At 46.5% G+C, this 72,089-nt stretch overlaps 1 long non-coding RNA gene across 1 annotated transcript; it reads left to right on the top strand.

Annotated features, from left to right (window-relative positions):
- Positions 1-43,720: 43,720 nt before the first annotated feature.
- On the top strand, positions 43,721-47,808 carry LOC119086434. Its single transcript, XR_005089725.1, has 2 exons — positions 43,721-45,152; positions 47,621-47,808. It is a non-coding gene; the product is annotated as an uncharacterized LOC119086434 (long non-coding RNA).
- The last annotated feature ends 24,281 nt before the right edge of the window (positions 47,809-72,089 follow it).

Genomic DNA, 72,089 nt, shown 5'->3' with positions numbered 1-72,089 from the left:
TGAGTTCTAGGCTACAGGTTTACACAACAAAACATAGGAGTAATCATAAAATGAAAGAAAACTGGAGTTTTTAGTGAGACCGGTGAGTTCTACATGGTAACCAATGGCAATTACATTAGCCATGCTAGGAATTACTGTCATGGGCGCAGGCACACAGCTCAACAGTTCCTTTGCCTGCAGAGGCTGGGCACCCTGGCATCCCTGAGCGTGGTATGATCAATGACAATAGGGGGGAAAAAAAGCTTTTGATCATCAAATGTTAGTAAACTCTCCCCGGGTGTTCACAACACACATTTGCATTAGAAAAGGCTCAGGGGGGAAAGCCTGCTTCCTCAACTTCTTTTTGACCACAGAAAGTTCTTTATAGCGATGGTAATTAAGAGGCCATTTAGACTCATTACCTACCAAGGCCAAATGCATCTAGTGCTTTGGCCACCCCCGGGACTAGTCCCAGAACTCATGCGGATTAACTCACATTCCAATAATCTTATGAGGCAGGTGTCTTTAGAATTATCTTTTGAGGTAGATGCTTTCACAGATCACAAGTTACGGTAGTAAGTTGTAGAGCTAGGATCTGAATGAAGGCTGTCTCCCCAGAGCCTAGATTCCATGGAAGAGCTAGTTCAACAGGTCACGCTCAATGATACCCCATATTTTCCCCCTAATTTAAACCTGGGACAAATACACTACATCAAACTGCCATTTGCTTACATTGCCCCAACTAAGAGGAAATAACCAGACACATCCAAACAACCAGACTAGTTTATCTGATCTCAAAAAAAAGTGCATTTTAGTCCTTAGACACTTTCATTTCTCCAGCTATGGACATCTACTTGTATTTTGTATCCCAGAATGCCATGGTTTCAGCCTGTGCCCCTTCCCTAATTCCTCGATAGAACAGCTTGGGAAGGTGAGAGGTTTTAGCGGGGAGGGAGCGGAGCTCGAAGACTCACTAACGCTTTTCTTAGGGGAACGGGTTATCTCTTGTGATAGTTCAACCTCTCTTTCTTTCTTTGGAATGACCCTGCTTGCCCTTCAGCTTTCTGAGGCCACAAGTTGAAGTGGTTTGAGGCCCTCACCAATCTGGGAAGATTCTGGTGTCATCCTCTTGGACTTCCCAGCCTCTACGTCTATTGAGTTCAATATTCTCTGTGTTACCCAGTGTTGGGGTTGCAACAGCTGCAGAAGACAGAAAGGGACATCCTCTTACCGTCTCTTTCCTCAGGAAATAACCACTTCAGTTTTTCCTCTAAGCCATGTGGACCAGAATCAGACAGATAAGAACGTTCACTCAGAAAGAAACGCCGGAGAGATGGCTCAGAGGGTAAGAACACATACTGCTCTTCCGGAGGACCTGAGTTCAGTTCCCAGTATCCACGTCAGGTGGCTCCCAACTGCCTCTAACTCCAGCTCTAAGGGGTCCAATACCTTCCTCTGACTTCTGTAATCACCCACACAGGTGGCTGGTGCCCGTGTGCTCCGAGCGCACGCGTAAACTAAACCTTAGAAAGGAAGAAAGACAGGAAGGAAGGAAGCGGGGAGGAAGGAAGGAAGGAAGGAAGGAAGGAAGGAAGGAAGGAAGGAAGGAAGGGGGGAAGGAAGGAAGGGGGAAAGGAAGGACGGGGGAAGGAAGGAAGGGAGGAATGAAGGAAGGAAGGAAGGAAGGGGGGAAGAGAGGAAGGAAGGAAAGAAGGAAGAAGGAAGGGAGGAAGGGAGGACAGGAGAGAGGCTTTCTTCTCCAGCAAGGCAAAAGGGCAGACATTTTCCTTCCCGTTACTTTTCCTTTCCTTACTTTTCGCATTTTGAGTGGGGGAAGTGGTTGACGGGGTGACAAAGTTTGGAACTCACTCATTTAACTAAAGATGCCGCAGCCTAGAAAAGGGGCTGAATGAGCAAAGCAGTGGCCTGAAAGCTTCCGGGACCGCTGATGGTGGCTTTTCTTTGATCCCTTCCCTACAGAATGGCACTTTTTTTTTTAAAGCATACTTTTCCAAGTTGTTACATTAACAAATTTGCACCGGGTTCTTGATCCTTGTCATCTAAAGACTGGCTTGTTGGCGGATGGTGAACTTTTCCTTCATGCCAGGCCTGCTGCTCTGTCTAATGTCACAAATGTCTGCTCGCATTAGCTCCTGGAGACTGGAGAAGGTTCCGCATGGGGCCTTTCCGGCAAGTTGGTTTGACAGAATGAGTCCCCATGCTAGCTCATGGCACTTATCCGTTAGTCAGCCTTCCTTGGGGACCGGAATTTAGAGTGCACCATATTCGGTTTCCAAATCAACTGCTGTCCCCTCAGGAAGTCCTGTGTTGCATTATTAAAAGAGATGCCTTCAACCACAGCATACTTAAACATTCATCTACATTTAAGAGGAAAAAAAAAAAAGATGAACAGGCTGGGGAGAGACAACAGAGCTGGGTCCCAACTTGTCACACTGTTAACCCTTTCTCCACAGGTTTCTTGCCTTTTCCCATGCTCGACAAAGAGCTCTGGAACTTTCTCAGGGAAGCATTTAAAAATGTTTCCTGTTCATTTAAAAATGATCTTTAGCCGGGTGGTGGTGGCACACGCCTTTAATCCCAGCAGACTGGGAGGGAGAGGCAGGGGGATCTCTGTGGGTTCGAAGCCAGCCTGGTCTACAAAGCAAGTTCCAGGACAGCCAGGACTATTACACAGAGAAACTCTGTCTTGGAAAAATAAGATCTTTATTCACAAAGGGCTGCTTCTCCATGGCTGTGTTTGTCTGTGCAACATCCCCTTGCCTTGTAAGGTCTAGGGCCTGAGGTCCCAATGCCTTTTCTTTATAAATTGCCATTGCACAGTTAATTCTGGGTGTTCAGCTGGAAGAAATAACAATGGCTTTGATTGCACGCACACACACACACACACACACACACACACACACACACACACGTGAAATGAATGAAAGAATTAGTTCTTTCATACAGACCTGGAACTCAAGGGTTAGTAAGTATACCTCTACAACTCCAGAACTTTCTAACTTTTAAAAGTAAAATGTGTCCTTTATACCTTTATCTTTGCAGACAAGAAATTGGCAAGATTGCTGGAGAAAAGAGGAGGTCCTTTTAAAAGCTGCATGTTGATGTAAATATGAAAATGGATTAAACTCTGCTTCCAATTTCCAAACACGTGTACTTCAATGAATATTAAATGGCAGGCCCCTATCACCATTATGACTTATTTACTCACCAGAGTTTTTATCAGCAGGGGCCTGGAGTTTCTTCTGGAGCGTGAAAGCCTCCTGTAATTGAGTTTAGAGTGGGAAATCCACTAAACAGGCCATGGCCCCAGAGACACCCCCGAAACCCACCTGTCAGTTGGTGTTAGATCACAACTCAAACCAGGCATGACTGGCCGCTCCTGCTTAAATATTGCTGTGACCAGAAAAAAGAAAAAAAAAGAAAGAAAGAAAAAGAAAAGGAAAGAAGGAAAAGGAAAAAAGAAATTATTCCCCAGGGGCTGAGACAGGCTAGGGGCAAATCATGGGGGTGGGCAGGGTTGGGGAGACCTCTTCTAACAGCTGCCCAGTGTCAGCTGGAATCAGAGTCTACAGCTCAGCCTTGGGGGGGGGGGCGCGAGGAGCCGGCTGGGCCTCCATCAGTGAGGTGTCGTTTCTTCATGTCAGCATCCATGGACCGCAGGGCAAGCAGCTCTCCATCAGGCCGAGACTCGGAAAGCAAGGGCCAGACTTTGATTGAGGACTGAGATGCAGCAGGCCGAAGACTGATTATTGTAGAAAAGTCTGCACCCCGGAACGCAGAGACGTTTCTGACTAAGAAACAGATCTCGCTCCAGTAGGTAGTTGGATATGCCTCAGTTGACCAGGCCAGCCAGGGCAGGAAAAGAACCCGCCCTCTGTCCCATAACACTGCCCCCCTGGTGCCATTATTGTAGCCATTGTTGAATTTATTAAGGTAAGACGTCGTCCTTGCCCGAAGCAATTCGAAACACAATTGGGAAAAACATGGAGATGAATCCATTTGACGATACCTTGTCAAGGGCTGCCTTAAAATGAGTTAGAAAGACTGTTGGGAGGATATCGGTGTAAGCAGGGATTTTTCAGGAAGGGTGGGATTTTGCCTGGCACGGGGGAAGGCAGGCATGGAGATGGTGAGAACAAGGAGACGCGTGCTCTGTGGAGGAGACACACCATTCAAAGGCTGGAATGGGGGCCGGATAGGCCTTAGAGCCAGAGGCTGGGGCGGGTGGTGAGGGTCGGAAGGGATTAGCGCTAAATGATAAAGGACTTTAACAACTGACAATCAGATGTTTAAATTCTCAAAGAAATAATAGACACTTTCAAAGTCTACTGTTCATTCTGAAAGCTGTGGGGAGCGATGAGAAAATCTGAGCAGGGGTCACAAGAAGAAAGGAAGTTGTTGACTGCCTTGCTCCCCACGGATTGTGCAGCCGGATTTCTTATAGAACCCGGGACCACCCGCCCAGGGGTGGCCCCACCCACTACGGGCTGGGCCCTCCCATATGAGTCATTAATAAAGAAAACCCCCCCACCACGTGCCCACAGGCCAATCTGACGAAGGTAATGCCCCCACGGACGTTCCCTCTAACCAGGTGTCTAGTTTTGCGTCAAGTTGACAAAAACCAGACATCGCAAGTATCCAGGACGATCTCCTTCGGCCCATTGGCTGAAAGGTGAACCAGAACAGCAACCACCAGCCTGCCCTCAGAGAGAAGAAAAGCACAAACCGGGCATGACGGCATTGTGTCCGTGGCCCCGGGCTGTCGACCAAGCTAAACTACCATAAACGCCACTCAGGGGATCCGCAGTCCACGGTAGGCTGCGGCAGTCTGGAGCTCAGGAGAGAGGAGAGCCTGGTGGAGGGAACGAACCGGCTTTGGTGAAGATGGGCTTCACGAGGACAGACAGACGCAGGATGGCTCAGAGGGGAAAGGCGCAAGGTGCCAAGTTTGGCCATTTGAGTTCCATCCCTGAGACCCACGGCAGGAGGGAACTGAGAATTATGGGTAAGAAAGTTAAATGCAATCTTTCTTCTTTTCACACTTGGTTTTTCGACTCAACCTTAAACTCCACCGACAAGTTAAGAGAAATGATCCCGACACAGCAGAACAGTGTTTAAAAGTTTTCTTTTCTTTCCAGGGCGTTTTCTGTCTGTCCTGTCTTACACTGATATTCAGCACTGCCAATGCATTTTTTTTTTTTCTTGTTGGATTTTTGTAGTGCTGAGGATGGAACCCAAAGCCTGGAACATGCTAAGCAAGTGCTCCACTACTGAGCCACACCCTCGTCTCTAAACTCATATACCTTTATTTGGCTGTATATTTCTTTTTTTTTTTTTTTTTTTAAATATGTGTTTTAAGCCGGGCGATGGTGGCACATGCCTTTAATCCCAGCACTCAGCAGAGCCAAGTGGATCTCTCTGAGTTCGAGGCCAGCCTGGTCTACAGAGCGAGATCCAGGACAGGCACCAAAAACTACACAGAGAAACCCTGTCTCAAAAAAAACCAAAAAATAAATAAATAAAATATATTTTTATTATTTATTTACTTATTTATTTCCTTAATAAATAAAATATTATTTATTTATTTCACAATCTGACTGCTGTTTCCTCTCCTCCCTGTACACCCCCCAGCCACTCCTCCTCCATTTCTATTCAGAGGAGGGCAGGCCTCCCACGGATATTGGATGTGTATTTCATCATCAGCTAGGAGGTGAGTATGTCCTTGTGTGTTATGGGATAATCTTTTTGTATACTATGAAGATTTGTCACTTGGATTGGTCTAATAAAAAGCTAAATGGCCAATAACTAGGCAAGATTTTGGGGCAGAGAGGATGATGGGAAGAAGGGCGGAGATGAGGGGAGTCACCAGCCAGATGTGTAGGAAGCAGCATGGACATTACAAAGTAAAGGTAACTGAACTATGTAAAAGAATGTGGATTAAAAGAAATGGGCTAATTTGAGTTATAAGAACTTGTTAGAAACAAGCCTAAACTACCAGCCAAGCTTTTATAATTATTAAGAAGTCTCTATGTGGTTATTTGGGAGCTGGCAGGCAGGACAGAAAAATCTGACTACATTTGTGTCCTATGGGTATTTGGACATTTGTACATTTTCTAGTGACTGTTCTAGAGTTTGTGCAATTTATACATATGTGATTTTTTTTTTGAGACAGAGTTTTTCCATGTAGTCCTGACTGCCCTAAAACTCTCTTTGTAGACCAGGCAGGCCTCGAACTCACAGAGATCTGCCTGTCTCTGCCTCCCGAGTGCTGGAATTAGAAGTGTGCATCACCACCACCCAGCTGTGATATATGTACAGGATCTCATGTAGCCAGGCTGGCTTCCAACATTCTATGTAGAGAGGATGACCTTGAACTTCTGATCCTGCTGCCTCTACCATGCTGAGAATATAGTCATGCTCTACCAAGTTTGGTTCATGCAACTCTGCAGATCGGACCCAGTCCTTCATGCATGTAATCTCCGATCCCTGTGTGTGTGACTGTTTTTTAATGTATTTCCACTTATAAGCACATAGGTGTATCTGTTCCTCAGAGTTCTGATGGTGTGTGTCTTTGCATGTATATTATGGACAATGCTAATCATTTTGCTTAGTTAATAGGCAGTTCCTGACTTGATCCTGTGGGACGATACCGAAGGATCTCCATGATGTGGGGTGGCTGCGGGATATCCCAGAGGAGTTTTAGTGAGGACCCAGTGTACCAGAAACCAGAGGCCTTGAACCGGTAGCTCATTACAATGAACATTTGCTAGTAAAGCTGGCAGGACAAAAGGGTGTACCGTGTGACACATCGCTCCCAATGCCACCAGGACGAGTGAAGAGGGGTTGGAGAGGCGGGAAAGGTGGGGAAGAGAAGAGGTTTCCTTTTGGTTTGGTTTGTTCTTGTTTTTGTTTGTTTGTTTATTTGTTCTGCTTTGTTTGGGTTTAGTTTTGAGGGGAGGGCACTGCAGGCATGAGAGGAAGACATGTGGGAACTGGGAGGTGAGTGGAATTGGGGTGCATGATGTGAAATTCCCAAAGAATCAATAAAGAAACTATGTTTAAAAAATAAATAAAATATGAAATAGTATGAAAATAATAAAAAACAAATAGGCAGTCCCTGGAATTTCTACCAAGTAGCCTTGTCTATGTCTCTCACACAAAAGTCTTTGGGTTCATTTTGGAAACTACCGAGTATTTTTTAGAGGTTAAAAAAGTTGTATGTATGTGTGTGGGGGTGTTTGTGTGCATGTCTATGTGCTGGTGCCCAAGGAAACCGGAAGAGGGCATTTGCTCTCCTGGCATTTGCCTGGCACAGGCGATTGGAAGCTGATAGAGATGAAGGTAGTGGGTATGTTAGGATTGTGACCTGCTTTGGGCTCCCAGAAAAAGGAGCCTCAGGTGAGGCCTCGTGCTCAGGAACTGAGGTCCGGCCTCCAGTTTGGAGTGGGCCCTCTCCTTGTTCTAGTCACCACCCCCTCAAAGCAGCAGAGGCCATTGATAGCCTTGCTCAAAGGACCAAGTTTCTGCATCTCTGCCCCTCTGTTTTGTCCTGTCTCCCTGTGTGTCCGCATGCTAGCTGCACGTCTATGCCGCTCAGGGATAATTAGTATTGGCCTTCTTCCCGCCTGCAGGTGCCCTTTGTAGACTACAGGGAAAGATGCTCAGGGCCCCTCTTACTATGAGGCCCTTGCCAACTCTGGAGTTGTTTGTAAAGCTCCACCAGAGTCCCAGGAGCCAGCATCCACTTTCTGGGTTTACCACTTGGTTCTGAAAGGCACAGCTTGAGAGGGTACTGGGCTGTGTGGATAACTGTCTGTGAATTGGTTGGTTAACCAAACAAGCCATTCTTCCTCATAAAAGACAAGCATGAAGCTGGGTGGGGTGGGGGTGGCGCACGCTTTTAATCCCAGCACTTGGGAGGCAGAGGCAGGCAGATCTCTGTGAGTTCGAGGACAGCCTGGGCTACAGAGCGAGTTCCAGGACAGCTGGGTCTACACCGAGAAACATGTGTCAAAAATGAGAGAGATCATTCCTAAGGGGAAACAGGTTTAAAGTCTGTGTAAAAATGCACTTCAGTCAGGTTCCATGGAATCCATTATTAAAAAATAAAGTAAGAATTTATATGCCTGTTGAAGAGGCTAGAACACACACACATGCACACACAAATGGGATGGGTATGTTTATGATTTTATTTCTCTCAAAGTAATCATTTGCCCTTAAATTGTTAGAAGCCTTTTATGGGGGAGATCTGTGGCTACTTCTTGATTTTATTTCTTTGTATTTCCATCAATAACCGTTCAGTCTGGAGCGACTTTTAGTCATTTCCTAAAAGCAAGCCCATCCTGAAGTCAGGGAGGGTCCTGCGCCATGACAGCTTGCTGGCGCCTGTGTGGGCCAGATTTGAACACTAGATGGCAGCCTTGCCTTCGGGATGAGAGTGCTCCATCCGTTTTAGCTTGGAATCCCTTGGCTTCAGTATTACCCAAGTCCCAACAATTCCCAAAGGTGCAATTGACCCCTAAAGGAGTCTGGATTGGGAACCTCTGCCAGCCCTTTGCAGCTACAGTAGACTCAAGATTTGGGCCCATTGCAGCCCAGACCTCATGGCATCTGGCTAAGGTGACCAAGCATTGGACCGACAGCCTCTTCTCACCTGCCTTTCCCAAGTGCTGGCCCTTGAAATACCTGCAGCTTCTTGGGGGAGGGGGTCTAGTTGCAGGACCTCCCTCAACCTAAGACATTTGCACTTTATACAGATGCCTAGCAAACTGATAGAGGATCTTGTCCCAGGGCGAGGCGGGATGGTGGCGGTGGCGGGGTGGCTAGGTGTCAGAAAAGCTTGTGGTGACTCTACCAAGGTGTGAGTGAGATTCTGTGAACATTCAAGGCTCCTGGAAGCATTCTAAGCGGCTGCTTCCATCCCACACAAGCTCCCAGATGTAGATACTCAGTTTCGACCGCATTCCTGGTGCGGGTGCCCAGTCAGAGTTCCCTGAATGCTTGCTAGATGAGGGAGAGAGGGAGCACATCAATGCCAGGACTGCAAAGTTACTTGTCTTGTTCTAATTCTGGAAGGTCGGAGGTTACATTCTGTGAGATATCTGCTTTCATCTTCACCCTTCTTCCCGACTCCTGCTTGCTATACCCAATCAGGATCTCAGTCTGCAAGTTCATGAACCTCAGCCGAGTGTGTGCATACCGCAGACAGACAGATCCCCTTTGCTCTGATTTCAGTGTGAGCGGAGGGTGAGACTGCTTCCCCTGGAGTTCTTCCTCGGGAATGTGAGGTGCCCAGATGTTCCTTGGAATGGGATTATATTTGAAGATAGAGCTTTTAGTTGGAGAAGACATCAGCGTGCTCCAATCCACTCACTTACACAAGAACGAGATTCCTAAACACACACACACACACACACACACACACACACACACACACACACACAACACACACACACACACACACACACACCACCAGGGATCTAGGGAGGTGGCTCAGGGGATAAAGCTCTGCTGTGCAAGTGTGAGGCCTGGATCTCCAGAACCCATGTGAAATCCACGGGGCATAGCCGCCCACCATCTTCCCAGCATGGGACACAGAGACAGGGAGTCCCCCTCCCCTGGGCTAACCTTGGACAAGCTGGCTAGGCAGACAAGCTTAAACAATCAGCTCTGGGCACAGCAGCAGATCCCTCCTCCATATATAAGGTAGAGAGAGATTAGAGAGGATACCTAACCTCAACCTCAGGTCTCCATACGAGTGTGCATGTGTGCGCGCGCACACACACACACACACACACACACACACACACACACGGGGGGGGGGGTGCTCACACATATGCAAGCATACATGAACACACACACATACCCCCAAAATAAAAATCCATCAGGGGTGTGCACATTGGCAATGTGAGAAAAACAGAGCGGAGAAGATGGCCGTCAGCAAAGCAGGATGTAAAAGAGTTCTTCAGAAGGACAGGGTTGGTGTATGATGATATACTACCAAAGATTTCTTAGACTGGCTTACATGATGTGATCTGGGTATTCTAACCATGGTATTCTGCACACTGCAGAGGCTGAGAACGCAGTAGCTCTTCCGTGGACAGACTGGACGCCTCAGCAGTTCCCGTCTAGTCTGAAGGCCTGAGGGATTCCTTCATTCCGCACAGGAAGGCTGAAGAAGCTGAGTTCTGATGGCAGTGGGTGATGGGAACAGCTGCAGTGAGGAGATGCAAGGACAGACCAGCAAACCCCATGGCTTTTCCCTCTGACCCCCTCCTGTATCTGGGTGCTGCCGGAAGACCTGCTGCCCGTCTGGGGTTGGGGCTTACCACCTCAATGCCCCGCCCCCAGGTCTGTCCAGGGGTGTGTCTTTTAGTTGATTCCAGATCCAGTCAAGTTGACAGTCAAGATTAACCTTCAAACAGAGAAAGGGGGCCGGAAGAAACCAAACCTACTGATACCGTGATCTTGGACTTCCGGCCTCCAGAACTGAGGCAGACTATTGTTTAAATCACCCCGTCTGTGGCTTCTCTTGCTAATGCTTATGAATACGAATGTGATATGATAATGATATGCAGATGTCAGGCATATTCTTACAATATAATAAACATGACATACCATGGGATGTTTTGCCCTTCTGTTAGCAATCCAGCCCCTCCAGGAAGACTCTTTAACGGATGAGGTAGTAATATGGTTTGCACACACACCTCTGCTCCCTGCTCTTCCGAGGTGGATATGAGGGGCAGGGTAAGAAAAGCCTCCAGAACAGAGATGTGCTCACAGCTGGTTGTGGTGTGGGCTGCCCTTCCATGTCCCTTCTTTAAAAAAAAAAAAAAAACAGGCTCAAACATGATGGACAATAGGCTGATACAGGTCCCAGGAGACAGGGCTCCGGATCGTTACAAAAGCTAACCTCCTCAAGAGGTTAGCAGGTCCTTGGCGGCCTAAAGGTCATCCCATCAACACAAATCCAGCTTGTCTGGGAGAGAAGGCAACAATGGAGTCTGCTCTTCAGAGATTAGATGAGGGCCAGGGCAGTGCAAAAGCTGCGGGAACCTGCAGATTACCGTCAGAGGATGGGAGGAGGGAGGGGATGAAAGGAAGAAGGGACAGAGTTGCCTGTGGAGGTGACAGAGATGATGAAACTCTGAAGAAAAAAAAAAAAAACCCTCCTCAGGGAATGCGTACATCCTCTGGGAATAGACCCTTGAGGGGACGCCGGGAAGTCCCCACATCTCTGCTCCTGTGTCATAGTAAGTAGCAGGAAGTGGTCTTTTGAAAGCAGACTGAAAAACAATGTATTTTCTTTAGGGTGGATTTTCTAGATCGTGGTGCGGGTAGAGGGAACCATGATGGACGGAGGAATCTAAACCAGACTTGGCTCTCCTGGGTGTGAGGCCAAAGGTGGATTTTCTAGATCGTGGTGCGGGTAGAGGGAACCATGATGGACGGAGGAATCTAAACCAGACTGGCTCTCCTGGGTGTGAGGCCACAGGACATTGCCATGGCACAGCCTGACCCTCCCCTTCCTCACACGACCTACCAGAGACTTCTCTCATCTCCCATCATGCCATTAGGTAGAAGAGATTTTTCTCCAACATGAGCACAAGCAGAAGAAGCTACTGTAAAGAATGTCTCCCATCTTGGCACCGATATCCAAAAAGAAAGTGCGAGGAAGACAATACTGTTTAGACTCCTTCCTTTGTCTGCTGTCCCTAATTTCCAGGTTAGCTTGGCTCGGAGGAGGGAACTAAGAATAGTCCTACCATTCTCGATGTCTTGTAGTCAGAACTCAGAGGATTTTCCCTTCTCTCCACCCCAAAACCTTACCCGACTGCCTAACTCAGTTCCTCACCTGCGTACAGGTGGAGAAGGGCCTGACCTTGCACCACCAAACATGTATCTATGGACAATGGAGCTAGGAGGTTGTCCTTTAGTATTGGACAATGCCTGTGTGCCCAAGGAAGAACAAATCATGAACAGTTCAAAGAACATCAAATCCATACCCCTATTTTCATGATGAGGCTATTGGGAGCCAAATGGGGAAACTGCCTCCTGCAAGTTAATAAAGATCTGATTAAATTCTCTAGTAGGCTTTATGAACTATATCAAAGCCAGGAATGTCATTTTGAAACACCTCCCAAGGTTGGGGACGTAGTTCAGTTGAGCATGCATGAAGCCCTGAGTTTGATCCCCCGACACTGCAAAAAGCTGGTGTAATGGCACACTCACCAAGACTCAAGAGGTAGATACAGGAGGACCGATTCAAAGTCATCTTTGTCTGTGTACTGGGTTCAAATCCAGCCTGGGACTCCTAAGACCATGTCTCGAAACAAAACACTTCCCAGCCAGGTATGGTGACACTCATCTGTAATCCTAGCATTCAGAAGGCAGAGGCAGGGGGATTTGGGCAAGCTTCAAGGTCTGCCTGGTAGGTTTGCATAGTAAGTCCCAGACCAGTTAGGGCTCCAGAGCAAGACACTATCTCAAAAAGGGGGTGGGGATGGGCTGAAGAGATGGCTCAGCAGTTAAGAGCACCTGTTGCTTTGTAGAGGACCTGGGTTCAGTTCCCAGCATCTACATCTTCACTAACAACCAACTGTAACTTTAGTCTCAGGGGACATGACCCCCTCGTCTGGCCTCCATGGGCACTGCATGCAGAAAGTGCACAGACACACATGCAAACATACATCCATACACATAAAATAAAATTCCCAAAATAAATAAATAAAAATATGTCCGATACAGCAACAGCTCAAATCCAGTCTATTTTTTAGAAAGCCCGTCTTTGGATCACTTTACAATCCCTGTAACTATTTATGTCAAATGAAATTCTAATATGTGCCTGCATGCAAGGAGAAAGAAGGCTCCCATAAAACCATGTAGATTTGTAGTCAAATCAGAACTGCATCAGCAAGACAGATGAAGGACGACAGCTGATTGGTGGAAGGAGTCTAGAACCCTGGTCATGATAGCACAGAGGAGAAACCAAGGACATTTTGCATGTAAAGAGATGTGAACGATAATGGTGAAGGTTAATAATAGGAGAGCATGGGTCACTGACATATTACTCATTAGGAAGAAACAAGAACCAAAACCTTGTCAGAGTCTGGTCAAAAGCAGAAAGCACCCTCCAGTTATGGTAATAGGGGATTTTCTTTCCTCTGTGGGAAAAGGAGAGGAAAATGGGTACAGTATGAGTCACAAGAGAAAGACTTTGGGAAGGTTCCCTCTGAGGCGCCTTGAGGGCTGAGGGCTGGCCCTGGTGTAGCCGGCGCTCTGTGCAGAGGGCAGAGAGATGGAGGAGGAGGGGAGGGGCCCTTGAGTGCATATATGCTAAGGGGCTGCTTAAGTGGTGAGCTGGTGGTTCAGCCTCAGGGGTACGTGTGCAGGATGTGGGTGCTCTAGGTAGATGCAGTGCTGACGCGTCCTGTGCGGGATGTGGGAACGTTCTGAACGCCCCGTAGAAGGAAGGCTGGTAGCTGCAGCATGGTTTCCTTTGTGTTTGAGTTTCAGAGGCCATCACACGTGAGATGTTCTTGAACAGGATGCTTGGCATACGTGTGTGGCTAGGGATTAAATGTAGGGCCTTAGGCGTGCTAGGCAAACACTCTACCCCGAGAGACACCCTAGTCCCATTTAAAAGCCAGCGGTGCTGGTGCTGGCACACTTTGTGATCTCAGCTGTTTTCAGTGGCGTAGTGAGAGATAGGTGTCAGTGGTAACAGAAAGGCCACAGCTGGTGAGAAAACACCAACTATTTGCCCGCACATGTTTTCTTTACTCATACATGTTACATTTTCTGGAGCCAGGCTGCTGTACGTACTATGGTCGTATGTTGCATCACTTCTAGGAACATCATTTTCAGCACATGCAACTCCAACTAGCAATTCAACATGAAAGCAGGGGTTCTGAGAGGGGCCAGGGTTTCTCGCTGAGAGGGGCCAGGGTTTCTCACCGCACTGCACTGAAAAGGTCAGGACTCAAACGGCCCAGCTGGTGAGAGAGAAGTGCCCCACCCCCTATCCCCGGCAGTTCTGGGATGGACAAGTTTTCAGGACAGTCCTCTCAACTCTCAAATTCTCACACTTGATTTTTTTTTTCTTCTATAGCATTTCATTCTATTTTACATTATTCAGAGACAACTTCATCAGGATAATGCACGGATGGAAAATACTGAGCGCTTGCATCCCAAAGTCTAAGCTATCGGACTAATTTTAGTCTAACAAGATTTGCGATGGGAAAAGGAGTGTGATTAAACCCCGGTGGGGCTTTGGGACGAGTGGAGACACCACAGACCCTCACAATAGCTCACTCCATGCAATAGGCTAATGAAATCATGTACCTGCTACACAGTGTATTTTCTGGAAACTGAAAACGTACTTCACATCTCCACAGTCGATTTGCCAGGCATTTTTCCCCCTATGGTGAAGAACATTCAATTTTAAAAAACGTATTTGTTATATCTTTTTAACTTGCTAGGAAAAGAATGTACCAGTCAATGCTCCTTAGTAAAGAATATACAGTTCTCCTGAGAGAAGTTGTCTTCCTCTCCAGGTTAGGAAGATCTTTGGAAAGAACAATGGCTTTGATATTGGGAGCGAGGGGGTGGTTAATGTGGTTGGGGCCACTGGCTGGGCTTAGCATAAAGGATAGCTGGCCTGGTTTTCTGAGAGACTTGCCTGGGAGATGCCTCTAAGCCTTTCGTTCTTAACCTGTGGGTTGCAACTCCCTTAGAGTCAAGTGATCCTTTCACAGAGGTCGCCTAAGACTATTTTGCATATCAGATATGTACATTATAACTCATAACAGTAGCAAAATCACAGTTATGAAGTAATGAGAATCATTTTATGGGGGGGGGTGTCACCACAACATGAGGAACTGTATTAAAGGATCGAAGCCTTAGGAAGGCTGAGAACCACTGCTCTAAACCATGAGAGCTCATCGGGGGACTTGATTTTCTTACAGTTCTGGCATTCTTCCTGCTGATGAGCGAGAGTAATGGGTTGAGCTAGTCACTACGGATAAAAAAATGCGTTTTGAAGACAACATTCCCTGCCTGTAGTGGGTAGCCATTCCAGCTTGGATCTGGAAGTTCCAACCCCCATTGAGACTCTGGCAACTGTCACACGCTTGGAGACCCGAGAGCTGAATGGGCGAACGCTCTCTCTGTGCCAGGACCCTGAACGGTGGAGGTGGATAGAGCAGAGCTCCAGAGAACACCACTGGACTGCGATACACCTTCCCCAGACCCTGCGACCTACCTTTCCCTTTTTGTAAGTTGCCCACTAAATAAATCTTCCTTTTAACTAAGTGGAGTGGCCTTAATAATTTCACCAATACCTGCCCCTCAAAAAGAAGATCCTTTTAGGGACTAAGAGTGCAGTCCAGCGAGTAATAGTGCATTCAGCATGTGCAGAGCCTTGTGTTTTGGACTCAGCACTAAAAATTCTTTGAGTCTACAATTGCCCTCCTTAATCGACTTCCCCTGGTTACAAAAACCTCACAAGTTCACTCTTCCATGGCTGAGGGCGTAGCTCAGTTGGTAGAGCGCTAGCCTAGCATGCAGAAAGCCCTGAGTTTGGTCCGCATACCCCAACTGGGCATCATAGTGCAGGCCTGTGATCCCAGGACTGGAGAGGTGGGAAGAGGAGGTTCAAGGTCACCCTCAGCAACTTGGAGGCCGGCCTGGGCTACAAACCACATCTCAAAACAGAAGAGCAGCCAAAAACCCTTCAGAATTTCCTCCTGGTGCCATTTCAATTCAGGCCTTTGCTTCCGCAGCCTCACAGGCATCGTGCTTGCCCGGGTCAACACAGTTCCTGGTCCTCCCCAGTTGTGCTCCCCTCAGAGCACGTTCCTCTGTAATTCCCCAGTCTTTCCCAGACTTCCTGGGTCCTGCTCCTTGTCCTTCTGCATGGCCTCTTCATTTAGATGCCTAACAAGCATTTTAATACACTCCCAACTAGACTCAGCCTTCACTGTGGGATTTTGATTTCTCTGCAGACAAGCGAATGTTCAGTCCAAAAGTCTTTCCATCTTTAATTCCTTTTTTCTCACAGTTTACAATAAATTCTTTTAAAAGACGGTTGTTATTGTGGTGGTTTGAACAGGGATGGCCCCCATAGATTCATGTGCATGAATGCTTGGTGTTGTGTGATATTTTGATTGTGCTCTGACAAATAGAGCTTGCTTGGAGTCAGAGGGCAGAGCTAGCCACTAGCTGACCACAGAGATGTGGAGGATTGTAGAAAGAGGAGACAGGAAGTGGTAAGGTGGGGCTAAGAGAGGATCTCGGCCCTTTTGGTTGGAGGAACCAGAGAGGTAAGAAGTGACTGTGGCTGCTCCCCTGCTTCTCTGATCTTTCAGCTTTTTACCCTGATGTCTGACTCCTGATTTTTTTTTTTTTTTTTTTTTGAGACAGGGTTTCTCTGTGTAGTTTTGGTGCCTGTCCTGGATCTCACTCTGTACACCAGGCTGGCCTCAAACTCGCAGAGATCTGCCTGGCTCTGCCCCCAGAGTGCTGGGATTAAAGGCATGTGCCACTGCCTGGCCTGACTCCTGATTTTTTTTATTGATAAAGCTTAATTAGATCAACACTTCAGCTTGGTCCATAGGGAGTGGCACTATTAGGAGGTGTGGCCTTGTTGGAGGAAGTGTGTCATTGTGGGGGTGGGCTTGGAGGTCTCATATATGCTCAAGCTACACTCAGTACCCACTCTCTGCTTCTGCTGCCTGAGGATCCAGATGTAAAACTCTCATCTCCTTCTCCAGCACCGTGTCCTGCCATGACAATAGTGGACTAAACCTCTGAAACTGTAAGCCAGCCCCAATTAAATGTTTTCCTTTATAAGAGTTGCTTTGGACATGGTGTCTCTTCACAGCAATAGAAACCTTATGACAATTATCATCATCATTATTTATGTGTGTATATGTGCACCTTCATTTCTATATTATGTTCCACATGTGTGTAGTACCTGTGGAAGCCAGAAGAGGGCGCTGAGTCCCCTGGAACTGAAAGTACAGGCAATTGTGAGCTGGTGTGAGGGTTAGGATACAAACCTGGGCCATGAGCACAAGCTCTGACTGTCCTAACCACCACCCATCTCTCCAGCCTCTACAGTCAATTCGCCATTGCATCCTTTCAACTCTACTTTCAAAACTGAGGATCAGGGGCCAGAAAGACGCAGGTAAACATGCCTGCTGCACAAGTCTAGGGACCAGAATTTGGTCTCGGGGACTCACAGGCAGAAGGAAAGAACTGACTCCCTGAAGTTGTCCTCTGACTTCCACATATGCTCTGTGCCATACATTCTATCCCAACAGCCACAGCAACAATGACAAATAACATCATCCAGTATCAGAACCTAATCTTTGCTCAGCACATCTACTGATACCACCCTGGCTGAGATCTCCCCCTGTGATTACAGCAGCCCCAAACCACCTTCTGCTTCTACCTCTGTTCCCTACCTTGAAGGCTGTTTGCAACACGCTGAGCAGAGTGTACCTGTCACAGCTTGAGTCAGGTCATAGGATTCAAACTAGAGATCCTGATTTAAAAAAAAAATTTTTTTTAAATATAAGAGGTGGTGTTTTATTTTTCACATTTTACAATACAACAAACAAAACAAAAACCCCAATTTTTTTTGTACCACTTCAACACTCCAAACCTATTCTCATTGATGAGTAAGGGGAAGAAATCTTCCTTGTTACCCTGTAAGAAAACAGAGTCACAATCTCCCATGCTCTCCTGGTGAGCAAGACAAATAACATAATTTGATAGAAAGAGACCTCTCCTCTCTGCTTATCTGACTGGCACTATCAAAGGGAAACCAGGTCTCACCACTGTAAACCTGGGCATCATCGGCATGTGGTCTCCCATGGGTGGCTTCATGCCAGGAGCAGGTCCACAGATTAAGGAGGAAGGTCTACCTTTGGCATCACCGAGGGTCCCCACATGGGATGTTGACATCATTCCAAGGTGAGGGAGACCTGGGTGGGGGGCAGAGGTGGGGGTCACTGTACCTTCAGGAGAAAGGGTGGAGACTGGAGCTAGAGGAACCCTTCTTCCTCGAAATGTAGGAATTGCATTGTCAATCAGGCTCTGAGCCTGTCCTTCCGCCCACTTCTGATAGTCTTTAAATTCCCTTCACGCTTCCTGTCACTGAAATGCGTCTTCCTCACAGATGGGAGAGTCGTAGGTGAGCTATGTCATCGTCGTTACAATCACACCCGAGCTCGTCACTCTGACTATTGGCCACTCTGATCCACGGGATCTGGAAACTGCTAGTCTCTTCCTCCACGGTCCTGTGGCCTCCGTTCAGATAAGAAGGGCACGCTGCCCTCTAAGTGCAGTGGAATCAGGACTGGAGGATCTGATGGGCAAAAGAGAGCACTAGCCAGGCGGGCGTTGGTGGCGCTCGCCTTTAATCCCACTCGGGAGTCAGAGGCGGGTGGATCTCTGTGAGTGCAAGGCCAGCCTGGTCTACAGATTAAGTTCCAGGACAGCCAGGGTGGTTACACAGAGAAACTCTGTCTCGAAAAACCAACTGAGAGAGAGAGAGAGAGAGAGAGAGAGAGAGAGAGAGAGAGAGAGAGAGAGCACTGCATCATGGGAAATGTCACAGGTAACATCTCCAAGGCAGTAAGTCTCATGATGGTGTGGATCTATTGGGGAAGGGGACCTTCATAAGTAGAGACTACTTAAAAGACGGGTGAGAGTCAGATGGCGGTGGAGACTCTAGCCTGCCATGCTCAGGACTTTGGCCTTTATCCGGCATTTTCCAGGAAACTTGGACGTCCAGGGAGTGAGAATAGTCTGCAATTCACTTAGCATAGTTATCTCAGCTGCCTGCCAAGTAGTCTATTTAGTCCAATTCACAGGCAGAGCTTTGTTGAGCATTGAGAAGTCACTTGCTCCGTGTGAATCCAATCACCACGGCAGGCACACCTCAAAGAGGGAACACACAGCCGCCTCTGAAAAGCCTGCCCCACACTCAGGCGGCTCAATTCATGAATATGCTTTTCCAACGTCTGACGCCGCTGCTTAGCAAAGATATTATGGGACAAATCCTTGATTTGACCTTTTGTATCTCTATCCATCCCACTGTGCTAAAAGCAATTATGTGCATCTTGTGTGTGGCTGTTGGAATAGGGAGTCACTTAGCGACTGGTCCTTTTCACACCCCAACTGTCCCCTCGCTCATTCCTTTTCCTCTCTCACAAGGCCGGCACAGCAGGCCTCCACTGCTGCTTGGCAGAGTCTGAAATGGCATTAGGGGAGGCAAGCCTGGACGTAAACAGGTTTCTGTCATGGCGATTAGCATTCTCCTTGGGCAGGCACAGCACTGGATGAAAGAATGGGGTTCTGAGGGGACAGGAAGAAGAGAGCTGGCTGGGGAGCAGGAAGCAGAAGAGGATGAACTCATTGTCAGAGGCACAGACAACTTTCTACAAAAACTTCCTCAAGAACAAAAGCCATCCTGGTGGCGTCAGCGTGGGTGGCATTAGTCTGTCTCTGCTGGGGAATAGATGTCCTATCCGCTGTCAGATTTATGCATGTTCATCGGGTGTGTGGCTTAGTATGTGTGGAAGTATGGACACATGATAGGTGTGAATGTCTCTGTGGGACTGCATGTTAACAACAGCTTCAAGTGTATAACCTATGAGTTATCTATGTGCAAATACTTGCTATACTTAGATGTATGACTGCCTCACAGAACATGTTAGTGTGTGTGTCTGCATGTATGTCAGGGTATATCTATGCAACATGTGTGCATGCACACATGGCTGAGGGAGAGCCATGTCTAGGTGTGGTATTTTTCTCCGTCTGTACATGTGCGTGGGTATGAAGGAACGGTGTGTGGAAAAGAGTTCCCCTGTCCTCTTCAAGGGAGCTCTCAGCTTGGCTACTGAGATCCTGGCCAGAGGGAGGAGCCCTGATCTTGCTGAACAGTCTGAAACTCTGATCCTTCCAGGACAGACACCCTCAGGCACCACTTCTCCCAAATCCAGTCCTAAGTGTAGCAGGAAGAGCCCAGAGCCAGGAAGACATCCGGGAAAAGCAGAGGGCGAGAGAATGCTGCAGGTGAGATCCTGGAGAAATTGGGAGAAGATAGAGGATTTGTTTCCTAAACTTTTTTTTTTAAGTTTTGTTTTGATTTGTTTGGGTTTTTGCTTTTGTTTATTTTGAGACAGAGTCTCACTATGAAGACCAGGCTGGCCTGGAATTTGCTATGTAGACTAGGCTGGCCTTGAACTCACAAAGATCTTGCTGATTTTACTTCCTAAGTGCTGTATTAAAGGCATGGACCACCCTGCCCAACTGTTAAGATTTATTTTATTTTTAATTTTCTCTCTCCCTCTCCTCTCTCTCTCTCTCTCTCTCTCTCTCTCTCTGTGTTTGCATTTGTATTTGTATTTGTATTTGTATTTGTATTTGATGCAAGTGTCCATGGAGTCCAGCAGAGGGTGCTGGAGCCCCTGGAGCTGGAGTTACAGCTTGTGAGCTCCCTGACTCTGCTGCTGGGAACTGAACTCCAGTCCTCTGGAAGAGCAACAAGTGCTCTTAACCACCCATCCACCTTTCCAGCCCCTTCCTGAGCCTTTGGATATAAGTCATTTACATCAGGAAAGTGAGCTGGACTCTTGGGCAGGAGGTGAAATCAGGCCATGAAATCATAGTGAGAGTAAGTTAAGTGGTCAGCTTCCAGCCCAGACTCGCCCCTGATTGGGTAGAGATCCAGCTAGGAAGGGTAGGCACAGGATCAGGCTGTCAGTGTTGACATTTCCGTGTTCATTGTCTTCCATTTTCCTCTGACAGAATACCTGGGGAGATCTATCGAAGGAGGAAAGTGTTACAAAGGCTCACGACCTCAGAGGTTTCCGGTCTGCAGTCTACAGTTATATGAGCCCATTGTTCAGGGACCCGTGGTGTGGCAGAACATCAAAAGGGATGCAGTAAAGATGCTCACTTCTCGAAAGCAAGGGGGCAAGCTTGCATTTTAACACCCACCCCCAAGTCCCAGTAAACATTGTCCGCAGATGGATTAACCCATTTATGAGGGTACCTCCCAAAGTCTTTTGGACAATGCTGTATTAGAGATTAAACCTATAACACTCAAATTTCCCGGGGGGTGGGGGGGGGGGGGGGGGCAGGAATTTAAATCCAAGCCACAAAGTGACCGCATTGTCTTGTCCGAAGACAGAGTCGCTACTCCCACTTTTATGGGCAGCACTGATTGTGGATGCTAGAGCAGGATGAAGGAAATCGGCCATGTCAGCCATCACAGCTAAGCGTGTTACCCAAGCACAGTCCCAAATGGTAGCATTTGCCGGAATTGGCAGCTTCTTGTCACTCCAGCTGAGAATCAGCCACCTGTGACCTGGCACGGTCTCAGCACCTGCTGCAGGTCACCTCTGGGCCTTTCAGATGGTTCTGGAAGCCTGGGGGTGTGATGAAACCTCAGGTTCAGGCCCTTTGCTTTTGAATTCATCCGAAGGGCTCACTCAGACAGGCCCTTCATGATTGTACCTTGATTGTTCATTGTGTGCAAATTAGAAGAGAAAATAAAATTATCCATGAGGGTACAGCCTAGAAATAGCCAGCACTGAACAAGCTGCTGGGTAACTGCCCATGCTTGTTTCTGTCTGTCCACACCTACATGTGTGTCTGTAAGTTAGTTTTCACTCACTAATCTCAGATATCTGTTTATGTAGCCCTGTATGAATACAAAATATCCCATTGAGTGGGCACATTATAATTTAACTGATTTATTTTATTTTTTTGGTTTTTCGAGATAGGTTTTCTCTGTGTAGCTTTGTGCCTTTCCTGGATCTCACTCTGTAGACCAGGCTGGCCTCGAACTCACAAAGATCTGCCTGCCTCTGCCTCCCAAGTGCTGGGATTAAAGGCGTGTGCCACCCCGCCCCCCGCCCCCCCCCCCCCCCCCCCCACCGCCCGGCTTAACTAATTTTTTTTTTTACTTTTCAATTTTATTTCTTATGTGCATGTGTGTGTGCCTGAGTGCATGACTATCCGGTACCATGTGTGTGCCTGATGTCTGAGGAGACCAGAAGAGGGCATTAACTGGAGTTAGAGACATTTGTGAGTTGCCATGTGGGTGCTGGGAATTGAACCCAGGTCCTCTGGAAGAGCAGCCAATGCTCTAAGTACTGAGTCATCTCTCCAGCCCCTTAGTTAATATTTTTTAAAAATATATTTATCCTTTAATCCCAGCACTTGGGAGGCAGAGGCAAGTGGATCTCTGTAAGTTCGAGGCCAGCCTGGTCTACAGAGTGAGTTCCAGCACAGCCAGAGTTGTTACACAAAGAAACCCTCTCTTGAAAAACCAAATATATATACAGTGTGTGTGTGTGTGTGTGTGTGTGTGTGTGTGTGTGTGTGTGTGCACCACGTGCATGCAGGAGCCCTTGGAGGTCAGAAGAGGGCATCAGATCCCCTGGAGCTGGTGTTAAGCTCAGTTGTGAGCTGCCATACGGGTGCTAGGGACCAAACTCAGGTCTCCGAAAGAGCAGTAAGCACTCTTGACTGCTGAGCCTTCTCTCCAGCCCTGATATTTAACTAATACTTATTTATCAGATGCCTAAGGCTTTTGTTTTGTTTTTTTGTGGGGTAGCGTGAACATGTGCACGTGTGTGTGTGCATGTATGTATGTCTGCATCTGTGTGCAGGTGGGGGTACATGGCTCACGTATACATGATATGGAGGTTAGAGGCCAACTTGGGGTGTCATTTTTCAGGCAGCTTCCACCTTTTGTTTGAGACAGGATCTCTCATGATCTTGAAATGTTGTTAAGTGAGCAACAAGCTCCAGGGATCTGCACTTCCTCTCCTTCCCATCTCACCTGCTGGGGTTACAGGCATGGGCAACCATGCCAGCTTTTTACGTGGGTGCTGGGGACCCAAACCCAGGTTTCTCATGCTCGTAAACCAAGCACTTGATGGCCTGAGCTAGCTCTCCAGCCTCTTGCATGGATTGCTTTATTTTGTTTTGCTTGTGGGGTGGTCTGGATTTAATTTTCTTTTAATTCAGTGGTAGAGTGCTGTAAAGTACAGTTCAGGGGGAGCAATACCTCTATTGAAGATTCTATGAGGCTGATCAACTGATTAGAAGTTCATGAACAAAAAAAAAAGGAAAGAAAGAAGCAAGAGAAGGAAAAAAAAGAAAAGAAAAAATCCAATATGGAGCTAGTGCCCACCATCAACTAGAGAATGCTAGGAGTAAACAGATCACAGACTGTTAGGAGCTACAGTCAGGGATAGGTAGGAGCTATGGGGATATGCCTGGCACAGGCTGTAAAGCTGACCTGAAATCTGAAGGATTAGGAGTTAGGCAGACAAGAGAGGACACGGTATGTCCCAAGTCCAGTCAGTAGATGAATGCAGGGAAAGAGCAGGATTACAGTGTTACCAGGATGAAAATCCTGGGGAATGGACAGGGGTCATACTAAAGAGATGAGCTATATTCCTGAACCCCAAAGACTTGTTCCATTGTTCCTGGTTCCCAGTTCTGATGTCTCTGAATAGATAGGGCTTAACACTCACAGGGGCACTGGGAGGGACCAGTCTTTTATTTGGAAAAGAATAAAGCATTTGCTCTCTAATTGTGAAGCTATACGAGGTAAGGACAAAATCATTAAGAGGTGAGACGGACATTTTATTATTTATTTTTGTTGTTGTTGAACGAAGACATCACAGTAAGACACAGCCCCCAGGTTGTCACGTGACGCCACCTCGAGCCTCTCAGAGGCACAGAGGAGATTGCTGTCATGATTTGGGTTGGGAGGGGTTGCCTACGTGCGGAGATGCGGCTGGGTGGAGTCTCATAGAACGAACCAAGAAAAAGAAGGGCTCTCATCCAGATTCACAGAGGCGCGTTGACCTGGAGGGATGAGAAATCAATATTGTTCTCTAGTGGAAAGTTTGATTGTGGATCAAAGCGCAGCAGAATCGGCCCATGTTTCTCATCACAACACAGCTCCTTGATGGGTAGGCTTAGCTTGAATTTTGTGTTGCCTCCTAGGGCAAAGATTATAAAAGAAAATTTGAAAGCAGAAACATGCTCTGTTGCCCAGGGGGTTGCATCAGATCTGACTCTTAAGTTAGAGAGGGGGCTGTCACAGAGGAAATGGAAAATATGGGCCACCAGGGCCCCCCAGGCGCTGCTTGGCTTTCTCCTGGCCCTGCACTGCTCAGGGGGACTACCCATTCCAGCTCCTGTTATTTCTCCTGCTATCAGTTTCCCCCTCCTGAGAAAAACCTCTTCATAAACGTATTTGTTTACATTTGTTTGCATTGACCTTCCTTTTTAAATTGTTGAGTGCCTTCTAATGAGCTAGCAGCTTATCAGTTTTCACACTCTTCTTGGGGAACGCAGACACATACAAGACACATACAACGTTTACAACTCGCTATTTTTATTTTTTTTTAAATGGAGAAGTGAGCTTGGAGCAACAGGGAGAAGAGAGACCGCAATGAGTATTCAGAAGTTCAGTGCCCACACCCATTGCCTCTCTGTTCTGCTGCCAAGAAGCAGACAAAGCAAGGACCCAACGCAGAGAAGGGGGCGGGGCTGGGGAGTCAAAACAGAGAGAACATCCCCTCCGAAGGGCTACTGGTGTCACCAGGTTCAGTGACAAATTCTAGATGGAATGTTTCAGTTGAGTTATCCACGCATCTTGGCTGCACACACGTCTGTTCTCTCACACAGAGAAGAAGGGCTAAGAAAACATGCTCTCAAGCAGTGGAGAGTCTCACTGAACCAACAGAAGCCAGTGTGAGGGCAGATCTTGGTGATCAGCTTGATTGGTCAAGCGTACTTCTGAGTTTTTGCAGCTCTGGCATGTGGGTAAGCAAATAGGTACATCCTAAATGTGGATGGTGCCATCTACTAGGCCTGGGTAGGATAAAAAAAAAAAATCAGAAAAAAGAGCGAGACCTTCTGGGCCTGTAGCTCTTGAACAGATGTGGGTTTGGCTTTGGTTGTCCCTGTGGCCATCAAACTCCAGTCTCTTCAGTCTTGGGCTATGAACTCATGCCAGTGACTCTCCAGCCTCTGTCCTGGCCTGCATCATTGATCTCTCTTGATCTAAAGCTTCCAGCCTCTTGGACAACTAATTCTAATGGCTACTGGTGTCTCTGGTGGCCTTGGGACAGCCATGTGAGACTATCCAGTTCTTGATTGCGAAAGCCAACCTAACAAGTCCCTCTTAGAGTTACACATACATTCTGTTGGCTCTGTTTCTTTCAAGCAGGATTTCTCATGTTTTTTTCCCCACTCACAGCCTCTTTGTATCTAAGACTCTTTTATGTGATCTCAGCTACATAAGTATATAAAATAGGATATGCATCAAACATTCCTGATAATTCACGAAGAAATGTATTTTAAGAGTTCTTTGCTATACACACAATTTCACCATTTATCAAAGATAAAAGCAAATTGCTTTGGTGAAATGAATGTGCTTATTTGTCTTTACAAAAATAAATCTTGGCTGAATATTTGATACTGCAGGACATAGAGTATGTTCAATGTTTTTTCAGAGTTAATCAATATCTTTTATTTTATAATTGTCAATGCTGAGACTGCAGCTTCACATAAATATGTGTAGTATAAAATACTACAGCAGAAGTGTGTTTAAAGCCATTTTGGATGTTTTTGGAAATCTCAATGCTAACCCCAAGCCAAAATTCATGTAACAGTTTCTTATGAAGCTCAAGCCAACAACTCATACAGTCATTTTTGTTTATTTAACTTTTATACATAATATTTAGGTCTATTTTTTGTGTATGAGTGTTTTCCTGCATGAATGTATGCACAACAACTCCATGCCTCGTGCTTGAGTAGTTCAGAAGAGGGATCCCCTGGAACTTGAGTTAGGGATGCCTGTGAGCCACCAAGTCGGTGCAGGGAACTGACCCCAGGCCCCTGTAAGAACAAACGCTCTCAAATTCTGAGTCATCTTCTCACCCGCCTCAAACAGCAACTCTTAAAAAACATTCTGCTGGGCATGGTGGCGCACGCCCTTAGTCCCAGCACTAGGGATGGAGAAGCAGACAGATCTCTGTGAGTTCAAGGCCAGCCTCACCAACTAGTGAGTTCTAGGACAGACAGATCTACATAGTGAGATCCGGTCTATACAACACAAAGCAAAACAAAAAGAACAACTATAAAAAATAAAACATTCTAACACATTGCACTTCAAAGATATGCCAACTTCATATTTACATGCTGAGGAATGACAGGAAGAAAATATTAAGTCTCCGGTTTCTATAATTAAGCCATGATGCTTGTATAATAGCAGAAAGCTGTATATGCAGTAGATGCACTGCAGCTCATAATGCAGGACAGTCATGAGTCTGAGCAGACTTGTTTCAGAAGGTGTTTACAGTATTGCATGGCAGTGTGGGCAGTGCAGCATGGGCAGGCTGTGTGTTCAGAGCCAAACATGTAGTGTGGTCACATGCATGGCAGGAGCTGCCAGAGCACACTTCAGGTTCCATTATGCATTTTATTTATGAATTAATTTTTGGTTCTTCTGCATTCAGAAAACTCACTGTTGTCATGGTGGAGGGGGGTTCCCACCTGTCTGGTTATGGGAACCTGATGGTGTTGCTGGAGGGCTTCTCTCCAGGTTCCCCAAGCCCCGCAGTCCCACAATCCACTTATAAAATAATCACTCAGACGCTTATATCACTTATAAACTGTATGGCCGTGGCAGGCTTTTGCTAACTGCTCTTTTATCTTAATTAACCATTTCTATAAATCTATACTTGCACGTGCTGGTGGTTACCAGACAGAGTCTCTACATGTTGCTTGTCCTGGCGGTGGCTGCAGTCTCTCTCCCAGCCTTCCGCTTCCCAGAATTCTCCTCTCTCCTTGTCCCACCTACCTCCTGCCTGGTCATTGGCCATCAGTGTTTTATTTATATAGAACAATATCCACAGCATGATGGGGTTCAGAAGCCACAGTTAACATAGTTGTCTCTAGAGCCTGAGTTCTCAACATGTGGATTGAGACCTCCTTGGGGGTTCAATGACCTTATCGCAGGAGGCACATATTAAATATTCAAATTATGATTCATAACTGGAGCAAAATTGCAGTTATCAAGTATCGACAAAAATAATTTTATGGTTGGGGAGGGAGTCACCACAACATAAGGAACTGTAGTAAAGGGTCTCAGCATTTGGAAGCTTGAGAACCACTGGCTAGAGAATCCTGCTAATCCAGAGAGCAAGCAGATATGGGTGAAAGGGTTTTTTCCTTCCCTTGATTTTTTTTCTAGAAGCTGAGTGCTTTCTGGATGGATAACAGAGACAGATACTGGGCTAGCGTGATTAAATAGAGTGCTAACCATCTGTTCAGGCTTCCGGGATAGTTTAAGAGAGGGGTGGGCGTGATTCACAATAGACAGCGGGTGATGCTGCAGGAGTCTCAGTCAAACAATTTTACAAATGTCACATTCTGACTGCAACGACTGAGAAGCGGTCTTTCCCCAATCCCTTCTTCCATTTCTTTTCTTTTGTTTCTTTGAGACAGGGTTTCTCTGTGTAGCCCTGGCTGCCCTGGAACTCACTCTCTGTACACCATGCTGGTCTCAAAGTCACAGAGATCTGCCTGCCTCTGCCTCCTGAGTGCTGGGATTAAAGATGTGCACCACCATTGCCCTGACCTCTAATCATTTGTTGGGACCAACTGTGGGTGATTTTTATTTCTCAAGGATCATTGTTCTGTAGACTAGGCTGGCCTGGAACTCACAGAGATCCAGGGCAGGCTCCAAAGCTGCACAGAGAAACTGTCTCAAAAAAACAAAAAACAAACAAACAAAAAGAATCCTTGTTCTAGTTTATGTGATAGCTAGTGTCATTCTCTCTCTCTCTCTCTCTCTCTCTCTCTCTCTCTCTCTCTCTCTCTCACACACACACACACACACACACACACACACACACGAAAGAGAGAGACAGAAACAGAGAGACAAAGAATGAGTTTCCTATTACTCCATACTGATCAGCAATAGATCTAAACAGTTCTAGGAAAGGTGTACCAGTATTTATACAGCTACGCACAATGGTGGTGTATGATATTTTGTTTGTGTTCTGATGGAAAAAACTTGCCTGGAGATCAGAGGACGGAGCTAGCCACTAGTTAACCATAGAGCCCAGGCCGTGTTTGCACACACTTCTAATCCCAGCACTTGTGAGGAGGAAGCAGGAAGATCAGGAGTTCAAGGTCACCCTGGGCTACAAGAGATTGATCCAGTGTAAAAGAGAAACAGAGCTGGGTGATAATGGTACGTGACTTTGATCCCAGCACACGGGAGGTTCAAGCCTTTGATCCCAGCACACGGGAGGTTCAAGCCTTTAATCCCAGCACATGGGAGGTTCAAGCCTTTAATCCCAGCACATGGGAGGTTCAAGCCTTTGATCCCAGCACATGGGAGGTTCAAGCCTTTGATCCCAGCACATGGGAGGTTCAAGCCTTTGATCCCAGCACATGGGAGGTTCAAGCCTTTGATCCCAGCACATGAGAGGTTCAAGCCTTTGATCCCAGCACATGGGAGGTATCGACAGAAATATAAGGTGGGTGGAGACAGGATCTTGGCCCCATTCAGTCTGAGGATTCATAGAGGTAAGAAGTCTCTGGTGACTGGCTGCTCATCTCTGATCTTTCAGCATTCACCCTAATATCTGACTTCAGGTTTTTATTGTTAAGGCTAATCAGGATCACACTTCACAGTGGTGCACGCTGTAATCCCAGCACTCCAGAGGCTGGAGCTAAGATATGAAGATCACAAGTTCAAGGACAGCCTGGGCTATAGAGAAAGAGACTCTATTTCAAAAACTCAAAGTAAAATAAAACACAAATTTTATAAATACTTATGAATGCCTTGTAGGAACGCAGAGAAAAGCCACTCTTTGAGTCTGGCGCCATGCTCCTTCAATTCCTTACTTTTAAAATGAAAACTGTAAAGCTGAAAGTAGAACTCACTGATGGGGTGTATGCTTAGCACCGAGGAAGAACCGGGAGTCTCCCCAAAGAACAAAAGGACAAAAATAATGAGTACGTAAGTGACTTCTCACAGCTAAGTGGCCCAGCCTCCCAACATCCGAACTCTACAGTCTTAACAGAGGCATCCTGGACTTCCTGGGTGTAGATCATCGTTCCTCATCTGACCATGACTGTCCTCTCTGATGAGCTAAGCCAATTCTCCTGAGCTCTGGCTAGAGGCTCCGGGGGAAGAGAATGATCCTCACTCATGTCTGTCTAGTCACTCATCTCGGTGGCTTTGGCTTTCACCTCCTAAGTGTGCCTTCCTCTCTATCCTAATCATGTCACAGCTGCCAGGAACATAGCCCAGCTTGAGATAGTGTGGTAGTTCCCTAACAAGAGTAATGAAATACTGTGTGGGGGAAAATGCATTTCTCTTCTGAATTTCCTCCATGTATTCCCTCCATCAGTCAGGAGCAGCCATAGCGTTGATAAAACATCAAAACACCATTCAGGGGCTTTGTCTTTTGTTTGCTTTATTTTTAGAACACAGTTGGGAACAGCCTTGAGGTCATGTTGGAGAAAGATTCTTCAAAATTCCCAAAGTTTCTCGCTACTATTCCATATAGGAGTCCAGTTGCGCTGAGTACAGATTCCACGCCATATCCTCTCACGAATGGAGCTCCCTTGAGGAATTGTTCCCTGGGCCCAGGCGGACAGAGGGGAAGAACAAACCCTGAAGTAACCCAGGTAAGGACAGTGGGTGGCAACCGCCCCCACCTCCGCATAGAAACAAAGGAACAAGGTCTTGCTCCTTGAACTTGGGGCCCAACGAAGGGCACCCGCAAAGCTGGGGGGGGGCGGGGCTTGCTGCTGCAAAGCAATTGGCAGATCTGTGAGCACCAGGAGGTTGGGACTGGAGAGCTGAAGGCCACTGGAAGGCTGGACCCAGCGCTGCAGAGAGCACCGTCTCCCATAGGGAGGACTCCTTATAGAACAACAAGCAAAAGGAAACCCTGTCTCCCTCCCCCGGTCTTCCAACCGCCCCCTGTGCTCCCCGCTGTAAAGTCTAATAAGAAGCCTGCTGACAAAAAAAAAAAAAAAAAGAAAGAAACTAGTTTGCAGAGCCCCAGACCGAGCCTGGCAGGACCGAAGAGGAGAGGAGTTGGAATCTCTTTTGAGATGGTCACGTGCTCATCAACACCCCAGGGGCGGGCTGACTTGGATGGCACGATTTTGCTGCCATCTGTGGAGTCCCCACCGGAAAGAAAGAAGGGCAGGTATAATGCCCGCTGCTGAGGGAAGCGGAACTCCCTGCCCTAGAATGATGTGCTGCATTGGCCTCTGAGGGACCAGACCTCTGCCACCTGGCTAAGGTTGGGATAAGTTAACGGAGAATGCGGATGAAGGAGAGGGGGCACGTGGGCCAGCTGCCCGTTTTGAGTGGGGGGAGATTGGAGGCAGATGTCACTGACCCCGTGTGCTGCGGCAGGTGGGGAATGACTCAGTAGTGAAGCTCAAGGACTTAGGCTTGGATCCTCAGCACCCCCCTAAAAGCTGGGTGCAGCGGTGGGTATCTGTAATCCCAGTACTATGTAGGCAGAGGCAGGAGGTTCCCTGGGACCAGCTGGCCAACTCTCTAGCCTGATCTGTAGTCTCCAGGTTCAGTGAGGGAACCCGTCTCAAAAACTGAGATGGAAAGTCCTTGTGTGATATTTTGATCGCATTCTGACAATGAAGTTTGTCTTGAATCAGAGGCTGAAGCTAGCCACTAGCTGATCAAAATTAACCGTAGAGGTTTTGGAGGACTGAGGACAGATGAGAGACACGAAGGAGTAAGGCAGGGCTGAGAGAGGATCTCAGTCTTTTTTGAAAGAAGGAAGAGAAAGGAGGTCCCTGGTCGCTACTCTGACCATTCAGGTTCTTATCCCGATATCTGATTCTCGAGTTTTTATTGATAAAGAATAATTAGATAAACGCAACAGAGAATGACTGAGGAGGACACCTGATGTAAATTTCTGGCCCCTGAAAATGTGTGTGTGCATGCACACCTCCCCCCACCACACACACACACGCTGCTCAATCAGAGAAATGTACCCGTGGATCAACCCTTCAGCCTCACCAGCTGCCCTATAGCATGGAAGAATCCAGAAGCTATCCTGGATTATTGAGGACCACTGTCATCAACATTTCCTTAAAGAAGGACAGGAAGCAGGAGTCAGGAGGGGAAGGTTGGGTTGTGTCCCTAACATGATAAAGGAGGCTATGAAGCTGGGCTGTTTTTCTGAACAGAGGTTAGGCCACTGGGCCCTTGACCCCCTCCTTTGACTGCTCTTTGGATACACCCCCACAATTTCAGACCCAGTAACTCCCTTTGACCACGGGCTGTACCTCACACAGAACTAAGCTGTGAGGCATCAACACCCAGCATTCCCGGGGGATCTAGAAGGTGCATTGCAGGGTCTGTATGAGGGCCGCATGCAAGTTGGGAATCCGTCAGGAGTTGCAACCTGGCTTCAGAAGGTCTGCAGAACCAGTGCAATCAGAGGTATAATCAGTTGTTAGGAGGAGGTGGTGGAGATCTAGGGTAATGGGCTACAGATGACCCCAACCCAGGGAACATAACTTGCTTTACACCAGCCGCAGTACAGAGGTAATGGGGACAGTGAGGGTCATCTCTAGAAAAGTAGGAAGAGACATCGCTGTGGGAAGATGGGGTGGACCGCTCTGACCCACCCTTACCATATCCCTTTTGGGACGAAAGAGGGGAGGCCGACCCTCTCAAGATGGAAGAGACAGATCTGCCAGGGAGCGTTTGGAAGACTAAGAAATTTGCATTTGAAGGCGGATTTCTCAACTGAATCTGGGTTATCGACTTCCCACCCCCTTGCCCTGCCAATTTCTCAAAGCCAGATGGGACCTAATTACTTTTAATTAGGAAGTTTAAATTGTCACTTTACCCTGGCCGTGATGGAAATGGGGCCTTGAGAGAATGATAAAGCTAGATGTGTCCTTTTTCTTAGACATGAAGGCGGAGGATGGTGGCCCATGCAGAACACAGCTCAGAGAAGGAGGAACCACGCTTGGCAGAGGACACAGTATGACAAGACCGGTCATTTCTGTAACCGGGGGCCGCTGTTTCAGAATTTGCTCCTTATCTAAAAACCAGTATTTGACTTGGCTGTTTTGCTGGGGATCGACCTCCTTTGTTGGCAGTAGTTTTTCCACTTGTAAACTCAGACCCAGACACAGTGACGGATGCTTGGGTAACTAGCAGAGGTCTAGCCTGGGCTACATAGTGAGTTCAAGACCAACAGCAACACCCCTTCTCAAACAATCCAGACAAAGAGTGAAAACCAGCACTGCCTTACTGTTCTAACCGCACATTTCACTGGGCTTAAAGAAAATACAGATTTTCAGATTCCTTTTCTTCCTGAGACAGGATCTCAGGAGACCCAAAACTGAGCCTCATCAATTAGATTGTACTGGCTGCAGTGAGCTCCAGGATCCTCCTCCTCCTTCTCCTTCTCCTCCTCCCCAGTGTTGAGATTATAAGTGTTTGTCACCCCAGCTTTAAAAAAAAAATATTGGCCTGGCCAGGCGTCTCCATGACGGGTAAGGTGACCTGCTGACGTCCCACACAACCTAAGTCAGAAGCTCATTTTTTAGTAAAAGGGGGACCTGTAGGGCCCTGGCCCCCATTTTGGGTAACTGTTGCCTTGCTTGCAGACCTTGACCTTGATATCCTCCCTATGCTAATTCCCTCCCGGGTTCCCCCCTCCTGAATGCTTAAGGGAAGTCCTTGTTTGTGTATCCTGCATAATGGGTGTTAACAGCTTAGATGCAAGATTGTAAACATCAGTATCGAACTTCTGCCCTCCGGGGTTCTCCCATTGTGCTGTAAGCCTGTATTTAAGACCTCTTCCCTCCTTCAATAAACAGCATTCGGCATTAAAAAAATAAAAATAAAAATAAATTAAAAAATGTATATACATATGTTGCGGGCCGCAGGAATATATCATAAGAACTCAGCTGGTTATGGCAAAGTCACTACCTGGAGGGATCATGGAATTCCTCCAGAGGAAGCCAAATCCCAAGGAGTTTTTGGTGTTACTTGGCTTGTTATATATCAGCTGTATTCTGTTATGAAAATCATGTGTGCCTTCATAGCTTTCCCAATTGACTTTTCCCTAAGAAGGACTAACAGTGTAGACTGAGCACTCTCTGGACATACACATTCCAGGTAATTTGGAGAACAGCCTCAGGGAAAGGCTTTCTCTGGAATCAGATATCTCCCTTGGCCACTTTCAAGGACTACAGGAAACACCACCCAGGTGGACGCCCAACTGCCAAGGACTAACAATGATAACAGCCCACCTGAAAGTTTCCTGACTTAAATTCCACAAGGAGACATCACCCAGGTGGTCACCCAATTTCCGAGGATTAACAGTGATAGCAACCCACAGGCGAGTCTCCTGACTTAAGATAAATTCCACAAGGGGACACCGCCCAAGTCAGGTAGACATTAAGTAATAGCTTTACACAATTTAGCTCAGACTCCTCCTTTCTTACAGCCTTACTAACTTTATAGACCTCTAACTACTTACCTAACCACTTCTAGGAATATTTAGATAACCCTCTGTGCTAACAGCTATGCTCAGCCAGAACTCCCAGTTCAAGCCTCCCTGTAATTATCATTATTGGTAGCATCCGGCCAGGTCCATCACCGGATGGAGGAAAGTACCTTATCAGAGATACCTTTGTACTCTCTAGAACAGACTTAAGTATCCAGGCTACCTGTTTGAGAAGGCCTGGCGGATGTGTCAATTAAGCCTATTTTTATCACCCCTCCATTTGACCCTGGAAGCCTGGCTTTGCACTGCTAAGGAAATACTGCTTGTAAGTGTATATATACCAGAACTCCCAGGGCAGGAGAGGACAGAGAAGAGAGAAGAGAATGGAAGAACGAGATGGGTAAGAACTTGAGAGGAACGAGCTGAGATGGGGAAGAACTAGATTGAAGAGCTAAAAGAGAGGACTAGAGGAACGAGATGGAAGATGAGGAAGAGCCAGATGGGGAAGAACAAGATGAGGAAGAGCCAGATGAGAGAGAAGGAGACAGGAGAGGAGCTGATAGGAGAAAGAACTAGATAGATGAGAACCTAGAAGGGACAGAACTAGCTGAAGGAATTAAGATAGAACATAGAGGGGACAGTAGATAAATATAGAGAGAAATCAGGCAAGAAAGGAGCTAGACATGAGAACAGAACTGAAGCTGTGTATAAAGGATGTTATGCCAGAGGAATTAAAGTGAATGGACCAAAGAACTCTGCGTGCGTAGACTGATTTACCGACCCTAAAGATTCTCTGCTGGTTGATAGAGCCTTCCGCGGACCCTGGGAGGGGACTATTGAGGGGCTGGACCCCCATAGTCCTCGTTATACATATACTTTTATTTCATGTGTACTGGTGTTTTGCCCTCATGAGTATCTGTGTTGGACCCCCTGGAACTGGAGTTAGACAGCTGTGAGCTGCCGTGTGGGTGCTGGGAATTGAACCCAGGTCCTCTGGAAGAGCAGACCATCGTCTTACCTGCTGAGCCATCTCTCCAGCCTGTCACCCCAGCTTTTTGTATGGTCCTCACGCTTGTGCGGCAAGCATTGTACTGACTGAGCCATCTCCTCAGACCCCACAGTGGGCTTTTTAGCCTTGGTGTGAGAAGAAGACTGTGAAGTATCCTGTTGGTGGGTCAGTCGGATGGCTCAGCAGCTAAGAACACGTGCTACACCCACTTGGTGACCAGAGTTCAATCCCCAGAATCCCTATTTTGGTTTATTTAAAGGACACAATAAGTGGTATTTGTCTATAATCCCAGCACTCCTGTGGTGAGGTAGGAGGTAGAGACAGGAGAATTAACCGGAAGCTCAGAGGCCATGTAGCCTGAGGCATGTAGTTCAGAAGCAAACAAGGGAGATCCTGCCCCAAGAAGGTGGAAAGTGAGGATGGACACCCAAGGCTGTTCTGTGAGCCCATGCACTCTTTGGCATACACACACACACACACACACACACACACACACACACACACAGAGAGAGAGAGATATACAGACATATATACACACAGACACACACATAGACACACAAACAGACATATACACATACATGTATACCAACACACAGACACATACAGACATATATATACACACAAACATGCACACAGACACACATACAGATAAATATGCCATATGCACACAGACATACACAAAGAGAGACACACAGACACACACATGCACACACACACACAGACACACACACCTTACACAAAGAGACTATAATTCCCTGTTGTATTACTTTAACTAGGCAAGATGTGTTACATTTGTTTATGCTGCATTTGTGCAACAATGTAAAGATGTGTTGCTTTGCCTGCCTAAGGCACCTGATTGGTCTAATAAAAAGCTGAACAGCCAATAGCTAGGCAGGAGAGCGATAGGCAGAGCTGGTGGGCAGAGAGAGTAAGTCAGAGGAGGAGTCTAGGCTAGAGAGGAGAGAGGGAGAGAGAGAAGAGAGAACGAGGGAGAAAGAGAGGGAGACGCTGGAGGTCATCGAGTCCCCAGTCAACCAGTCAGACAGTCAGGGCGTAGGGCATACAGAATGAACGGAAGGTAAAAAGAGGCAAAGCGTAGATGAAGAGAAACAAGTTAAATTAAGTTATGAGAGCTTAAGATAAGGCTAAGTCAAGGCCAAGCACTCAAAACTAATCATAAGTCTCCGTGTCATTGTTTGGGGGTCGGTGGTTCAAAGGAAAGCCTGTCGTAACTCCAGCGCTCATGTTCCCAACAAGCTGATTTTGAACAAGTGACTGATTTGAATCCATCGCTTACAGTTCTCAGTTGTAAACCAGGGGTAAGGGTACAAGCTCAGCTCGAGGCTCTGAGTTAAGTGGATGTAAAAGCTTTCCTGCACGGAGGACCTGACCACGCGGCTCAATAGGAATAAGTAGTCGCCAGCAGGGCATGGAGAGGCATGCCTGTAACTCTGGCGCTTGGGAGGTGGATGCAGGAGGATTAGGAACTCAAGATCATCCTAAATTACACAGTGAGCTCTGAGCCAGCCTGAGCTACACAAGCCCCATCTAAAAAAATAAATAAATAAAAGCAAATCAAAACAACATACTTGGTCATTTCTGTCTGGTAAATTTTATAAGATGAATATGAATATCTTATACAGGGAAGATTAAGAGAAATTTGGACCAATTTAACTAAAAATTGAAAACAATCTATTTTTGATGAAGCTCAGAAGCTCAATACTGATGTTGTTTGAAGACTGTATGCACTGTTTGCTTTGTTATGCCGTGTCTCCCTTGGATCTAACAATACACACAGGCCACTTACTCTGTGACATCTAACCACGGATTTTCTTTTCTTTTTCTGGTTTAAAATTTTTTTTAAAAGATTTATTTATTTATTATGTATACAGTATTCTGTCTGCATATATACCTGCAGGCAAGAAGAGGGTGCCAGATCTCATTACGGATGGTTGTGAGCCACCATGTGGTTGCTGGGAATTGAACTCAGGACCTCTGGAAGAACAGTCAGTGCTCTTAACCGATGAGCCATCTCTCCAGCCCTAAAATTTTTTAAATTAATTTTTTGAGAATTTTGTACAATATATTTTGATCATATTCACCCCCACTCCTCTCTAATCTCCTCCTAGATCCACCCCCACCTCCTTACCCCCTCAACTTCCTGTCCTCTTTAAGGAACATGTCTAGGGGGTGGTAGGGCGCACGCCTTTAATCCCAGCACTCGGGAGGCAGAGGCAGGTGGATCTCTGTGAGTTAGAGGTCAGTCTGGGCTACAGAGTGAGCTCCAGAACAGCCAGGGCTACACAGAGAATCCCTGTCTCAGGGGGAAGAGAGAGAGAGAGAGAGAGAGAGAGAGAGAGAGAGAGAGAGAGAGAGAGAGAGAGAGAGAGGAGGTCAGGACAGGACAAGGCAAGACATCTAGTTTAACTGTTTCCACTCACGCACTCTTGGATGTAGAACTATCACTTTTAAAGAAAATTGACCTTCTCTCCTCCAGAAGCCATCAGCTATCCATAGTTCCTCAGTTAGGGGTGGGGCTCATGAATTCCTCCCATCTTCTTGTTAGAGTGTTAGTTAATTGGCTTGAATGTTTACAGGTCTTGCTGGTGCAAGTGTGGCAGTCCAGAAGACATTGTTTTGCCCAGGTCCTCCTCAGCCTCTGTCTCATACGCTCTCATTCCACACCCTCTTCTGCCATGCCTGGTCCCCGAGGCTGGGATGCAGGGGGGGGGGGATGCTGATACATATGTCCCATTTAGGGCTGGGCGCTTTGACCAGTTTGCGCGTAAACCACCGGTTGCCTGCCCAAAGCAAGTCTCTGATGAGGTGTGGGAGTTACACTAGATAGAGAGTTATAGACTTACTTATAGGGCAGTTTGATAACATGTCCATTTAAAATAACAGAAGTAGGTTCACCTCTGGGGCCCGTGAGCTTCCCAACCGTGGGTTCTCAGCTGGATTCACAGCACCAAGCGTGTGTTTCCTCATGTGGAATGGGCCTTAAATCCAATAAGAAGGTGGTCAGTACCACCCGGCCTATAATATTTGTGCCATTATTGTACCAATAGGCATATGTGGGGTTTACAGCTGGATAAGACTGTTGATGAGGTTCCCCACTCCTCACCCATGCCCACAGCCTACATAGTACCACCCAGGACTATGACAGCTACTGCCAGGGAAAAAAGCCGCTTAGTAGTAACTTCATTTCTCCATGTCCTATGACAAACCTGTGTGGTGGTGTCAGCACTAGGGTCTGGCCCTGAAGTTCTGGTGGGCAACCAAGAACAATGGTACTAGCCTGCCTTGTTTTGGGGGGTCTTCAAGATAACTCTAACAAAGAGCACAAGGGGTGGGATCCCACTCTTGGTAATGGGCTTTTTATTTGGCAACCTATGGCTTCTGAGAGAGCCATGATCCTCAGTGTAGGGTAATTCCAATTAAGTTCTATTGTATTAATATATATATGATCATATAACTCCATTCATATAAACATACATTCATATTTATGCATTCATATGAATATTATTCATATTTAAACATCCTTACTGTTAGCTATCCCTCCTCCCACAGCTACGTGCTCACAAACTCTAGGTTGGCGTGGACTTGGGGAGCATTACAAGCGACCATTTGTTAAGTAATCTGATTCTCACCGTCTGCCCTGTCCTTCCCCTGCCATGAACGGGAGGGCAGAATTGCATCATGGCTCTCCCTGGCACAAACAGCGCACCAAGTGTTCCCTATATTTAGCCAACATGAAGTCACTGCAACCCTATGCCCGCTCCATGCAATCACGGCTTTGTTTTGTGGTTCACAGGGCTGATGCCCCTGCCTGCTTTACATGGTGTGTGGCCTTACATGAATTTAAGGGGACTGAAAATCTTTTGTTACTAGGAAAGTTGTCCTTGGTGAGTAACAATTGAAATCCTAAATCAAGAGGACCCTAAAAGGAATCTTTGACATCTCCTGCCACTCAGGGAGACCTTGATTCTTTTCTTCTTGGGTAAAGGGGGAGATGCCCTGAGCGGGCAGGCAGGGCAAGGAGACACTGCCCATATTCCCCATTCAGCCAGTAAAAGCAAGATATCTGTGGTTCCCAGCTGTGGTTTCAACTCTGTTCTTCCTGCAACCTGCAGGGACATGCAGGTCCAGAAACAGCGCAGCCAGGCAGGTAGGCCTTCCACTTGGACAAGGGCCAGGGAGGGCACTGCTCACATGGCTTCGGAAGTTCCGTAGTTGTCGATCAGTTGGAGTCTACTTTATTTAACTTGAAGAGTGGTGTGTGTGTGTGTGTGTGTGTGTGTGTGTGTGTGTGTGTGTGTGTGTGTGTGTCGTATTGACAATAACAATAACAATTTGAAGTCTTTGGGGGGGGGGCGTGTTTGAGACAGTATCACAGCTATGTAGCCCTGGTCTGGAACTGGCTATGTAAACCAGGCTAACTTCAAATAAACTCACAAAGTGCTGGGATTAAAAGTGTACCCCAACCACACCCAGCTGCAAGTTGCAGTCTTAAATCCCAATGTTTTGCTTCTCACTTTGGATCACAGGAAAGACTGGCTCCTCCTACCAGAGGATTCCATTTTGTCTTGCTTCACTAACAAAATAACGTCAGGGGTGGGGCCCATGAAAGAAGGCAGCACTCTTAAAGGTAATTTTACCTGACAGAATTTTACTTGAAGCCCACAATTCAATACAAAGTTGGAGAAGACAGGGGACATGACTGTTTGTCCTTCTGGGGTTTCCCTATACCCCATTCCGTCACTTGGAGATTTTCTTCTTTCTGCTCTTAACAATAATTTATAATACTGAAAAAATTTTCAAGGGATATTGAATTTTATTTAGGAAAAAAATTGGAGGCTAGGGATGCAGCTCAGTCAAGTGTTTCCCTGGCAGGCCTAGAACCCTGGGCTTAACCTTTTGTACTTTGTAAAACTGACTGGTGGTAAGTGCTGTAATAATCTCATTACTTTGGAGGAGGAGGCAAGACGTTCAGAAGTTCAAGGTCATGCTCGGCTACCTGGTAAGTCTGAGTCCAGTGTTGTAAAAAAAGCACAGATCTTATCTTAAATGGAGTAAGAGTTTATACCGGAGCCACACATGAGTGACTATGGCCAGGGAACACAGTTAGCGTTTACCCAAATTCCATGTTCCAACCTGGGAGTGGTGCCATGAAGTTATAGTTTAGAACAAAGGAAGTTATGAATCAAAGGAAGTTTAAAATACTTTGGTGAGGACAGGTGAGAGGCCATCACAGAAAGATGGGGGCCTAAGATGCTATCTGATGACATTCTTAGCTTTGGGGTTGGTGGAAGCTAGTGGTCTGCTGAGGTCGAATCCAAAGACTTTTATCTACTAGTCAGAGAATGTTAGTTGAACACACAGGTAGATAAGGGACTGCTATTCAGTGGGCTAAAGCTAGCCTGAGATGAGGTAATTAGCCTCTGGACCTGCAACATTCCAACCTCTCCACATCCCTGTAAATTCTATCAGCCAATCATTCTCTATAGACAAAGCCTTTTCCAGGAATTCCCATTGACAAACACTATTTGTTTCAAAAGTATTTTTCAAACTGCTGCTTTTACAACAAAGAGTACATAAAAATAAATAAGCAATTTGGAAAAGCATAACCTGATCTCATTAATTTTATAAACACAGAATTTATGTTTTAAATGTCCATGTACTCATCCACTTAATATTTATTGAGTGCTCAGTGTAAATAATACTAGTGTACATTTCATTTGTTTCCACTGTCTTCCGTTAAATAATTATTACTGGTCTATTTTCATATTTTACTTTAATTTGCCAAGTTTTCATTATATATACTTAGAGGGTACAAGGTAAATTTAAATTTACAAATGCAGTGTGGGATAATTAACCAAACTATTTAACATATTCATTACTTCAAATATTTTTGTGTGGAGAACTCTTGAGTATGCTCTAGAAATTATGAGTTAATCAGAGTTTTTATAATTTTATCAAAATATGTTTTCAGTATCACTCTACTCTAGTTGCAATGTATATTTTCACTAATTTTTTTTCTTTAGGCAACATTAAAAAGAAAATGAGGCTGAGCATGGCGGCGCACGCCTTTAATCCCAGCACTTAGGAGGCAGGGGCAGGCAGAGCTCTGTGAACTGGAGGCCGGACTGGGCTACCGGTCTGAAAAAGAAGGAGGAGGAGGAGGGGGAGGAGGGGGAAGAGGAAGAGGGGGAGGAGAAGGAGAAGGAGAAAATGAAAACAGTCAGAAGAGCTCAATGTACAAGGCAATCCAAGATTGTCTTGGCTTTAATGGTGCTTCATTATATCCCTGTGGGCTATCACTTAGAACGACATGACCTATGGACAATTACCAGCACACATTTGTGTAAAATGTAAAATCCTGTAAAATAGGCAGGCGAGATGGTCTGATGCCCGAATTCCATCCCTGGGCCCCACATGGTAAAAGGTGAGAACCAACTCCTGAGAGTTGTCCCTCTGTCCTCCCTGTGTGTGCCCTGGCTTGCACACCTCACCCCCTCAACCTACTTCCCATGCACAGAAGAAATAAATAAATAAATAAAATGCATTTTTTAAATGGAAAGAGTTTGGAAAGGAAGGCTGGGTGAACTAATTTCAAGAGAAGCTTTGAGTTAGCTCAGACTGACTCAATTATTTCAGACTTCAGTACTTATTATTAGTAACAAGTTAATTTCCACATACCCCGCCGTTTATCGAGAATGGCTGTGCTGGCTGGTTACCAGTCATCAACACCTCAGTGTGAATGGAGGGCTGGGAGGAGAGTCTCAGAGCGGGGAGAAGGCCAGAACAGTAGGCATTCGGCGCAAGGCATGGGCATCCTGGGGAGACATGTCGCTAGAGGTCGAGTTCTGTACAAGGACACCTCTCTCAGGGAAGAGAGAAAGTCCCACAGAGTCTAATTCCACTTGCTTCGAAGATCACAGAAGCCAAGTTCTTTAAAATTGTGACTCGGATTTTACTTTATCTAGACGCTAGGATCAGCACCACTAATTATCAGGGTGGGAAAGAAAAGTTGCTTCTTTCCAAATTCATACATGGCAGTCTTTGCAGTCGCTGTGAAAATGGTTGGAGTGAAATTGGGAGCAAATGTGTGCTACAGTCTTAAAAAATGATTATACAGAAATAACTATTCTCTAACAGTTGAAATATACCATATGAAGCCAGGGGGTGGTGGCGCACACCTTTCATCCCAGCACCTGGGAGGCAGAGGCAGGCAGATCTCTGTGAGTTCAAGGAGAGTCTGGTCTACAAAGAGAGTTCTGGGACAGCCAGGGCTACACAGGGAAACTCTGTCTCAAACACACACACACACACACACACACACACACACACACACACACACAATGATGATTGTCGATAGTTTTTACTGCTATATATTAGATATCACGGGGAGTCCATACATCTAGAAGTGGACTCACTCTGCATTATGGGAGGATTTCTGGATAAAAGCCAGTACTCCTCACAAACCTGTGAAACCAGTTCACATCTGCCAGAAGGAAGCATGCCCCTTACCTCTGGCTGAAGGGACATATGGCTACCTACAGGTGATTACCAAAGCCCATTCAGGCCTCCATGCTCCCTGAGTCCCTACCTACCATTACTTTCCATACTGGTGAAAAGCATCTTGGCCCTTCTCACATAGCCAGGTTTCCCTCCTTCCTAATACCTATTTGTTCTCCTTCTAAAGGCAAGGTGCCCTGCCCCCATTCTTCCTTTACTTATAGATAGCCCTGGCCATGTCTAGTCTTTTCTATCAGCTCTGGACCCTTCCCTTCTGAATTCTCTCTCTCTCCCCTCCCTCTCTCTCTCTCTTTCCCTCTCTCCCTCTCTTATTCACAATAAAAAAAACCTTCCCCCTAATAATGGAATGGTCATGTTGGCATTTTCTTTACTGTGGCCCTCAAATTCACTACAAATATTCAAAATGATAATTTATTTTGTTCATAAAGAGGATGTATTTCAAATCCGTATGGAAATGATAGTCTACTCATTAAATGACGTACCATTTGACAAAATAAATATAAATCTCTGCCTCTCTCTTTATATAACATTTCTTTTCTTCTGGCAGTACTGAGGATGGAAGCTAGGTGAGCATTCTACCACAAAGTGACATGCCCGGCTCGAGACACTGTGAGATCACAGGAGGAATCAGGTGCAGAGATGTTTGGTAATGTGCCTCACGTCACCTATGCACATCAGATGTGAACAAGAGAAGATGAGGTTGCCGCCCTCCCTGTTCGTACCCGAGTATGTCTTGGGATAACTGGGGAGGAGAACAGGAGAAAGGGGGGATTCCCAGGCCCATCTGCTCAGGAGCTCCCAGGGCCTGTGATTGGATGAAAACAACCCCCAGCCCAGCTCTGCTAAAGTCATTACCTGCAGGGCAAAAAATGTTTCCAATGACTGCAAAGACCTGGCCTGCCTTCAGATCTGGATACTGACGCAATCTGAATGGGAACCAAGAGGAAAGCCAGATATACAGAATGCTAATGGCCTTAGCCATCACTCAGGTCAGGAACTCCCCAGATGTTCCCTGCCCACTACTGAAAACATAGGAACAGTCATTTTAGGAATTCTTACACCTCTTTCAAGCAACCCCTGGCACATGAGGCCGTCATTTCAAGTATATAGGTGTTTGGTTTGGGGAGGAATCTGCAGTAAATATTTAGGTTTAAAAAAGTGACATCATTTAAAAATAGAATTAAGGGGCCAACGAGGCGGCTCAGCAGAGAAGCCTGAGGACCTGAATCCACACGGTAGGAGAGAAAAGACTCCTATGTCATCCATCCTCTGACCTCCACAGGCATGCTATGGTATGCCTGCCATCCACAAAGAAAATAAATAGAAATGGAAAACACAAAGCGAAACAGTACTAAGGCCAGCAGGACATGCCAGTGCATGCCTGTAACCTCAGTACTCGGGAGGTGGAGGCAGGAGGATCAGAAGTTCAAGGTCATCCTCAGCTACATCTTGAGTTTGAACCCTGTCTCAAGACAAACTAACTTACTTCAGACAAACAGAAAAGTAATATTAAATCATGAACGTTGTAAGTATTAATTGAAGTAACTGATAAAAAAATATGAAGGAATCTTTTTCAGGATAAAGTGATCTAAGTTTAGGAAATACTGAGAGTCCATTCTGTATGTGTCTCCTCATCTGGCCTGGAAAGAGATGTTTCATTATGCCTGCCTTCCATACATACACTCATTTAGCAACTGTGACAAAGAGCTTTACTCTTACATGTCTGGGGCACCCTGGGCCTCCTCCCACCAGTCTCTCTTCCCTTTCTCTCTTCCCCTTTCCCTATCTAGTTACCTCTGAACCCTTTCTGACAGCAGTGCTTCTAAAGGTCCTTTATTTGTCCTCTTGCTGTCTCCAGCGCCTCTGCCCCCATCACCTTTCACCTGGACCAAATCCTAATACGTCTTCTTCCAATCCAAGTCTCCGCCATCCATCCACCCTCACACCACAGCCAAAAGCGCCCGTCTGACCCTGCCATGCCCCAGCGCACAGGATAAAGTCCAAGACTCTCGCGAGACTCTAAAGGCATCTGGCAGCTGTTCCGTGCTAAAGTTTCCGAACGCAATCACTGGCAGAGTCGGGATGCCGGGGTCTTATTTCTCAAGCCTGGTGTCTTCTTCGTGCATCCGACTGCCCGCCTCTGCATAGGAGTTTTCAGCCCACATAGGGCGCCTGCAGAACCGGCTCCCACCTCTCCAGCACGTGCATTTTGAATAAATGACCCGGCATGGATGAAGCTATTTGAGAGACGCTTAATGTCCCTCAGTTTGGCTATCAGACAGTTGAAACCAAGGACCCCAGGAAACAGGAATTCCCTCCAGAAGTCCCGTGATGGGAGAAGAAAAGCTTGACGCTTGAACTAGTCGGAGAGGACATTTCCACACAAAGGGATTTACAACTTTTTAGAAAAGAAAATGATAGACCAACAGTCGGGAGGATCACTCCTTGACCAGGACTAGTTAGGTACATGTAACTTGACCATCTACTTAAACCTTACCCTTACTTCAGGACCCCGAGGATGGACTTGAGGGAGGTCCCTGGATCTCTTTGTCCCACTTCCCAACATGGCCACATGGAATAGATTTCTTTTTTTTTTTCCTGCTAATTTGGCTGTTTCAACCTGCTTATGGGAGGTGGGTGACTAAACTTGACTTGATGGAGCCTAGGCTGTGACCCCAAGGACACAGAACGTCATCAATCAGACCCGACATGGATCGGGATCTTGTGTTCTTGAACACATGATGCAGGAGGTCATAGCTTGAGCCAGGGATACAGTGTTTAGTAGGTGCCAATGCCACGTAGCCATGGCTGCGCTGTCTTCACTTTGGTTCTCTCGCAAGAAGCAGGTGACAGACACTAGGGAGGGGCTGGTGACTCATGGGCTGAGCTCCCGTCTGGATCAGCTCAAGCAGTACTGCCATCTCCAGCTTAACCTTCTGTAAGGAGCGACACATCCCCTTGCCAGGGACATGGGACGAATCCTGAGATCCTGGCCCATCCTGGCCCTGGGTATTTCTGGTTCAAAGGTAAGTGTCAAAACCTTCTAATCATTTTTCCCCCCGAGACAGGGTTTCTCTGTGTAGCTTTGCACCTTTCCGGGATCTCACTCTGTAGACCAGGCTGGCCTCGAACTCACAGAGATCCGCCTGGCTCTGCCTCCCGAGTGCTGGGATTAAAGGCGTGTGCCACCACCGCCCGGCAGAACCTTCTAATCTTTTATGCTAGGTACTAGACTAATTACAGATATGCAGGGGTACACCAGTGAGCAAGACAGCTGGGTCTGTTTTCTGTACTTTTAAATATGTACACGGTTTCATGTAGCTCAGGCTGTCTTCAAACTCGCTATGTAGTGAGGCTGACTTTACATTTCTGATCCTTCAGTCTCCATCTCTCAGGGGCCGGGATTACACATGTTCACCACCGCACCCAGCTGACGTCTTGAACCTAGAACATCAAGCGTACTGGGCGAGAGCTCGACCAACTGAGCTCCATCCATAGTCCTATTTGGAGGACTTTGTTTGTTTGTTTGTTTGAGGTTTATTTTCTATATTGTGTCTATATGCTTTCATTAGTCTGTGTGCACCATGTGGATGCAGGAACTAGAGTTCCAGTACATGGATCTGCCTGATTGAGGATGCTGGAAACTGAACCCTGGTTTTCAGGAAGAGCAATTAAACACTCTTAAACTCCAGGCACCTCTCTAGCCCCAGTTTGAATCCCTACCTGAATTCTCCACCAAACACTGCTTCAGGAGGTGGAGGCAGCTTTGCTCGCCACGGTGTGCTCCACGCCCGGCGCAGGCAGGCCTTGGCATGTGGAATATCTGTTCCGTAGCCAAATGGGTGAACAAAGGAGTCTATCTAAATTTATTCTGGATGTTTCTGAGGAAGAGGAATGGGGCTTTGAGGAAGGGAATAAAGAGGTTTCTTAGAGAAGACAAACTGTTTGGAGGGCCACAAGAAGTCACTGGAGAGTTTCAAGGAGGGAAAGGTTCATTTTTGAAATAAGAAACTGCTTTGTTTTAGAATTCTTGTGCTTTTTGTAGTTGGATCTCCCCATGACCTGCATTTAACCATCAAATCCTCCAGTCTTTATATATGACCTTCTGACTTCTAGTGAGGAAGCAGGAGGAGATGGGAGGGATCTCCAAAACAAACATAAAAACTGGCAAACATCACTAAATATTGTCAATTATCTTCTTTTATTTGTTTGACTTAAAGACTTCATTTTAGCCCAGGCTAGCCTCTGCCTCATAATCCTCTTGCACAGTCTCCTGTGTTCTGGGAAGACAGGTGTGCACCACACCTAGGTAGATGGATTGCCAACTGTGTGTGCCTTTGTAAGTATATGAAGTTGACATAAGAAGCTCCTTATAGCTTCCTTCTAGTCTCCCTGTATCTCCCAGCTCTGAAAGAAGGGCTGTGAGAAGAGAAACACATGCTCCCTTCTGGATTGTTCCATCCACACCACCTCACTCCTATGGTCCATATGAGCTCCTGACGGAACAGTTACAAGATGGTGGTTTCTTTGTTAACTCTGGCCCTGACAGTCCACAATGATGACATACATTGAACTTTGGTTTGGATACAAATTATCCACCATTGTAATAAGCCACTGAGACTAGGGGATATAATTTAAATGTGAACACATACATATTTATGTTTCCTATGAAAACAATGATGTAACTATATAATCATGTGATCCATTCAAGCCTGGAAGGGAAACATTTTACACTCTGGGGATTAAAGTTGCTTATTTGGGGACCTGAGCATGCCACACACATGGTCTACCACTAACTCACACTACCAGCCCTGTTTATTTCACTCTGGAAGAACTCACCAAATTGCTCAGGCTAGCCTGAGTGGCTGGGAATTAAAAGCATGGACTATCATATCCGGCTTAAGGTTTTTCTTTGAAAAATGAAAGGGGAAAAAAAGAAATGAAAAAAAGAAAGTTGACAGTAGTGGCTGGAGCCCCCAATCCCAGTCCTCAGGAGAGGAGGTTGGGGTAAGAGTTCAAGGCCAAGTTGGGCTATATAATGTGTTTCAGGTTAGCCTGGGTAACAGAGTAAAACTCAAAAACAGAAAGAAGGAGGGTAGGAGGGAGGGAAAGACAGAAGGAGGGAGGAAAGAAAGGAAGAATAAAGCCTTTCATAATGTTATGTTTAGTAGCTTTAACAACACAAAGTTATTTGCAATTCTTTCCTCCCCGCAGAATTATGCATGGCCACACTTAGACATGGGACTTCCCAGGGCTTCCTCTGGGGGAGGCAGCATGTATCGTACTGTACCCCTACACACACACACACACACACACACACACACACACACACACACACACACACGGTGCTGTGTGAACTTGGGATTTGCTGTGGCCAGTACAGTATTCAATGATATCAGGGCTAGGAACTCCTTCTGGTTTTGACTGGGTTCACTTGGGCCTTGAACACTGAACCTCTGAGATGGGATGAACTTCCTTTCTGGTTCCTTTGCAGGAATGGAACCACTTGGAGTTGACCTGTGTGGGACCTTGAGCCTGGAGCCCTGCCTAGCTGGTCAGGTCAAGGCTGACTTTCACGTCCACTAGCAAGAAAAGCATAGATATTTGTCGTCCTCAGCCGCTGAGATTTTGAGGTGGTTTGTAACACTTCAAGCAAATGAACTAATTAGAAAGTAAAGTAGGTCTTGCTTTTGTTTTTATTAAGTTAGAATTCGCCTTTCGTCTTCTTTTTGTAGATGTTGTCTAGGGTAAACAGTAACGTGCCTCTGACCTTCTCCCACCCCCAGCACATTTCTGGGGCATCTCCCAGCATGCGGGTTGTGTGATGCAGAAAGCTAGGCAGCCTCTTTCTCACATTAGCCTGACAGGAAAGTAAATTAGGACTATGATACTCCTTCCCCCACCGACGTCCCTGGGAAGCCTGAAGCTGCACACGAAGTCGGGTGGCCTTTGTCATGAGACAAGCCAGACCGCTGCTACTCCCTAGAGTCTGAGGATTTTTAATTTGTATTTATTCATTCATTCATTTATTTATTTATCAAGGTTGCCCAGTCATGAAGACCCTGACCCCACACATTTTAGCCCCAACGTTTTCTAGCCAAGAGTTTATGCGACGTTGCTCACACTGTCCTCCAGGTGGCAGTAGAGAGCCGCTGCCTGCCCCGCTCGCTGACGTCACCTTGTTTACCCGGTTCCGGGTCATTTTTAGATCTAAGATCATAGGATGTTAATCGGGCCAATGATTTCCCATTCGTTTGGCCAGAGGCCCTTCTCATGGGCATCAGGACAAGTATGGTGTCCTTTTTGACAAAGAAATTTTGCTGCGGAGAGGACTTATTTGCAAACACTTGGAATTTCATTTCTAGGAGATGGGAAAACTCTGCATGGGTCGGTACTGTGGGCACTTGGGGTCACTTTGATTTTGCAGCCGAAATGTGAATGGCCTGAACTGAAGAAAAGGAAAAGTACAGATTGTAGTGGCGAGCCTTCTCAGAGGCTCAGGCGTCTTTTTGCTTCGCCTTCCCCTTTATTTATATAGTATTCATCAAGAAAGCATCTGGACTTCAGGACTTGGAGGGAAAAGGAAAGGCGCCAATTTAGTCTAGCTGTGTCCTGATTGCCTGGGAGACAGCCTGGAGTTTAGGGGCTGGGAGACCCCTGCCTTGCATCCCGCACCCAGGAGCCTCAAACCATCCATTTCCTACAGGAACCTCAAACCATCCATTTCCTACAGCGGAGCCTCTCATCCTAACAACAGCACTCACAGACTCTTCCTTATTTATAATTCCCGAGCTAGCCAGCTCAGCGAGAGGCAAGGGGAGCCACAGTAGCTAAATGGTCTGGCTCCCTGGCTCATCTTCCAGCCTCGCCTGGGGCCAGAGCAAGAGGAAAATATCGAAAGCAGAGAAGGATTTTGCTCTTTCGATGTCAACTGGTGTGCGGGAGACAAAAGGGGCCGAGAGTTCATTTGTGACTGTTCAAGAAGCAAAATAAACAAAATTCTTCAGATGCTGGGCATGGGGTGCCAGCCAGTAACCCCAGCTATGGTAGAGGCTAAAGCCAGATCACATAATCAAGGCTTATCTAGGTAACAAGAGGAGGTCAAAACTTGTCTGGTCAACTTAGCAAGACTCTGTCTCAAAATCAAAAGTTTAAAAAATGAGGCGGAGTTGGGCAGTGGTGATGCAGGCCTTTAATCCCAGCACTCAGGAGGCAGAGGCAGGAGGATCTCAGTGAGTTCAAGGTCAGCCTGGTCTTCAGAGTGAGTTCGGGGACAGTCAGGGCTACACAGAGAACCCTGTCTGGAAAAAAAAAAAAAAAAAAAAAAAAAAAAAAAAAAAAAAAAAAAAAAAGTGAGCCTTCAATTTTTTAAGCACCTGTTCCTTCTCTCTATTTTGTCATTTGACAAGTTGCTGCTGTTTGTTGTGGGCACCCAGAAACCACCTCCCAGAGAGTCCAAAGTCCCTCCCTCCCTGAAGGAGTCTGCAACCCACTGGAGGGTTCACACCATCCTGGAGAGATGGATGACCTCCATGAAGTCAGGAAGAAAGAAAGATATTTAATTCAGTGAGTTGCAATGCCCATTTATTGAGCTCCGAATCTGACTCAACTCCTTGGCCAACACTACAACTTATAAAACCATGAGAACATGGTTCTTGCCACCGTGGAACTTTGAGCCTATAGGAATTTATAGACATACGCCATTTTTTTTTGCTCCTTTTTTTTAATGCGTAGAAGGAAAGAAAGGTTGAGACAGACGATATAAGAGAAGGGCGGACTGTGGGGTCAAGGCTTGGAAAGGCAATCTCTGCTTTTTCGGTGTCTGCTTAAGAGTGGCTTGGGAACAGGGTCCTGGGAACTACAGCAGAGCCTGGTCGGTGATCTAGAGCTCCAAGGAGATTGAGAGAGGCCAAGAGGAGAGGCTTCTTGCTCAGAGGCCAAACCGGGTATTTGGCGCTGGTCAGCAAGAGCCATGGGACTCTGCAAAGAAATGGTGTCTGGTGCAGCCTCTGCATGTCCTAGGAACAGAAAAGCATTTCGACTCCACAGTTTCCTACACCCGGGACTAGGGAGAAGGGGAGGTCAACGGTCCGCTTGTTACCGGTAACATCACCTTTTCTTTCTTTTATTTTTTTGTGCACCCTGGAGTTACAGACAGTTGTGAGCTGCCATGTGGGTCCTGGGAATTGAACCCGGATCCTCTGGAAGAGCAGTCAGTGGCCCTAACCACTGAGCCATCTCCCCAGCCCCCACATCACCTTTTCTAATGCTCACTGACAAGAGCCTGGCAACAGTTCAGGCTCCTCCTAGGCAAGGGGAAGGGCAAAGGACGAGAAAGCCAACAATGAAGACTTGCTTTTTTTTTATATATGACTACCTGACATTTAAATACACTTTTGAAAGACTGTTTTGTTTGCACTCTGTGGTAGAGTGTATGCTTAACTAGTGCCAGGCCCTGTGTGTGAACAAAAAGCTTTTTAATTGTTTAATGAAAGGTGAACACAAACAACGACACGAGGCAAATGCACAGAGTCAGTCCTAAAGCATAAGGCAAACGCTCTTGTCACGCTGCTAGCCAGCAGCCACGACCAATGGCCACCACTGGGCAAGAACTTTCAAAGTCACGGGATCTGCTACAGTCTCCAGCGATAAGTTAGGAATCGTTTACCAGATGCTTTGAGACGATCTGTGGGGAAGGCAAAGGCACTTTAGCCGCCAGCCAAGCAACATTTGTTGAGCACCTATGGTCATGTACAAAGTAGGGGGCCCTACCCCCAACATTTACTTGAAAGAGATGGGAAAGGAAGAAAAGAAAGGATCTAGCGTTTACCAAGTACCCTATGCTCTGCATTTTTTTTTTTTAACTGTAAGATAAAAAACCAGCACCACTGGGGGCCGGAGAGATGGCTCAGCAGTTAAGAGCACTCACTGGCTGCTCATGCAAGAGACCCAGGTTCAATTCCCAGAACCCGCATGGTGGTTCACAACCGTCTCTAACGCCAGTTCTAGCGGAATCCAATACCCTCTTCTGACCTCCAAGGGCACCAGGTATGCACATATGTGCAGGCAAACACTCATATAAAATAAATAAGCAAAACAGCACTATCACTGTAAGGTTGTTATTACCCCCACCTTTACTTATTTGTTAATTTTTTCTTTTTTTCATTCTTCCTTCCTTCCTTCTTTCATTCTTCCTTCCTTCCTTCCTTCCTTTCTTTCTTCCTTTCTTTCTTACAGAGTTAAGCATTGAACCCAGAACTCTGTGCATGCTAGGCAAGCTCTTCTACAACTGAGACACATGCTCGATCTTTTTATTATCCCTACTTTACACACAAGGAAATAAATTCAAGGAGAGGCTAGTTTTCCCAGAGTAACATGGTACATAGGAGACAGGCTCTTGAGCCCAGGCAGCCAGGTGTGGTGGCACACAACAGCTGTAATCCCAGTGTTGAGAAAGTGGAGGGAAGGGGGCTAAGATCATCTTCAGCTGTATTGAGAATCTGAGGCCAGCCAGCTCACCTGGGCTACAAGAGACTCTAGCTACAAGCAGACAGACACAAATAAATAAAAATAAAGTAAATAAATAACAATTGCAAAGTGAGTCGTCTGCTGGCTACTTCTCTCTTCTACATCCACTCTCTCTCTCTCTCTCTCAACTCCAATTGAGGCCTCAGAATCCAGTGGCTCTGGCTTCTGATTGGCTTCTGATTCAGTGGGAATCCTAGCTCAGGGGAAAAGGTCAGAAGCAGAACTGGGGTGTTACTGCCCCAGGTTGCCTCTGTGGCTTGTGGTCACAGCTGTTGTGAGGTGGCCCTAAACATGTAGGACACACTCTGTAGGTTCTGATGACCGCACCTCCCCTCGCCCCTGCAGGCCCAAGGGGGGTCAAATAGCTGTGGCTTCCCCCACATCCTGCCCACACTTTTGTAAATGGCCTCTTTATTCAACTCTCTTCAAATTACTCAATTTGAGTGGCCCATCTGTTTCCTGCCCAACTCTGGCTTGGTATAAATAGGAAGTCAGGAGAGCGGCGGGAGGTTAGAGGCGTTCCTTGTGGGTACAGCACTAGTCACAGGTGGATCAAGGTGACCTCTAATTTGAAGGACTTCAGGACAGTCGTGGTGTGTGTGAGTCACTGCAGAATGAGGTTATCCCTTGAACCCGGGGCGTCCTGGGTCAAGACAAGCCACTGGCGAGTCTATCGTTTAACAGATCTTTGTCACCTTCAAGACGGGTTGTACGAAGGAAGAAGGAAGCCAAATGTACAGAGATTAAAGAGCAGAGCTCTACAATCATATTGCCTGCATTCAAACCCCAATGCAGCATGCAGAGGGACTGCTTTCATGTGCTGCATGAACCTGGACAGTTACTTAGCCTCTGGCAGGCTCTTTAACCTTTTCTTGCCTCAGTCTCCCCACTCCTAAGGAGGGATGATACCAGCATTTGCAGTACCTAGCTTGTGTCAAGGGCTCTACTGTTAAGGGACATGTGACATCAAATTGTTAACTTTATTTTTATTTATTTATTTATTTATTTATTTATTTATTTATTTATTTATTTATTTAATGTCTATGCATGTACAACCTTATGCCAGAGAGGGCATCACCATGTGGTTGCTGGAATTGAACTCAGGACCTCTGGAAGAGCAGCCAGTGCTCTTAACCACTGAGCCATCTCTCCGGCCCCAAATTGTTAACTTTTGAAGATGAAGAAACAGATGAATCATGTGAGTGAACCAGGGAGCTTTGAAAAGCCAGACAGTGCATCCCGGAGTGGACCATCACAGCTTGCTGGTCCAGAAGAGGAAGGCTGGGACATGGAAGGAAAGAATCCTTCTGAGACCTCTTGTCGTCATCTTGAACTAGACAGCTATGTGAGGACACATGGACTAGATGTCTGTCAGAGGAACAAACAAAGCTGTGTAGGAGCTCGCACTAAAGACTGAGATGTAACTCAGTGGTAGAACACTTTGCTAGCATGCAGTGGCCCTCTGTGTGACCCCATCCCCGCCCCCAAAATAAGTAAGAAAGCAAGTAAACACGCACCAAACCAAACCAATGATAATGCTCTCCTATCCCCCCCCCCCCACCAAAGGCTTCCCTTTGTAGGTATTGTGTCTGCCTCCTGCATTACTCCCCGCCTTACTCTTTATGGGAATATTCTCCTCAGTATCTAAGGATGCTCCAGTATTTGAAATTTTCTTTTCATTTTCCAACCTTTTCCCACTTCTGTGGTTCCCCTCACAGCTCAGCTTCTTTTCTGAATCGTCAGTAGATGTTGTTTACTTCTCTTATCACCTCAGCGTGATTCATTATTGTGTCAGCCCCGGCCGCTCCCCCAATCTGGGCTCACCATCTCTGAAATGCTCCACATACAGCATTATCTCATGGTCTCCACCCTATCTGTGCCAACTGCTCAGCCACCTTTGGCAAAGTGGGACACTCTTCACATTGAAGTGGCGTCCTTCCTTGGCTTCTGTAAATCTGGACCAAGAATCTTGTGGACTGTCGTGAATCTCCATCCTTGGATCTTCTCTCACTACTGTGGGTTTTTCTGTCCGAGAGATCGTTCTCACTTATCCATTCTTCACAGTGCCTCAGAAGATGTGAGGAAACTTCAGTCGTTAGGTGACCAGTTGTGTGAGCCTGGTGGAAATGGGAAAAAGATGGGTATGTGTGATGGGGAGACATTGGGGCTGGTCCCCAGTGGTCTCCAGTCTTCTGCATCAGCAGCCTCAAGATCTCACAGTAACCAGATGGTAACGTTTACTTCTAGGCTTTTATGGTCAACAACACTTAATTTTCTGTTTTACAGGAGTGGAAAAAACATTGCTAACAATGTGGGATTTATTCATTTCCCCAGCCAGGGGCACACAAGGAGAGGCAATATCCCTCCTCGCTGAAGAGTACCGAAGAGTCTCTGGAAAACTCAGTCCCCAACACCTTCCAATGCCTTCAGATGGGTCATCACTCTTCAGTAGCCTAGGGTCAGAATGGGATCAGAGCTTTGTCTCAAGAGGTCACCACCACTATCCTTCCCTGTTTCTACTGGGCACCATGCTTTGTCTTTGGCAGAGAAATGTCAGAGGCAGAGCAGGAGTGAGGAAGAGACGGTCAGACACAGGAAGCAAAGCTGGCTTTGATCTTGTCTGCAGAGGCTTTGCTGTGCAAGCCAGAGTCACGATTTTCCCTTGGTGGAGCCTGAGTGAGGAGGGTACCTCGTGTTAGTCTTCAGACTGAAGAATCTTACATGCCGCGGCACCTTTCTTAGGAGGCCCAAAGTAAAAACATTTGAAGGTATTCCCATCCCTTTTTCCTGCTCCCTGAAGCAGCATCCGGGACCTTGGCTGAAGACTGCTTTGGAGGGGTTCGGCGCCTTCACTATCCAGGCAGTTTCTGAAAGTGGGAATTCTGTTTCTTTATTCCTCCTATCCCGTGCCATCAACCAACTACAGAGGCAACTTGAGTTATGCTGGAGCTGGGTCCCGAGAAGCTCGCTGTAAGCTGAAAATACCATACAGTGGAAACGCACTCAATTTATCTAAGCAAGGGTCCTCCTTTAGCAACACAGTGAACTGCAGAATAAGCCATGGTGGCCGATCACCATCATCGCTGTATGGGAGCTCACTATCACTGCCCAGCGGTGGGGGGGGGGGGAGAGAGAGAGAGAGAGAGAGAGAGGAGAGAGAGAGAGAGAGAGAGAGAGAATCACACTGTATACCACTAGCCTACAGAAAGATGAAAACTGAATTTGATCTGTGTTCCCTACACAAGTAGGGAATTTATACAAACATATTTGTGCTCTTAGAGCTTAATTTACCCAACTGTAAAATACAAGCAATAAGCATCTTTTTATTAAATGTTTGGGGGTTTTGTTGTTGTTGTTTGAGACAGGGTTTCTCTGTGTAGGTCTGGCTGTCCTGGAACTCACTCTGTAGCCCAGGCTGGCCTCAGACTCACAGAGATCTGCCTGCCTCTGCCTCCCAAGTGCTGAGATTAGAGGCGTGTGTCGCCAATGCCCAGCTTTTATTCAGTGTTTTAAAGTCAATGTTTCTAGAGTCCTAGTACACATGAGAGATGCTTGGTAAGCAGTGTTGCACTATAGTTCCCAGCAGGAAGGATTTCCACAAAACCTCTGCTATACATAAGTCACTTCTGTCTGTTAGAATGCTTCCAGTCGTGAGAAACAACATACAGGGGCCTGGGGTGGCACACACCTCCAATTTCAGCACTTGGGAGTCTGAGCCAGGAGGATCATCAATCCAAGGCCAGCCTGAGAGCCCCTTTCTCAAAAGCAGTAACAAACAACACAAAACAGCAACAACTAAACAAAAGCAAGGCCAAAACAACCTATAAAAATAAATGAACAGCATGTGGGTGGTGGTAGCGCACGCCTTTAATCCCAGCACTCGAGAGGCAGAGGCAGGAGGATTTCTGTGAGTTCGAGGCCAGCCTGGTCTACAGAGTGAGTTCTAGGACAGGCTCCAAAGCTACACAGAGAAACCCTGTCCTGAAAAATAAAATAAATAAATGAACAAAGTAAGAAACAAAATCATAGTCAGACTGCCTTGACTGTGAGAAAGCATCCAGGACGTCTGCAGGTGGTCACACCTACTTTGTAAGAAATCCAGAGGTGCCACAGCTACAGGACTGGCTGATGCATCCTTGTCAATGTCACAGGAGCTACCTGTCATCCCATCTTCTTCCTGCTCTCTGTCTATTTTATCCCCAGATAACCATGACTTCATGCTGGACACAACTCTAACATCACGTGGAAATCTAACAACATCCAATTGCAGAAAGCTGTTTCCATATTTGCTCCCCCACCCCACCCCACCTCCGCCCTTGGAGTTTATTTCTTTTATCCCACATGTATGAGTGTTTGGTCTGCATACAGGTATGTGTACCATGTGTGTGTCTAGTGCCTATGAGGACAGAAGAGGGCATCAGATCCCCTAGAACTGGATGCTTATGATCGGCCATGTGGATACTGGAAGAGCAGCTCATGCTCCTAACCACTGAGCCATCTCTGCAGCCTACACATTCGCCTTCTTAAATAAGGGATGCTTTTGAGAATCTCACAGCAGACTTCTTTTTACCCCATTAACCAGAATTACCTTGTGTACCTGTGTTTGAGAAGAAGAAATGTAATCACTTAAATTTGTTGTTTCAATTGGGTGTGATTCCTCAAGTGGGGAGGATCATTATTACTCTGCTCTTTAACAACGTCCAAAAACACATTATTCAGCACCTCTGCCCAAGCCCGGGAGGTTTCACGGCAAACACTGCTTATATAGAAACTAAATACTGAGGACCTTGACATACAGAGAAAAGACACCCAGGAACTGTTCTCCGAAGCTAGGAACAGAGAGCATGATTGAGGTGCCTGAGCCAGGTTCACGGGCATGTATGGTCGGGAAGCAAGAGTCTTAGAAGCAGGGCTTGGCAAAGAGGCGAGGAACTCCCCACGATTCACTGGCACTCAGCCCCCAATTACGATTCCAGAATTATTAGCTTTGATTCTGTGAGAAAGGAACACATCAAAGCCAGACTCCGATGAATTAAAACGTTGACTAATCGAGCTAATTATAGTTCAGTCATCTGAATTTTCACACAATGAACTGAGTTCTCATGAAAGCCTTTTCTTGAGCAGGAAGCTTTGATGATGTAGCAGCTATTTATGTCCTAGACCCAATCCCCCTCATTCTGGCCAGGGACTCCTTCATGGGGTGCCTTTTGCCCACTCAAACTCCTGATGGATTCAGCCCTAGTTTCTTGAAAGCTAGCACAAGCTCCATGGAGGCAGGGATTATAAAGATGCTGGGAGCAAGATCCCCTTCCTCAGGGAAATATCTAACCAGCACGTCAGGATGTCAGGATGGCGTTCTCATTTTCAATTTTATTCCAGATTTTCAAATACTTAGGTAATTTCCATAGCCTAATTATACTTCGGGGAGAACCTTCTCTCTTAGTGTGTCTTAGTTATCAGATACAGAGTGCTATAATAAATTTTAATCACAGTTTAGATGTTCCTTGCTGAAGAGTTAGTGATGTAGATGAAGCCTCAGTATTTGATGAGCTAGCATGGTGAACCCTAGGTATAAGAATGCCTTTTCAACAGAGAATTCATTCATTCTGAATACCACTTGGGTACCAGGAGAAATGATGTGTTGAGCCACACCCTCTCTCCATGCCCTGCCAGGGACATTTTTCATGTCTGAAGACATTTTTCATTGTCATAACTTGGGGTAGGGGTGGAGGCAAGTGTTACTGGCAACACGTCGTGTGCTGCTGAACATCTTGCAACACACAGTCCACATTCCCACAGCAGAGCTGGGTGTGGTGGCTCATACCCAACGCCTCTACTCTCAGAAGGCTTGAGGCCCAGGGATTGCTTTGACTTCAAGGCTAGCCTGGGCTACATAGTAAGACTCTGTCTCACAAAACAAAACAATCGGCAACGACAAAGAAGTATCTGACCCAAATGTTGCTAAAGTCAAGGCTGAGAATTCCTGTTGTATTAATCACTTTCCTACTGCAATGATATATGGCCAGGGCAGCTTATAGACAGAAGGGTTTATTTGGGGCTTAGGGTTGCGGAGAGATAAGAGCCCACCACCATCACGATGGGGAGGCATGGCAGCATGCAGACATGGTGACTGGAGCAATTGAGAACTCACATCTCAAACCACAAGCCAGAGAGACCATGCTCTGGGATGGCAGAAGGCGTTGACGCTTCAAAGCCAGCCCCCAGTGACACATGTCCTCCAGCAAGGCCATATCTCCATATCTTCCCCAACCAAACAGTATCACCAACTCCAGACCACTAACTCAAATGCCTGAGAATATGAGGGAAGATCTCATTCAAATCGTCACACTCATATAAAAGGGGGAGGGTTTCCCTTTACATTCATATGTATATTCACTTATATTCCTATTTCTATTCACATGTATTCAAAAGGACAGCATCTTTACTTAAAAGGTGTTACCTGCCCCCCAGACCCATATTTGTACAGACTGCTTTACACTTTTAGCATTTCTGGAAAAAAAAATGCTAGCAGTAAGTAGATTGAACATAAGTCAAATCCTGGTCTCAAGTCTTTTTTTTTTTTTTAACTTTTGAGACAGGTTTCCTCTGTGTAGTTTTGGCACCTTTCCTGGAATTCACTTGGTAGTCCAGGCTGGCCTTGAACACACAGAGATCCACCTGGCTTTGCCTCCCAAGTGCTGGGATCAAAGGTGTGTGCCACCACCGCCCAGCTCGTCTCAAGTCTTATGGAGGATGATTAATTCTTCTTCCTCAATATGCTTGCTTTTGGGGTCCTGAGCACTTGAATACCATGACATCTGATTGCAAAAGTACAAGCTAACCGGTGAACCAGTCTCTCCAGGGACCTTTGAGGAAGTAGTCATAAAGGCTGGGGAGGTGGCCAAGTTAGTAAGGTGCTTGCCACACAAGCATGGGGACCTTAGTTTGAGTCTTCAGAAGCCATACAAAAGCCAGCTACAATGGCATGGGTCTATAATTCCAGCCCCGGTGGGGGCAGAGACAGGTGGATCCGTGGAGCTCATTTGCCAGCCCACCTCGCCAAACCAGCAAGCTCCAGTCTAGTGAGAGACCCTGTCTCTAAACAGAACACAAAACTGAATGAATAAATAAATACAAAGGGGGAAAGGTGAGGGAGACAGGTGGTGTCAACCTCTGGGCTCCACATACTTGTGCACACATGAACACACACTGCACATACCCACATGAATATATACATACACCCCATAATAGTTAGCTTTTTTTTTTTTTTTTTTTTTTTTTTTTTTTTTTGGTTTTTCGAGACAGGGTTTCTCTGTGTAGCTTTGCGCCTTTCCTGGAACTCGCTTTGGAGACCAGGCTGGCTCGAACTCACAGAGATCGCCTGCTCTGCTCCGAGTGCTGGATTAAAGGCGTGTGCACACGCCCGTTTTTTTTTTTTTGGTCAACTTGAGACAAGCTGGGGGTCATCTGAGAAGAGGGAGCCACAACTAAGAAAATGCCTCCATCACACTGGCCTGTAGGATTGATGTGGGAGGATTTAGCCTGTAGGAGGCACAGAGATTCTTGTGTTCACTGATAAGCACTAGGGGATGTTAAACCCACAAGGTTGTTCCTTCAAAGGAAGGAATGCATAACTTGCTACCCCCACCCAGAAGGCTGGGAGCAGATGTGGTTAATTGTCTGGTGACTTCTGTGCTGTAAGTGTGGCCAGGACCACGCGGATCCTCCCCTGGACCCTGACCATGAGGTCGTTTTCCTCTGTCAATCTATAGAACCTATCTTTATGGAAGGTGTCACGTGTACTTTACAAAGCATTTCAGTGGAGTCATGTCTGACCCTTATTTGACTTACCTTTGCTCCTCAAGGAGATTTAAGCATGCTTTGTTGTGCCCGTGGGATCGCGTTAATTATCACCAGGAAAGTTTTCACCAAATTGTGCTGTACTAAATTTGCCTTCAAATAAACTGCTTGGGGTCAGACTCCTGAAGTTTGAACCAGCCACTTAGTCGTGTTCAACTGACCTGCCTTCTTGCCTCCCCTGGACTGTTACTCTGCTGGCTGGGGTGGTTTTTTGGGGGATCCCTGAAATAATACACCGTGGATGGTGTCACCCCTGGGCACATGGTTCTGGATTATATATTATATATAATATATAATAATATAAATATAATATAATATATATATAGCAGCCTGCGGGAAGCTAGCCAGGAAGCGGCATTTCTCACAGCCTATGCTTCAGTTCCTGCCTCTGGGTTCCTGCCCTGTTTGAGTTCCTGCCTTTGATACCCTCGGTGATGGACTGTGACCTGGGACTGGTAGCCAAATAAACCCTTTTCTCTCCAAATTGCTTTCTGTTATGGTGCTCATCTCATTAATAGAACTAACACACACACACTACACACCACTCCACACAGACAGAGAGACAGAGAGAAAGAGAAAGATTTGCAGAACATGATTAACTAAGGATGTTTTGGTCCCTGTTTATTGAAGAAGTTTTGGCTAATTTTTCATTTTTTCCTTTCTGTTTTTGGAGATAAAATCTCTTATATCCAAAGCTGACTTTGAATTCCCAGTCCCTCTGCCTCTACCTCCCGAGGGTTAGGACTACAGGCATGCACAAGCATACTTGGTCTGACTAGAATAATTTTTTTAATTATTATTTTTGGTGCTAGGTATCGAACCCAGGGCCTTGCACATACTAGGAAGTGATTTGCCACTGAGCAACATTCCCAGTTTTAATTCCTATTATAATGTAATATATAGCAATGAGAAATTCTAAAACCATGCAATATACAAGTGCAAATGAAGTATTCTTGTTATTTTTTTTTAAGACTTAACGTATTTATTATGTACACAGTGTTCTATTTGCATGTATGCCTGCAGGCCAGAAGAGGGCGCCAGATCTCATTACAGATGGTTGTGAGCCACCACATGGTTGCTGGGAATTGAACTTGAGACCTCTGGAAGAGCAGCCAGTGCCCTTAACCGCTGAGCCATCTCTCTAGCCCATTATTTTTATTTTTTAAGTAATTTATTTTGTTTTTATTTTATGTGCATTGGTGTTTTGCCTGCATGTATGTCTGTGTGATGGTGCTGGATCCCCTGGAACTGGAGTTACAGGCAGTTATGAGTTATGTGGGTGCTGGGAATTGAACCCGGGTCCTCTGGAAGAACAACCAGTGTTGTTGCTGAGCCATCTCTCCAAGTACTCTTGCCATTAAACTTAGTAGTTACCAATCCATGTTTAAGTTCACTGTCAAGCCCTCAGGTCCCCTTGGTTCTGACTCTTTCTCATGTTTCTGGACGTATTTAGAATTTAAAGTTAATTTTGCCTTTTCAACACTCTCCAAAATGGAAAGACCTTCTGTTCCATTTTGGCCTTTAGAAGAAAGATCATTTTTCAAGTTTTTTTTTTAAATGAATACATGCACATAATTGTAAAAGCCCCATAATAGCATTAAAAGGCTAATGAAGCTAAAGTCGGGGAGTGGGAACCCAAACTCGAGTTCCCAGCACTCAGGAAGAAAGGAAAAATGAGTATGAAGTCAGCCAGGGTTGCACAAGAGATCTCCTCTTTAGGAGAGAGAAGGGTGAGGGGAACTCAACAGTCCGATCCCTTTACTTCTTCTCTACACATTGCCATAATTTAAACATTATGCATGTACACATGATTCCTTTTCCCATCCTCTCCCCTAAAGATTTTTAAATCTTTAGAACACATGTGAAGGTCGAAGAGGAGGAACAGTTCCACAGCTTGCCTCTGCCATCCACACTTGCGAAGCTGGCACACGGGCTTCCTGCCCGCCACGTAACGCGCACACACACACACACACACACACACACACACACACACACACGTGCGCGCGCCCGAATGCATATATAGTTTAAAGACGGATGCATTGTTTTTCTAGAACAGTAAAGGAGAATTCAGCCCTTGTCAGCCATCTCTCTCGTTTTTCTCTATAATTCTTTCAATAAAAGTCCATTGTCTTTGCTAAGTCAGCACCTGGTGTTTACATGGGTAAACTGTACAGATCATTTGTAGGGTACTGTGATTAAATTTGCTACTTCTCCTGCTCCCTGGAGCTAATGATTGGCTCGTTTTTCATTAGTGACTTTAACTTTCTTCCTTTATAGTCATATTTGGCCAAAAATACTGTACTTGTGACCTAATTTCTCTTTGCGAGGCCAAATTTAGCTGACATCCTGAGATTTTAGCCCCTGGATGCCATCTACCTTTCTACTCACCGAAAATGCAGTAGCCTAGAGGCATAGCCCATTTCCCATGATTAGCTGTACTTCCCCCAAATGGGTCATTATTCAGTCAGAGGCTTCGTTTCACTGGAATACTGCAGTCAGGCATATTGGCATGCATCCATAGTCCCTGATACTTACAAGGTTGAGGCAGGAGGATTGTTTGACCCTGGGAGGTCAGTGGCCAGACTGGGCAACACAATAAGAAAAAACAAATCAAACGTATGAATAAAAACATATGCACAGTCAGCAGAGCACCTTCACAGAAGGGCTCTTCTCTCAAAGCTCGCTGACTCCTCCAGTGCTGAGGCAGGCATCCTGGCTGAGCTGATTTAAGTTCTGTGCTTGGGGAGGGCAGTTAATCACAGAGACTTCGGGGGGTAACTGGTGTGTTAGCCTGTTAAGCCTGTGTCTGTCTACACCCTTGCCCACTTTGGGGCTGGGGAAGGTAGGGTTTCTCCTCATCCAAAACCGAGGCGTTAAGGATAGAAGTTGAGCAGTCTCCTTTTTAAAATCACGAAGCGTTCGGCTCCTTCCGCAAACCTGAGAACTCTTCTTTCAGCAAACCAGAGGGGTATCCACAGATACCGAAACTCCCATGGTACCAGTTCATCAAGTTCAGCCTTAACTCTCTGAGCATCTCGGCTCATTTCTTAACATGGAACAAGGGGGTTGTGTGACACAGACACACCCCACGTTCCGAAATAACAGAATTTACTTTTACAGTTAGAAATACACGAATCACTGCAATCATAGGAATAGTAGGTGTGTATCTCTATCCGTCTTCCAAGGAATGGTTGTTTCATGTTAATATTTAAAATGGTCTCTTGTTCTCTGAGCACACAGACTGTGTGTTGGGGGGACAGGACGGTGGAGAAGACAGGCAGGTGGCATGGGGAAAGCTGACCTAGGATTAAAAATTAATTGTGCTCAGTTTTCAAATTAGATCATTGTCGGCAGATGGCTGTGAATTTTAATGTGATTTCATATTTAAATTTTTTGAGGAGACTTAAAACTCTATTATTCACCAACTGGGCAATTTATGAACTTACATTTCAGCTTTAATTCTAACTCATCACAAGTAGAATTACAGGTCTAGGAAAACTCCATCAACCATCTTCAGTTGTAAAGACCACACCCAAAGCCGACCGAGGCAAGAGGGATCCCTAACACACTTTTTAAGGCTTCTAATTTAAGGTACTCTGCCACTGTCTTCCTAGGGAGTGAATTTTGGTGTTCTATTTTTCCATCCGGTTAGTCTCTGCTCTAATTCCTCTTTGTCCTCTGTGCTCCGTGCAGCTTCCGCCCCACAGCCCAATTAGTGTCAGGCCTCGGTATCCACACAGGGGCTGCCATCCTGTCCTATAAGCTGTGACGTTAGACATGCTAGAACAGGCCGGAGCTGCGGGGAGACACATGGGAAACCAGGGGAGCTCAGGGGTGGGGTGCCCACTTTAGGAGTGAGATTCCAGGCTGGAAGGGACTAACCCGATCCCAGAAGCTGTCCCCACAGGAGTGCCAGCAGTCAGGGGAAAGAACTTGGGGCAAGCAGTGAGAACAGGCACACTGTGAGGACCGTGTCCTAGAGCAGGAAGAGATTCCAAACAGCAGCAACACTGTAAGATGTAGAGACAGAGTTGGGGTTCTGAGGGACTTGAGCATCTGTGGGATGTTTCTGCAAATGAATGAGGGCACAGAATTTTTTTTTTCAGGGAAAAAAAGTGGGTAAGAGTAAGTGTCGTTAGTTATTGTTCTATTGCCGTGAGGGGACACCACAGGCAAGGCCAGTCTTATCAAAGGAAGCGTTTAACTGGGGGCTGGCTTACAGTCTCAGAGGTTCAGTCCATTATTATCATGGCGGGGAGCATGTCGGCAGACGTAGTGCTGGGGCAGTGGCTGAGAGCTTTACATCTTTATCTGCAGGCAGGGGGCGTGGCTTGGCATGGGCTTTTGAAACCTCAAAGCCCACCCCCCAGTGACACACTTCCTCCAACAAGCCTACACCTCCTAATCCTTCTAATCCTTTCCAATAGTGCCCCTCCCTGGTGACTAAGCAATTCAAATATATGAGTCTATGAGGGCCATTCTTACTTAAACCAGCACAGTGAGCTAAACTATTAGGGACCTGGATAAACTGAGAGCCCTTAATTACAGGAGGGAAATGGAACTGTTTCTATTGGTTTTAGCAGATGCTGGTCTGATGCTCTCAGATCTGCAGTTTTCCTGCCTCAGCTTCCCGAGTGCTGGGATGTAAGCGTGCATCACCGGTCCCAGCCATGCTTACATGCATTTGAAGTTGATGACCACTTTGACTTCCATTTCTAGAATGACCTGGTGGGCTTCCATTTTTAGGTCTCCAGCCCAGGACTTTTTCCTGGACTCCAGACTTTCCTACCCAGCTGCTACTACACAGAGGATCTCACTGTTTGGGCTCACCCACACCTCTAAGGGGAAGTGGAGCCATCTTAACTCTGCCTTCTTCTCACTGGCCACATTTGGCCTCCCATCAGGTCCAGCTTCATCAGCAGCTACTGCTCCAGAGTCTCTCCCCTCCTTGCAGGTCCCCTCTCCTCATGTCTGTCTTCTGTTAGGATCCTGCCCTCACTCTTCCGGGTCTGGTGTCTTATGTCATCAAGAGGCACTGGCAACTATGTACCCACCACATGGTCACGCAATGCCTGCCTTAAAAAGCCGGACACGGACCCCCACCCACCCAAAAAAGCTGGATGCAAGAACACCCCCCCACCCCCCCACCCCCCCACCCCCCCCCCCCCCCTCACCCCCCCCCCCCCCCACCCCCCCCCGCTTCCTCTCTGCTCCCTCTCCTGCCAGGCCTGGCTCCTCTCCTATCTCTCCCCCCCCACACACACCTGTTTTCCCTCCTAATAAAGCTCTAAAAAGATACCACTGGGTTCTGCCATGGCCCGTGACTTTTTCTGCTGGTAACCACTGCCACCACCGAATTAGCATCAACTTCCAGTCATCACTAGCCTTCACTGGAATTCATGTCACAGCTGGTTAACTCTTCTCCCTTTTATTAGGCAGAGTTTTCCTTTGTCGGTCCTTCCTCCGCAATGTGACTCTGATCTCACCACTCTTTGCTGCAACTGTAACCCCCTGCAAAGTCAAAAAGCAGAAGACATACTTCTAACATACAATGACACAGAATATACATTACCATTCTAAAAGAGCAAAGGAAACACCGGACTAAAACAAGACCGAAACCCAGAAAGACAAACTCGGAACTCTGCGTCTCCATGTCCGACGTCAAATCACTCTTCAGACCCCCCACTCATCGCAGCTTGGTTGACTGCAGCACATTTCTGTCTCTTGGGTTGGTTCCACACCCTGTAAGCAGCTCTCCTTGACATACATCCCGTGACTCTCGCATCTCCAATATCTTGAGGTCCAGTGTACTCCAGGCTTCACCTTCACAGCTCCACACATGGCCTCTCTGGGCCTCTCTGCAGAGACCCCCCTACCACACCCTGGCCTCCTGACTTTCCTTAACTGTGGAGGAAGATTCCACAACTCCTGTTTCTTTCTTGACTCTAGAGCCAGAACCACGTGGCTGAAGGTGCCAAATTTTTCTGCTTGCTGGAGCTGGAGACTAGCTCCCACCTTGAATTACATACATTTCTGTTGTTGTTTAGACCTAGGGAATCCCTCTGACCTTGTCTGAAGTGACTGCTTCCTTTATTCCATTTGGAATCAGGCTTTCTTTAAGCTTCTCCGATGAGAAGCCCAGAACTTGGCTCCAACATTACATTTCCTGGTGTTCTTTTTCTCCTCCAGTTGTACACACTGTATTCCTCTTTGCCCTGCTTTCTCCTTTACATTGTCGTCCTGCGTAAGAGAGATCACTAATAACCACACGACGTGGTCAATGCTAGGCTGTTTTGAAATTGTCTCTGCCAGTGACATTAACCCCAAACTCTTCAATTCAGCCCCGAGCAGATGCTTAGGTCAAGGGCAAAACCCAGCAACATTCTTTGCCAAAATACCACAAGAATGGTCTCTAGGCCACTTGCTAATATTCTTCCCCTGTGAGACCTCTTGAGCAGGGACTCCATAGTCCAAATCTCCCTCAGCAGCACTGTCTTCCTGCTTCTACTAGGATGGCCCATTAAGCCCCACTTAAAGTGTTCAACTGCTTTTCTAGTCCAGACTTCCAAAGTCTTCCATAGTCCTCCAAACAGCAACAGGCCTGTCACAGCTGATAGCCCAGACCCTGGCAGCAACTTCTGTCTTAGCTACTGTTCCCTTGCTGTGGAGAGACATGCTTGTTTCTGTCTACACCTACATGTCTCTGTAAGCTAGTTCTCACTGCTTGTTTCCGTTTATGAATCTCAGATATTGCTGTGAAGAGACACCATGACCACAGCAACTCTTATAAGAGAAAGCATTTAACTGAGAGCTTGCTTACGGTTTTAGAGGTGAGTCCATTATCATCGCGGCAGGAAGTGTCACAGCAGGCAGGAGTAGTCATAGGGAAGTGGCTGAGTGCTGCATCCTCATCCACAGGGAAAGAGAGGAGAGGGGGAGAGAGAGAGAGAGAGAGAGAGAGAGAGAGAGAGAGAGAGAGAGAGAGAGAGAGAGAGAGAGGCGCTCGGCCTGGAGTGGGTGTTTGCAACTTTAAAACCCACTCCCAGCGACACACCTCCTCCAACAAGGCCACACCTCCTAATCCTTCCCAAACAGTTCACTCTCTGGTGAATCCGGTGACTAAGCATTCAAATATATGAGCCTATGGGGGCCTTTCTCATCCAAACCACCACGGCTACTTCCCCCAGGAATCCTTCTCTATGGAGGTATCCTTTTTAGCTGCTCCCAAGTGCCTGGGTCTTCTCTGGACCCACACTTTCCTCCCACGTCTGTCTTCCTAATGAGCCTGTCAACACTTTAAAAGAGAAAACGGCTCCTTTTTGCTAAGGAGGAAACCCTGCAAAGGGGAGAACACGGGCTTTTAAATTCGCCAAACCTGTGGTCTGAGAGCCAGACCCGGGGTGACACATTTGTGCCAGTGTCTCATCTCAAGCTCTCCGCCTCATCAACTGTAAAATAGTTCACACTTCCTCGTAAGCTATTGTGAGTAATAGCCTAAAACACTTGGCACTGAACCTGACAGTTTTTTGTTTTATTTTATGCATAATTGTGTCGGATGAAGAAAGACAGGAAGAAAGGTACAAATGGGCTTATGGGCTTGTGGTCAGTCAGGGGAGGGGAGGCGATTTGGGTCACCATGGCCTCGGCAGAGAGATGAGAGGGATAGCTAGGTGGAGACAAGGTCGAATTGTTGCTCTAGAGGTGAAATGCTCACTCCGAGCAGGAGCCAGGCAAGGAAGACTGGACCTGAATGCAGGCGCCGTCAGGGAGACCATGCACAGCGTTTGGCCATGGCAAGCCTTTCCTGGTGACTAGTGTCTCGGCAGAGGGCAGGCTTGCCGAGTGCCCTAAGCTAGGACTGGGCATTAGGACGCACCTTCACACCCTCCGCCGGGAGCTTTGATTGATGATTGATGTGGGAGGGCCTAGCTCATCGTGGGCGGGGCCACCCCAGCTGGTGGTCGGTCCTAGGTACTATAAGAAAACTGAGCTGAGCAACAAGCCAGCAAGTAGTGCTCCTCCACGGCCTTGGCTTCAGTTCCTACCCTATCCCCACTCCGTGATAGAGTATGATTGGGACGTGTGTTGAAATGAACCCTTCTTTGTCCCCAAGTTACTTTTGGTCCTGGTTACTTTTGTCACAGCAATGAAATCCCTAAGACAATGACTAAATTAAAAAATATCTAGTACTAGCTATAATGCAGAAAAAGAAAATCTGGGCGTATAGCTCAGTGGTAAAGGACCTGTCTGCCATGGGTGAAACCCTGGTTCCATGCGCAGAAAACCAACAACAAATCAGAGGACTTGTATCTGAAAACTGCTTGGTCCTCTGCTCTGTGGATTTCCTATTTTAAAAAAATGTACTAGCGTCTATGAACTGAGCAAAGGGATTTCCTTATGACCCTTCCATTCATGCTTCTAAATGTCGTTGGATTATATTCACTCCCCCTTTACTTCTTGTTTTACTGTATACTCTGGATTTCTACAATCTGCATGTCTGTTCTTTAATCATACTTCCATGAAGAACAGACCCTCCAAGGAGTGACTTTATGATGTGGCTCTCAGTGAAAGCTGATATTTTTTTTTCTGTGTCCCCAGTTCTCACTTGGTCCTGAAATGTCTGATCATGCAAACAGGATCAAAAATGATTGAGTGTGAGGGACTGGGGGGTGTGGCTCAGTTGGTAGAGTGTTTGCCTAGCCCTGGGTTTAATTCTCAATACACGTAAAACTGCATGGTGGTGTATGCCTGTGATTTTATTATCTGGGAGGCAGAAGCAGAAGGGGTAGAAGGTAAAGGGCATCCTTGGCTACATAGTGAATTTCAGGCCATCTTGGGCTGCAAGAGATCCCTGCATCTAATAAAACAGCAACAGAAAGAGCTATGGATAGTGAGTCTACACACTGCAAGCAGTGTCTTTTTCAGCTCCAGCCTAGAAAGGGACTTTTAAAAATAATGGCCATGAATCTATAAAAAGTATGTTCTTAATGTAGAGGCCTGGCGGGTTAAATGGCAAGCCAACAAAAAGCAGGACTATGAATTCCTGGCCACTGCATGTCCCCTAGATACACGCATGCCTTCCTGCCACCTTCCACCAAAACCAGTTCTTTACAAAAATGAAAACTTTGGAGCTGGAGAAATGGCTCTGAGGTTAAGAGTGCTTGTTGCTCTTTCAGAGGACCTGGGTTCAATTCCCAGCACCCACACAGCAGCTCACAACTGTCTGTAACCCCAGTCCCAGAAATCCAGCATCCTCTTCTGGCCTCGTGTGAGCACTCCACATGCATGTGGTGCACGGACAGACATGCAGGAAAACACCCATACACATAAAAATAAAATGAAAAAAGAGAAGAAGAAAAAGCTCTGGGTCAACAGAATATTTTCCTTCCCGAAAACTGGGAAATTTTATAAAGTGGTTCATGGTCTTCCCGGAGATTACCTAGTTGTACAAAGATTCAAGACTAAAGGGACTCTTCCATTCCCTCCGGACAAAGAAGTGACAACTATTTTAGTTCAATCATCTCTTCCTTGGAAATTAACAGTTCATGTCTCTACTGATTTCACACCCCATCCCTGGATTCGGTGGGGTTTCACACAAGTAATGAGGGCAGGATGTCTCACGATTATTTAACCCTGGCAGTCTTCGGTTTTAATAGCTTTCTCTAAACACTAACAGTCCCATTACATGGGAAATTCCAACAGAGGGAGAGAGAGATCAACATCTATACTTCCCCCTATATTTTAACACATGAGTGCTTGGGGGGGGGCTCAGTGGTAGAGCACTAGCTTGCATGAGGCCCTAAATTCAATCCTCACCACCACATCAACAATGAAGACCATACTGATAATCGCCTACAAAGAGAGGATTGTAGACTGTGTTGTAGCCTGTGCTTCTGAAACCTCAGCTATTCTTAAAAAAAAAAAAAAAAAAAAAAAAAAAAAAAAAAAATTACAATGTATTAAGACAATAAGCAAGAGTCAGGGAGGGAACTAGAGGGAAGGAGGGCTGCTGCAGGCTCTGGTTTTCTTTCCTGAGTCCTTAACTCCGCCTCAGGAGCAGGCTGGAGCTGTGCTTGCTTGAGGAGATATCATCTTGCTGTGGGTAGAAATGATGACAGTGACCTAAATTAGGCACCATGACTTCAGCATTGGGACCAGGGAGAGGGAGGGAGGAGGGAGGGAAGGAGGGAGGCTGGAGCCTCTGTAGAAAGCACAGTAAGTGGAGTGTGGGATCGATCGGTATGTTAATATGAGGATGTTTCCTCTCACCTAGAGTGAAGAGGAAGCCGGAAGCCATGTGGGTGAGAGGAAACCGTGTCCTTTATCCCCTTGTCAGCTTAAGGACAAGGAGAAGTCTTCCAAACTGTGGAAGACAGATACACACAAGAGAAGAAAATGTTTCATGAGCATGCGGGGCTTGGAACTGGCAAAACAGAAGGTGCCTAGGCAGGTGTATGGATGCTGAGGAAACAGTGGTCCCCTGACTTATGCCACACCGAGACAGTGTTTCCATGGCATCTGATAGCACTGGAGTCTGTCTCCGGGATCCTCCTTGACACTTCTATACTGTTTGGGGGCATCCCTGTCGGTCCTGCTAGCTCCAGGATTGGTCCTGCTGGCTCCCCAGCTGGGCCTCGACGTCCATATTTTCAGTTTCGTCTCTCATTTAAATTCTGCATGGGGTAATGGAAAAGAACATTGCTCTGCCCCCATGGCATAATTTTGAGGAGTCCCCATAATTCACAGCAATGATACTCCCGAGGAAGACAGGAAACAACGCACATGGACACATGTTCCTGGAGCATGTTCCTGGGAGCACAACGCATGTAGACGCCCGACTCAATGCTCTGTGGACTATCTTAGTCAAGCAGGCATTCACATCCCCGTGTGTGGTGAGGAAACAGACTAAGGACGTGTAACTTTCTGGAGACACAAACAGTTCATGAGTGTAGAAGGATTTAAATTCTGTTCTCTCTGGCAAGTGCTGGTATTTGTCGTACCACAGCGCCTCTGTGAATGCACTGCCTCTCTGAAGAAGTGCGCCAACAGAACAGGGCTCTATCAGACTAAAGCACAGTGCCCTCCACGATTAGAATGTACCAAGGATCACAATTTACAGATTAAAAGACTCTGCACAATCAATCTGCACAGAACTGCAGTTCTTTATAGGCAAAAGGGAACCTTGGTAGGACCTAGGTTTTCAGACTTTGCTTCCCAGAGGCCCACCCCAGCTCTGGTTCCATCTGGTGTTTTTGTTTGTTTGTTTTGTTTTTGTTTGGTTGGTTTGTTTTGTTTTTCAAGACAGGGTTTCTCTGTGTAGCCTTGGCTGTCCTGGAACTTGCTCTGTAGACCAGGCTGGCCTTGAACTCACAGATCTGTCTGCCTCTGCCTCCCGAGTGCTGGCATTAAAGGTGTGTTCTACCAGCCAGGCTGGTGGTGGCGCACGCCTTTAATCCCAGCACTCAGGAGGCAGAGGCAGAGGCAGAGGCAGAGGCAGAGGCAGAGGCAGAGGCAGAGGCAGAGGCAGAGGCAGGCGGATCTCTGTGAGTTGGAGGCCACCCTGGTCTACAGAGTGAGATCCAGGACAGGCACCAAAACTACACAGAGAAACTCTGCCTCAAAAAACCAAAAACCAAACCAAAACAAAAAGTGTGTTCTACCACTGCCAGGAGAAGGACATTTTCAAAAACCACTTTAGGAAGGCAAAACAGGCCCCGCTGAACACGCAAAGGCAGTGTAGTTTCATGCAGTAGAAAATAAGAATGGAGCCGGGGCGTTAGTGGCACACGCCTTTAATCTCAGCACTCTGGAGGGAGAGGCAGGTGGATCTCTGTGAGTTCGGGCCAGCCTGGTCTACAGAGTGAGTTCCAGGAAAGGCGCAAAGCTACACAGAGAAACCCTGACTCAAAAAACCAAAAGAAAAAAAAAAGAAAGAAAGAAAGAAAGAAAAAAAAGAAAAAAAAAAGAAAGAAAGAAAGAAAGAAAATAAGAATGGGACAAAAATAAGCAGGAAAATTTTGTTTGTTCTTGGTTTGCTTATTTTCTTCCCTTGAGGCAAGTCCTCAGTACTTCAAGCTTGCCTGGACTCAGTCAGGATGCTCCTTCTTCTGTCTTCTCAATTCTGAGATTATAGATTTTGAGAGGGCCTGGAAATGATAGCAAAAATGACTATTGGAAAGTTATCTCCTGTGCTAATAAACAGAATGTGCCATTTGATGAAGCCCAGCCCTTGATCATTTATGAAATACTTAATGCATGTCCAGTGCTATGTTAGGCAGAGGGACCTCAAAGTGAATGTCCTCGATCTGATTCATGAACTGTCATGGAAGAAACAGAGAAACAGAATGTTTCTCAGTCATGATGAAGACTTAGGATCCTGGGTACTTAGGGAGGGGCCATCTCACTCAGCCATTTGGGAGTTAGGTGGAGGAGGGAGGTCAGAAAATCTTCATGGCAGCTGGTAACACCTGAGGGAATTCTAGACTACAGGAGACTGACAGGAGAATTCTAGATGACAGGAGACTGACAGGAGAATTCTAGACTACAGGAGACTGACAGGAGGAGAATTCTAGACT

Source organism: Peromyscus leucopus, chromosome 22 (genome assembly GCF_004664715.2).
Source record: "Peromyscus leucopus breed LL Stock chromosome 22, UCI_PerLeu_2.1, whole genome shotgun sequence".
Classification (NCBI taxonomy): Eukaryota; Metazoa; Chordata; class Mammalia; order Rodentia; family Cricetidae; genus Peromyscus; species Peromyscus leucopus.
The sequence above is the reverse complement of the archived record's forward strand: the minus strand, read 5'-3'. Positions and strand labels throughout refer to the sequence as shown.